Below are 72,089 nucleotides of genomic sequence, written 5' to 3' on the forward strand. Positions count from 1 at the left end.
GCTGCAGGCAGGGCATTAAGCTGCTCTTCCCATGGTGTCAAGCAGAGCCTTATTCTCCCCAGCCAGCACTGGGTCGTGTAACACTGCTAAAACAATGATGTCAGTACATTAAGTGTCTGATCCTACTTCCCCTGAGGTCCATGAAATTAATTTCAATTAACCCTGGATCGACTTAGTGCAGACGATTCCTATGTGGGAACCCTGAGAAGAGATCTGAAAATGAAAAAAAATGCTAGTTCTACAGAGATTTTTTTTCACTATAAAGTCTACAAGCAGGTTCTTCACTGAAGGCTTTTAATTTTCTGTGCAGGTGAAAAACAGCAGTATATATCTACAAACACAAATGACTTGGTAAATTAAAATATCTGCCTTATCAGGACTCTTTAATTAGCAATCTACTTGGAAAAATACAGTAAAATATTTCCAAATTGCATGAGTATCAATTTCCCAAAGCTTATTACAATATGGAAAGCACTGTCACTTCTAAACATGCCCCAAGACTCTTGGTCTCCCTTTCTCATTTCCTTCCCGAATATAGTTCTGCTTACAAGCGTATGTCAGAGATCATTAGAGTACGAAGGAAAACTAAAGATCTTCCTTAAAACTACCCTCACCATTTTTAGCACCAACTGCATTTGAATTCAGGTACTATCCTGGACAAATGTCCAACTGGCTACAAATTATTAACTGTTTTTAAATGTACAGTATGGCATTGCTATTATCTGTGTAGCTGTGGAAGTACATTGTGCTTATGATGAAAACATGCCTTGAGAACTAAGACACCCCTTATCTTGGATATGAACATGTTGCTTCTGTTGGGACAGAACATTTAAACATTAATCTTTGGGAAAATTTCTAACTATGGCACTTCATCAAGGAATGAATAAAGTGCTCACCAAGAAATTTATAAAATCTTTTGTGATCACAAGTAATGGACAGACCTGAATTCTCAGCAGAGGATGGATATGCAAGTCTTTCTTGGTCATATAAATAATTAGCTTCCCCACAGTGAAACAGTTACTGCTATGATGCAGAAGCCCTAATAAAGTTGCCTGAGAAAGAGCCTGAATAAAAAGCTGACACTACTTCATTGAAATCACTGACAGTAATTACAGTGACTTCATGAGAACCAGAGCAGGTTCTCAGTAAGAAGTAGATTTCCATTTAAAATCTATTCCCAGGGCCACAGGTAGATAAGACAAATGAACTTCATCTAACTGGTGCACTTTTGCCTTTTTGGTATTTCTTTCTAAAGAATGTTGCCAAGACCTTCACGGTAGATTCCTCCATAGAACACTGCGGCACCTTTCAGATCTAAGACTGATGTTTCCTCTGAAAACTCTCTCCTGAAATGCAAAGTTCTGTATAAGAATTCTAAGCTCTCAGCAGTGAAATTAAAAAAAAATCTGAATTTAAAACAAAACTGTCACATAATATCTTACAGCTAAATGGTCATGGAGTCCTTCTAAGACACAAACTTCACACCCAGGACAGCGTAAGCCAGTTGAACGTTCTGGCTGCACACTGCAGATGAGAAGTGGATGCCATGCTGCAGCCCAAACACATCACCACACCTGAGATGTTTTTGTGAGCATTAACCTGTAATCACCTATTATTAAGAGATTTTTTATGATACAGAGGCTCAGACAAACCAAATGTGTCCCTTAGACTGCAGTTAGGTGCCTCAATCCCTTCACTGAAGTTTAACACTTTCAACTATCACCCTTCACTGATACTTTCTTTGTCTTAGGAAAGGGGCCTAATCATTTGATATGGGGATTTTTACAGATCTCACTTTTACCTGCCTAATTCCTCACAGGCTTGTAATAGTCATCCTGACATAAGGTCATTAAAGCCATAGTTGCAAAAATATCTGGCAACATTTAAAATAAACTGCTGCATGTGAAAATCAAAAACTTACCTGAGAAATGGAAGTCCACAGATTTTTTTTTTTTAAACACCAAATAGAAAAATGTAATAAAAAAGCTTTTTTTAACTACGACATTACAGAATACTGGCATGCTGTACAAATGTAATTAACCCACTGAAACTTAAACTAGTTGTAGGTTATGTTCAAGGCACCTTTTTTATAAATAGTTTTTAATGTCCATTCTACATTCACACTAGTTTAACCATGTAAACAAGTCCAGGAAAACTCAGATTAAGGTCACTTTCAAATCTATATGCCAAATACTTCAGAAAAATATCGTATTACACAGAAAATTCAATAAAGTGAGACAGATCCATCTGCTGCCCAAACAGTTCAATAAATGCTATGGGGTAAATTATTAACCTAAAAGAAGTTTCCAAAAATTAAAGATAGGTAACATGCAATGCATTAACATTTGTGTTTATAATTTGAAAGTGTACGTAAATGCTGAAAAAATGTGATTTACTACTCCTAGTGCTATCCTATTTTTGAAGGGCCAATCTTTGAAAACAGTATTACCTGAAGTTTAAAAACATCCCCCATCTTCTTCACCCCATGTTTATTAATCTTACAATATGCTAGAATGTATTTTCTTCACAAGGAAAATGTATAAAATTATTCTTACAATATCAACACTATAAACAACTTTCTTGAGACATGTTCTGAACACAGAATTTCTGTAAAGATTTAAGTATAACAACTCTAGAATAATTATTTTCAAAAATATGTACATTCATTCCAATGCTGTAGACCCAAGAAGAAATCCAAGTAAACTCTACAGAAGTTATCCATGAGTCTTTGTCCAGTTAAGACTATGTCCAGCTTTGCCAGGCTTGCTGTATGTCAATATAATCAACAAAATTATAACGTTACTTGTTTTTGTGTAAAAAGTTCCCAAACTTTTGCATAAATCCTCTCAGCTTGTTTTCATTAGGCTGCAATGGGTGGTAAGCAGCTGAGTTGTAGCTGACCATGTGATTACTCCTGCCATAATTATTCCCTAAGGTCTTGCTTTTGATATCTGATAGATGTGAACTGCTGTTGGCTGCATTTCCTGCAGGCTGGCTGGCATTTTCCATCTTACAGAATGGCTCAAAGCGACTATAAACACGCCTTTCACTCAAACGAGATCTCAGCTCTTCCTGGTGCTTTGAGCTTGCCAGCTGTGGTGTCAATGAACTTGCTCTTTGGAGAGCAGAAACAGGAGAGCTTTCAGAAGCAGCATTTGTGGAGACCTCCTTTGCATCTTGATACTGAATCTGTTCTGTATTAAATCTTGGAGTAGATGGATCTCCTGCAGTTTCTATGAACTTACTTTCAAGGGGACACAAGAGAGGACACTTTTTATTGCTCTCATCAGATGGAGGTTTTGGAGATTTTGGTGACTTTGGAGACTTTGGAGACTTTGTTGGACTCACAGTGACATCTTCTTTACTTTTGTTCAAACTACCTTGAGAATTTGATGACGAATTTCTTTTTCTCCTTGGGGAAGAATCTGTCTTATTTTCAGAAATCTTTGGTTTTTGATTCTCATCTTCAGAAACCAATGTGTCAGAACTACTACACATTCTGTAAAAGGCAGGACCTTTGTTTTTTGACAAGTTTTCCTTCTTGTCTGGTGTGAGATTAAGAAGCGACCGCAGTTTCTGGGATCCTTTCTTCAGAAAACTTGGGGAATTCTTACTTTCTTTCTTCGATGTGCAATCCTTACTAGACTCCTCCCTGCTAGCTTCAGTGAGAGCTGCCATGGAGATTGCCCTGCTAGCAGTCGGGCTCTTTAGCTCTCCTTTCAGGTCCTTTTCCTCCTGTGGCAAGTGGTCGGTCACACTATGCAAACTTTTAGCACTCTTCAGCATATCTTCTGGAAGTTTTGGACTAACTGGCTGCTTAAGTCTATGCCTAGTCAATGTGCTGTAAACATAATTGGATGCATGTTTGTTGGTACCAGGATCCAATATGGACTTGGAATTAAACATGGGAAAACTTCTCCTTTTGAGCATATTTTCATTTTGAAGGTTCTTCAAATTTTCTGCATGTTTGTCTGTACACAGTGTTGCATACAAATACATTGATGAGTCACCAGCTGCATTTGAATTTACACTAGGTTTTGTGTCATCTGCAGTCTGAATTCTTTGGGCTTTTGGTGCATCTGATTTGAGTGGAAAGTTTATGCTAAGCTCCTCTGAAGTATTATCTGTTCCATTTTCCACACTCAGAGCATGGTTAGATGTCCCTTTAGGTGTTGCACTTCCCTCTGACCCAATTATAGTTGAATTTGAAGAACTTGCACAGCTGCTTACTTCCTGCTGTTCAGGTAAAGTTGGTTGAAACACCAGTGATGATCGCAAGCGAGAATGAGAGTACAGTGCATGAGCTTTAATATTTTCAGCTGTGTCATAGCCATCATATCTGTCACCCAAGGCTGACCCATTTGACTCTACTGGATAATCTGACTGATCGTTCAAATACGACTTTATTCGCCAGTTACGTAGGAATGATTTTGTTGTGTGCTCCAGGGTTGGCATCCTCTGCTGCAGATGGCGGATATGATTATCTGTCCCATTAAAAGACCTCCGTACAATTGAATTTCTCTCCGCAAGATTTACCTTTGGTCGTGAGAACTGATCAGCAAAACTTTGCTGGGGAATATTGTAGTTATTTGCATATCCTCCTCGTAATGATGACACAATACTAAGGCTATCAGAAGGCATTTTCCAAGTATTTGGTAGATTGTTTGGTCTGTTAATAGCTCTGTTGAGCAATAGGTAAGGTGTCCTTTCTGGCTTTTCCCCAGCATAACTATGTCTCTTCCAGTGCTCATTTTTTTCACTAGGTTGATACTGTTGGATTGGATTTTGAACATTAAAACCTGGATTAAATGGCTGCTTACTATAGGCTTGATTTCTCAAGCCATATTTATCTATTTCATTTACTGCGTATCTTCCACGAGATTTCCAAACAGGATCTATCTGGAGAACATTGTCTTGCCTACCAAACAGGTTTCTTTGGCTAGAAACTGAAGCCAAGGAAGACACTGAATGCTGGTATGTATCATTATCCCACAGCGTCTTGCGACTGTTTACCCGCACTAATTCAGGGGCAAATGAGCTAGGAACAGAAGAACGGGCATACAGTGTCCTGAACTCTTCATCAAAGGATTCAACAAGCTGTCCTGTGATAACTTGAACCATACTGAGGTTGGTTTTTTCAAATGACCACATAAAGCTGAAAGAAGAACAAATTACCATTAGATACAGTTCTTTTGAGCGGAAGTATTACGCTAGTCTTTCTTGATTAGAAAGCTTTTATGCACACATTGGGTTTGTAAAAATATCTTCTAAATAAATAAGTCTAGGGCATGATTCATGTAATTTGGACTCAGAAAGTCTAACACCAGTTAAATTCAGATGGAGATTTCCCACTGATTGCAGCTGGAGCAGGAATGAGTCTATAACTACCCTTATAATTGCCCTTATAAAAAATATTCTAAAAAAGGATTCACAAATGTAGAAAAGTAAAATACAAATACCAAATGGAAAAAAATCACTTCTACAAAGTCTATAGCAGGACTGACCTATACCCACTGTATTAACTCTTCAGTCAGAGAATGTTACTGTGTGCTTATGTTGTGAAAAAAATACATTTGAAATAACATGCAGGACTGATTCAGCAATTTTGAGTGTACTTCATTCTAAACATTTTCATAAACATGCATCTCTGAATTTGAAAAAAAGTTTACATTTTCTAATATGCACACTGCATTGGATAAGAAAATTTCTTTTTATTACAATGACAGTGTTTTGATAACGCTTCTTCTCTTTTCTGCTGTAAAAGACTGAACACATGCTCAAAGCTAAGTAGCTGCAGTTAATTTACAGCAACAAAATGAGATAAAATAAATAAACATGTACATTAAGGATGCTGCAACAAGACTATCATGGAGTGCAAAACATATAATTTTTAAATTGCAACGAGGAAAAAATTTGGGTTTTTTATCCTAAATTAATGAATTTATTTGCATTTTTTTTCCAGATGTTAGAAAATATATTAGTTTTGTTCAGAAAAATAACTTACTGATTATGGGGTTTTTTGCTGCTTTTGTATTTTTCAGGAAGTCATAGTGTACCAAGATTAAATCAAATTGTACTGCATAAGTTTTTTTCCATTAATTCTCACAATTAAGAATAACATACAATATTTGAAAAAAAACCCGTAACATTAAATTGAGTTCAGTGACAGAGTTCAGAAGTTCTTTTTCATGTTATAAATCACTAGATTCTTTTACAAAGAAGGCCTAATTTCTACAGAAATTTGTGATTCCAGCCCCTGTGGTGCAAGGTGTTCAAGCAGTGTTGTTTTTCAAACTGGAAAGAGAAAACCTATCCCACTCTCATAGACTATGACGCTGTGTGTAGATGTCAAAGCATGCAGGCTCTCCCTGCAGTCTCTTACCCTGAGTCATTTATGAACTTGTCACTTACCTCACTACTATTTATACACATCAGTCTGAATTTAGGGCTGATGGAGTCTTGGAGGAAATAAAAAGTCAGATTTTCAAAAGCTTACAGTAGTGGAAGTCTATGAAAGGCAGTGGCTGCGGATCTGGCACCCAGGCACTATGCTGGCAGAAACTAACTCACTTGGGCAAAGGAGAAAAGTGCAACATGAAAAGAAGGAAAATGTTTAATAATGTGTGAGTTAAGACAGTCTCTGCTTTAACTTAGGTTTTTTTCCAGTTCTGCAAGGCTGTTAAGTTCTTCCAGCCAGTTTTGCACACACACTGGAAATAAAAAGGAAAACAGAATACAGAAACCTAGTCAAACATAGAGAGAGACACGGGCAATTTTGAATTTGACCATCACATACTAGAGAGTCACAGAATCAGTCTCTAATGTTAGCTTCAGAAGATTATTACATGGAGGAACTATCCAAGATAGCTTATGAAATAATTTTGACACTCACTTTTCTGGAGTGAATGTTAAACAAAAATAATTCAGACAATGTGAGACAAATCAGGAATTTTTTCTTTTTAGCAACCCTCCAGCTGTAGCAAAACCTATATCCTTTATTTCTTATTCATGAAATATGAACAGAGGATCTCAGGCTTAGCAATAATATCTGTGAAAACTTGTTAAATTACAGAAAACATACTGAAATTTACCCATGTGATTCCCTAGAAGAATTTTCACAAATACAAAACCCCCAAATTTGCTATAGCAGCAGTACTGAGATGACAGGTATGCTACAGACAGTTCAGTGATTGATCTTACCTGTAAGAACCATATATGACTTTCTTACAGTCAACAAGAATAAATTTTTGTTCCATTTTTCCATGGAATTTTGCTCCTGTTTTAGAATAGTAATCTTGTCCTTTCACTGTCCGCACCCTCATATTCTGAAAAAAACAATCAAAACACTTTACTTCATCTACTATAGTCCATGTTTAACATCAAGGGGCTAAAACTCAGAGGAACAGGAGGAGAAAAGTTACATTATTGTGTATTAGTAAATTCTGCAGGGAATGAAATGCTGATCAAACTTATCGCCTAGGGACCCAAAATGGCCGGTTACTGTTTTGTCTTCAAGACTTATGAGAGTCAAGACTTATCAAGACTAGGCCACAGTAAATGAAATTCCACTTTTCCATAGCCACCACTTCAGAAAAGAGGTTCTGGCAGAAGATATCTTCAACAAGGGAAAGAGGTTTTGTACTGTAAAAAAAAAATCCTTTCCATCAGCTGATGCACATGTTTATATGATTTCCAAGTATCTCAGCTAATCATAGGGAACACTTAAAAGAGCCAGGATCACTTTTATTTTGATTGAACAAGACTGTTGTGTCTACAAATACATATACCCTACTCTGGGATGACCCACTGAATAATACCACTTGGTGACAGAATGCCTTGCAGTTTTATCACCAATAAAATTTATCTATCAGCTTTGCACCATGAGATCTATCACATTTATAAATTCAGAGACACTAACACAATATGCATAAGTAGCATGAAATCAATGCAGCAGTTAATTTTGAATTCTATTAAGCTTTATATTTTATATAAACTCAGTAAATGGCACTTGGGAAATTTTCCACAATGTATGTCAAAAATGTGGTCAGTTTTTTCCCAGACTCCTGATGAAACAGATTCAGCTAAGTCAGCATCTTGTAATTTTTCTCTCTCTCTCTACTGTCACTTAGTTTTTTACGCTCATAAATAGAAAATTTGAAAGATGTTGTTTCTACATCTTATGGACTGTACTAATGATTATGTTCAAAAAGTTCTTATGGGGATGTAGAAAAAAAGGCACATTTAACAGAAATTATTACACAAAAGGTGCTTATTTATAGAAAAACTAAAATTTATATTCAATACAAACCAACCTACAAGCATCTACCCCATGTAACCATGAGATACAATCCTTCACAAGACATAAAAGCAGCTTGGAATATAACTGTGAATGATCACAATATTTACTGTGGTTTCCAGCCTTGGAATAGTTTTTTTAGCAACCCTAAGTTTTCCAGTGGGAGTAAAACACGTAATTTAGCATTGGCAGTAAAAACCAAGAAACTACACAATTATTACATACTTTATACATATGGAAATGACGGAATGTAAGACCTGTGAAAGACAGGAATGTCATGCTTCACAGGACTGCTACAAGGGCAGGCTGCAGGTCACAACAGATGTGCTCTGTAAAGGTCAGCTACAGGTGGAAGGGCTGTTCATGAAGCAAATGGAAAAGACTGTGTACATGATAAATCCAGCAAAATCAGGAGGATTAAATAAATAGGAAAGGATGGGATGGGATGGGATGGGATGGGATGGGATGGGATGGGACGGGACGGGACGGGACGGGACGGGACGGGACGGGACGGGACGGGACAGGACAGGACAGGATAGGATAGGGTAGGGTAGGGTAGGATAGGGTAGGGTAGGGTAGGGTAAGGTAGGGTAGGGTAGGATAAGATTATTTCAGATGGAAAGGATGTACAATGATCATCTAATCAAATTACCTGACAAATTCAGGACTGACCAAAAGTTAGAGCAAATTATTAAGGGCATGGTCCAAATGCCTCTCAAGCACTGACAGGCTTGGCACATCGACCACTTCCCTAGGAAGTCTGTTCCAGTGTTAACAACTCCCTCAGTAAAGAAGTGCTTCCTGATGTCCACTCTAAACCTCCTGTGGTGGGCTGAACCATTCCCATGCACTCTGTCACTGGATACCAGGGGCAAGAGATGAGCATCTCCTTCTTCAACTCCCACCCTCAGGAAGCTGTAGACAAACTTACGAATTCAAACTTAGAAATTAATTTAAAATTCCAGGCTGTAAAGTATGACTGAGTTTGCAATACAGTGACATAAGCCTTCATTATCTCTGGGAGCACTTCTACATTTGCCTAAAACATATGAAGTCCTAGTAGTCAGAGTTTGTAGGAGTTTTAAGGATAATATCTACTACAATTCATTGAACTTAATCTTTCCAAACAGGAAATCCAAAAAATTAGGAGAAAATATCCATTACATGAAAGCACATTTCCAAATAACACATGCTTTCTAAATCAGTGTATATTTCAGTGTTGGTATCCTGAAACTTTTGTCAAATGAAAAATCAAACCACAGAAGCAAGAGTTACACTTAAAAGCTGCCAAGTTGGACAATTGGGGTTTAACTCAAGCTATCAAAGTTCTTTAAACTTCTTTCACCTTTAGGTGTGTTTTTGCTTTGCATTTTTGTCAAGCTTTGAACACAAATTCAACCCAGTTAAAATGTACAAAGACAGCATTTAAGAACTACTTTTGTTTGTGAGCTATATGTCTAGCAAATATAAAATAGGTCTGGCAAATATAAAACATAAAGTTTATCTCTTAATTAGATAAATAAAAGAAGTATTATCTAGAAGTGCTGTAAAATTTTAAAAGGCAAAAAAATTTAAAAGCAAAAGTACAGGTGGATACTTGGATCTATTTTCAGAAACAAAATAATTAATAACAACCCCATTTACATTACTGAATGCAAGGTTAACATAAATTTGCATCTCTAGCTGCTAATTAGCTTTGCCAACCTAATGCTCTGTCTTTAAGTTTTCTGTGTTCCAATTAGAAGTTTTCTTATTGATGAAAGTGAATTTTGGTTCTTTCCCAACATGATTTTGTTGAAATTTTAACAAGCCCACTGATTAAAATAATTTTTGTCACCAGGAGCTATTCAAACTTTAACTAATTATATTAAAAGCTTTTAATTGAAAGACAAACACTATGGAAATAGCAATTCCTGAAAAAGAAGAAAATACTGAAATTTACCCTTTCTAAAGATAGCTAAAATAGTAACCCCTTATTTTAATAAAATCTTGTGAATTAATAATGAAATTTGCATTTACTTTGATGACTGTTTTACCCAGTTCTATATACCCCATAATTATGTGTGTATTTCAGACTTATATTTAGTTATATTTAATCATATTTATGTCATTATAATTTGAAAAAGGTAACTTGAGAGCAGCTTATACATTTTCAAGTACCCATAACAAACAATGTTGGCCTAAAGACATGCCGGTTGAACACATTAAATCTTACTTAGATAAGGTGTGATCATTATTGGACAGAATATCATTTGGGGATCAATGCTGGAGGCACAACCAAGTCTGATGGCTTGCAAAAAAACCCCTTTGCCTTAGGTACACATAAGTTGAAATATAACTTTAAGTAGGCATATGTAAAAGAGGATTAAAATTCTTTACATCAAATTCCTGGGGGGGGGGGGGGGGGGGGGGGGGGGGGTGTGTTAAAAAAAAATGTAGTCACTGTAGTCGCCCTGTTCTCCTTTGTTTAGCTTCTCTCCATTTTTTTTTCCTCCTGTAGCTTTTTCATCCCTATTTCCTGATTCTGAACTCTTTTCCTCCCTTGGTAGGTCATCCATTACCAGACGGGAACATGACAAGTGCCAGAGACCATGCTCACCTTTCTCACATAACACTTCCTTTCCCTGCACAGTTCATCCAGCATTCTTCAACAGCTTCAAACCCTCTAATTAAGGTGCCAGGAATGCACACTTTTAATAATCACCCAAAATTCCAAATCACCCAAACCATATTTGAGGATATATAGCAACAATGCATTCCACTTGGGATTAGAAGCACTAAACATACACATGCTGAATTACAAGTCCTATCTGGTATGAAATGCTGGGCTTCACCCCCTGCCTGGTTTCATCCTCAGGCTATAGGACTCTCCTAAGAGCAGTGTGCCACTCATCACAGCATCACTGTGGGTAAAGCAATCATTCATTTATGAATGGAGAGTTTGGAAGCCAGAGGATCTTCTCTCTTGTCCAAGAGTTTATAGGACACTCAGGAACATTTAAAACATTCAGTGGCTGCAGTTTAAGGATAGCCATCAGTGCTATCCAGTTAAATGACACCCAATGATGAACAAGAAACAAGCTCTAACCTCTTTTTATGTACATTTTCTGTACATTTTCATTCCAGAGAGTGCCACATAACCATGATTTAAAATTTTGAAGTATTATTCACCACTACACATTTATTTTTCTTAGTAAAATCTCTCCAATATGATAGCTAAGTAGAGTGAGTATATTGGTCTCAAACATTTAATTTCAGCACATTTTATTTGTAGGCACTACTTTTATCAGGGTTCCATTACTTGCCTGTACTTGCTGTCAAGAATATGCACAAAGAAGAAAACGGATGTCTACCTAATGTTTAGCCTAACAGTTTTAAAGGAAAAATAGTCACATTCCTCATATTGTTCCTCATTACTAAAATTATTTATTATCCCGTGCCTCTCTTCTCTAGTGGACAAAATAGGTCATAGTATGATAGAAATAGAATACCAGATTGGAAGGGACCTCAAGGATCATCTGATTCTACTATTCTTTGCAAAAGTACAGTCTGGTCAAGATGGCCCAGTACTTGCCCACTTGAGTCTTAAAAGTGGCTGGTGTTGAGTAAGTCACCACTCACTACCCTGGGTAAATTATTTCAGTGGCTGATTGTTCTCATTGTGACACTTTCCTCTTGCAATCTCTACAGAAGTAACTTGCTCCCAAGATCCTTCGTCCTTCCCATGTGACTCCTTGTATAAAATGAGTCTCCATCTTCTTTGTAGCCTCTCTTTCCATTTTAGAACACAGTGATAACATCTCCCTTTCTCTTCTCAAAGCTGAAAAAACTCAATTATCTCTGCCTTTCCTCATATGGCAGCTTTCTTGGATCATCTTTGTGGCCCTTCTCTGGACTTTCATCATTTTTATGTAGTGGGGAGGAAAAAACTGAACACACTGCTCCAAGTGTGGCATGACAAGTGCTGAGTAGAGTGGGACAATGACTTGTTTATCTCTGGTGGTGACGCCCTTGCTGATGCAGCTCAGCATGCTGTCGCTTTCCTTGCAGGAGCAGCACACTGCAGCTCACACTGAGTTTGTTATCAGCAGAACCCCAGCTGGTTATATCCCAGACTGTGCTGCATTCCTGGATTATGCTTTCCCAGGTGCAAAACTTTATGCTCATCCTCACTGGACTTTGTAAGGGCCTTATTAGCCCACTTTTACAGCTAACCCAGGTCCTCCTGCAGGGTGCCTCTCCCTTCCAAAGTGCCCACTTATTCACTCCGTCTGGTATCACCAGAAAACTTTGTCACTTATCACAGATCACTTATGAGAATCTTAAACAGCATTGGGCCCACAATTGATCCCTGGATGACTCCACTTGTGACAGACTGTCAGTTTAAAAAGTAGCTATTGACCATATATGTGCTGTAAAAATGCCAAGTAGTTTTCAAGTTCGCTTCTACTCTGACTTCAAATATGACTCAATGACCCCTCAAGACTTGACTGGAGTCTGGTCTTTATCACAGAAGTTCGCTCACAGATACAACATCATCCTGCGAGTGGCTATTCAATAACCGAATTTACCTTAGATGTGGAAGTACTGGAAAACTTTTGATGATTTTGGTAACACTGGTGAGAAAAAACAGGCTGCAAGCAGGTCTCAAGAGCAGCTCCTACTGTGCATTTAAACATGCATATCTGGGAGTAGGCTTCACAGAAGGAAAGTAAAATCAATTAATGGTTTTATTTTCTCTTTTCCACAATTCATTAAAAGTACTGAGAGGATTATCAGATAATAAACAGGTCCTGCCAAATTGCTTTCAATATCTTCCTGTAGCAAAATGATTCACTATTAGCAGAAGAGTAAAAAAGAGGTTTCTCCAGAGCATAGAATCTTCACCATGTCTCAACTCATATCAAATAAAATACCTGGCAGTAGCAGAAAAAAAAAAGTAAAAAAATTTACATATTAGTTTCTCAAAAATCCACTGGAAAAAAAAAAGTTTGAATCTGTGGCAACTCTTAATCTTCCTATGCAAAGGAATTGCTGACCAAGAAAGTCAGACCAGTGACAAAGTTAATCAAAGAAGCTTAGGTAGAAGAAAAACAAAACAAAACAAAAAAAACAAACAAAAAAAACCCAAACCAAACCAAACCCCACATTAATTACTGAGGACAAATCTAGTACAAACAGAAAACTAATGAAACTGGAAAAGAGAAATGGGAAAGTACAAAAAAGAAATTATTTGAGCTCCACTGATGGATGTGATGTCAAGATGAATATTAAGTAAAAAAATAACCTACATGAAAAGATGCTGCAGGAAAGACTAAAAATAATCCTAGTAACCAACCCTCTGATTTCATAGTTTCCTATACGGAATTCACAAAATAATGATAGAATATATGGTCCATCCATTTTTTCAGTTATATGTTTCAATAAAGAAGGAAACGTGCCCTGAATGTCAGACTACAGATGAGAAGAACTGTTTGCACAGACATTTAATGAAGACTGATGAACAAAATCCTCTTTTTTTTCCACACAGAAGACTACTTAGTTGTAAATCTGAATTAAAAAATACAGTTTTGTTCATCACCGCATCTTGGATTTTTTTACTGCTTCAAAGGGAGAGAAAAAGAGACAGAGGTCTTGAGTCTGAAAAGCTCTGCAGAAAACTCATCATGAGTGTGTGGTCTAAGAAGCATCATCCATACTCCAACAAGACTGAACCAAATCATGCCAGACAATAACAAGACCAATGCTGCTGGTGCTACATCTTCAGGAAAAGAAACAGATCTATAAAACTCCATTCTCTTCTTGCTTTCACTGAACAGAAGTGCAAGACCAGAAGCCAAGAGCACAAGAAGTTGAAGATGTTTATCTTTTTTCTGAACCTTGAGCGATGTGAAAAAGGGAAAGGGAGAAAACAGCTTCAAAATACTGGCTGTTCTTTCATAATCACCCGCATTTCCCTCTTATCCTCTAAAAAGGCACAGGACTTAATGGAGTAGTAAACTGCTGTTCTCAGAGCAACAGTCACTGGGAGTAGCCCATGGATGAGAGGACCATAAAGTTGAACAGCTTTATTACAAGCTAGACTGGAAACTCGGCACACAACAGGATTGCTGCTTAGCTCTTTGGCACATAATTTTTATTTTCAGATAAAACTCAACATATTCTAAGTTAACCTTGCAGAGTAAAGATATATTTTACTTCTCGCAGCAAAAACCAGAAATGTATAAAACACCATGACACTGAAGAGTCTACATACAAACCTCTCCAATCTACACTAATCCATACAAAACCCACTCTAATCTATGTATATTAATTCTTTCAATCATAGTATAAATACCTAAAAGTCTATAAAACTGCCTTAAAAAGACAACCTTGAATCCAAAGAAGGTAAGCTTTTAAAACAGCTGTGGATACACACTGCATGGAATTAATTTGAAAATTAATTTGAGACATCACTTGAAAGGCACAGTCCTATATTTTTTTATTTTGGAAGGACAAAACTCATTCCATATACAGACACAGGCCATTTTTGGCAACCTCTATGGCATAATTAACCCAAGTAATCAGCAGATGGTGGTATCTAAAGTTCCAGAGTATGGAAGTATTGCCAAATACTGACTTCATGAAGGCACTCACTATCAGTGTTTAAAAACCACCACGCTTTTGGTGGTTTTTTTTCCAGAAGCTCCCACAGCTCTGTGCATTAAGACATCAGAAAGCAATCCCACACTCATAAGCAAGAAACAAGCATGGAAAGTAGAGAAGGACTACTTCTGAGGATGTAAGTCACCACTACAGAGTAAAAATGGGTATAAAGAGTTTGCTTGCAAGCATCTACCAAAATGTCCTCTTTATCCTCACAAATACGCCACATTTCTAGCCAATTCCTGGACTGGATTCTTAAAATAGGTGCTGCTTAAAGAGCTTTCATAATATTTTTGACTGGCATGAACATAGCTTAGCTTGTTACAGAAGCAAGGAGTTTCAAATGGAACTATGAGCTAAGGCAGTGCTACGACCTTTGCAAGGAGACTCTGAGAACATCCTTGGAACTACTGTTAACAGTAGAGTAAATCTAGAAGTATTTATGAAACACTTAGTTCAGTGCAGCTCATGGTTTATATATTCTAATCCCTGATAAACATTTGGGCAGTGCAGGACATCTCGTGAAAATATAAGTGCCATCTTGTTATCTCTCCTACAGGATAAAATTACATATTTAATGTGTAAAAGCAATAGGGTGAAGCACAGACATGAAAATATGGATTTTCAGGAAAACACTAATGAAATAGAATCTCAGGCCTCCTAAAGTGTTTAATGCATAACCTTAAAGAAGAAATCATAAAATTAAGTACACGACTTATTAATTTATCTAAGTTTTATGACTTTATTTGCAGGCAACTACAAGAGAAAGGAAAAAAAAGCTTAGTTTTTCAAACATGCAGTATTCCTAAATACACAATAAAATGAAAATTATTTTATAAATTATAATTAAAATTATGACATTCTATGAAATTCTCTTGTTTTGACACTTGAAAAAGATGCTTTAAAAGAATACATCTGTAGAGTAACTTCTGCTGAGACTGTACCTATTTACACCTCATTGTTAATTTGAAAAATCACTATCCAATAACCACTTTTTGCCATAATAGTCACTTTTCAGTGGACTGTGGAGGAGTAAGTAGTGAATGTTCATGCAAAGGAAGACAGGATGCCTTACCCTGAGCCTCTGAACTTGACAGCCTTGTTTCTCTGTCATCTTCAGAAAGTGACTGAAGTTCGATTCATCAAGCAGGATATAAACTGCAATCCCTCTAGCAGATGCCTCCACAATTTCTCTGAAAATATCCACATCTGTAAACATATCCATAACAATGGCAATGACCTGAATCAAACAGGAAAGACACAAATTACTGTATTGTATAAACTCATATGCAGAATTCTTCACTGAGCTAATACACTAATATTTTTTAAACACTAAAATGTTTTATTTTGTATGTTGTTCCACTTAACCTGAAGGATTTCAAGACCACTGGATCTTCTTTTTGAGAAATCAAGTGATCACCTGTGTGACATTTGTCACATGTACCAAAGTCCAGCAAAAGATTCTGTTGTGGGTTGTCCTGGTTTTGTCTGAAATCAAGCTGATTTTATTCCTGATAGATGGTACCATGCTGTGGCTGGGATTCAGTATAAAAATAATGTTAATAACAAACTGATGTGGTTGTTGATAAGTAGTGGTTACCCCAAGTGAAGGACTTGTCAGTGTTCCATGCTCTGCCAGTGAGCTTAAGTGCATAAGAAACCAAGAGGAAGCACAATTAGAACAGCTGACCCAAAGAGGACAAAGAGATATTCCATACTGCAGGATGTCATGGGCAGTGTATAAACTGAGGGGACTTGACTGGGAGGGACCAATTGCTGCTCAGGGATGGGCTGGGCATCAGTCCATGAGTAGTGAGCAACTGTATTGTGCATCACTTGTTTCCTTGAGTTTTATTCCTCTCTGTCTCCCTCTCTCACCTTTTACTTACCATTATTGTTGTAACTACCAATAGTATTATCCTTATATTATTATTATATTTTACCTTGCTTCAATTATTAAACTGTTCTTTATCTCAACACAAAAGTGTTTACTTCTTTCCAATTCTCTCCTGCATCCCACTAAGGGGGTGAATGAGCAAGTGGGTGTGTGGAACTTTGTTGCTGGCCAGGGTTAAACCATGACACAGATGTGTGTAGTGACTGGTTTTATGAGGAAGAGGAAACCCAGTAAAAGAGAAAGGGAGGGAAAAACAGCAATATGAATGCTGTGGAAAAACCTTCAAAATAAAATTGCGGTATGCATTAAAAAAAAAAAAAAAAGATAACATTTTCATACACAATCTTTCATCATTTTCTCTAAAGCTAATGGCTCAAGAGCTTACGTAGCTAATAAGCAGACACTGAAGAGCTGGAGGCACTCTTACTGGGACAAAACCTCCGCAGCTCATGAGAGCTTGGCTCAAGAAGATCAGCATGTTGAACACCAGCTATTAACACCCTTCAATCCACAGGGATAAAGTAAGTATGTCTGATTTGGAAAAGCAATGTCCCTCTACTGGTATTTTGGATATATATATAAAAATATATAGATAAAGATACAGATATAGATATGTTGTACTGTTGACATATCACTAGTAATTTGGGAAGAACTACTGTTGAAACGTGAAAGGAAATAAGAGGAAGAACCAGTGTCTGTGTAACTTCTAAAGGTAGTGTTTTTATCCACTAGAGCTTTCATGAAAAGTTCCAGTGAGATGTGTCGGGTGCAAATTCAAACCAAATAAAACCTTTCATAGATATCAGAGCAGGTTTTACCATTTTCACTAATCTTTAAACTACCCGTACATCAACTTTACAGGTGTAATTGTTAAGTTGCAAGTACTCATCTTATTCTGGAACTGAAATATTTACCTCACTCAGGTAAATGCTGTTGCACACAACCAGGTAAAAGATGTCTCCAGTCAGTTGTAAGAATTACCTTTTTTGAATCCCACCTGCTTAGAACTAAAAGTTTCATTTATGCCAAACGTATTTAAACCACTAGAAATATAAATGAGAGATGACTTACATAAAATAAAAGTAAAATAACAATGAAAACAATTAGAAAAGGTAAAAATACAACTCTTGGATAAGAGAAAAGGAACAAACTTTGCCTCTTCATTACATGTCACCTGGCAATAAACAGTCTTTACAAATCCAACAGTCAGATAGGAACGGAACAGTATCAAAGAATTCCATTCTTTCAAAAATCTTAGGTAACAAGCCAGTGCATATTTTCTTTATTGATTTTTTGAAAGTAAAACCTAAATGTGTTTTTCTTCAGTACAGAATATATTTCTTTATATTTCTGAAAACACGAATGTTTATCTTGGATCTCATCACTTTCAGACTGCACCTTCTGCTTGGTCTTGTTTCTGAGATATACAGTGTTAATTGAACGAGGCAACCCTATTTAGCAATCTGTGTTGTTTCACTTGCATCTGAGAACAAAACTGCCAAGGTAGATCAAGTATAGGAGGTAAAAAGACCAAAAAATAATCTGTTCTCAAATAGTCTGTTTCATTACCTGTGTCCCCCTTCCTCTGAACTCCCTAATATCTTCCTAGGCTTTCCTTTTCTTCAGATCTTCAAGAAATAGGTGCTCATTGCATTCTAGGTTCAATTTAAATGTAAGAGAAAAATCCTGAATAGATTCATTAGTGTATGAGTACAGGATATGAGTACATGAAATATTTAAAAAAGCAGCACACCTCTCAAAAATCATTCTAACACTTTTCTATGTCAGATACGAAAGATATTCACGTTTGCAGCATTCTGTGGTTGCAAAGGCCACTAAACTGGAAAGATGCAGAAAAAACCCCGCAAGAATGCATCACAAAAACTAAAAACCAACACTGACTAGAATGGCCATATCTATCTTTATGAAGAGGAAGGTAAAGAAATAAACACATAAGCAAGCAGGCTAGTAAGCTGATGACATAAGAAGCATGCATGTGCACTATAGTGTAGATATTTCACTTGGGAATGAGCAGGGGACCCTCTTTGTCTTAACTAGTAGAATTGTTCTTAAACCATTTAGTTTATTAAATCTGGAGTAATTCTGCAAAACATCAAGTAGTCTTGCAAGAAAATGTAGGTTTCACTTCCAGAGTTGGAATAGGGATTATATTTTGAAACCTGAAGCTTGTGCTGTCTGAAAAGTCCTTACCAGAATTTGAGTACATAGATGCAAAGCCACAGTGATGATCTGACAACCAAATGGGCATCCATTTGTGCATTTCCTACAAACCAGAGGTGACTCTTGTTGAACGTCCTCATTAGGAACACTTACTCTTAGCAACGCTAAGAGTAAATCTATTAAACACGAACATAATTAGGCTCGGCTGCTGGAGAAGACTGCCAAATTTGAACAATACATATGACACACATATGATACACAGAATATGTAAAAAGTCATTAAGAGTGATAAGGTGATTTCTGCATACTGATTTCCATAAATCAAAACAGATGTTTGACCATAAATTATAGGTTTTGATTCAGAAAGAGTGGATTCCATAAAGGTCACAGAATAGTCTGGCCTTTAAATGTATTAATTTTTTTTTTATCCTTTTAATAGGGGTCTAGGTACATTTCCCCAGTTTGCCTACTTTTGTAGCAGAAGGGATTATTTTTCAAGACAAAGCAATATGCTATTCAGGGTCCCAAGTTTTGAATAATTAAGGAGACCAAGATTAGGAAATTCATTCAGTGAGGTATACTAAAATGTGTAGCTACCTTTAATTAAAGCTGCAACAACAGCAGCAGGATTAGTTACTTGCTGCACAACTTCTGAAGAAAAGATTTCACTACTGTGATTTTACATTTGTTTTTGCAATTGAAGAGCTAATTTCCACTCTGGTACTTAAAAAAATACAGTGAATTCCAGCAAGGAAGAAAAACTGTAATAACTCAAACTGCAGAAATAGATCAGAAAATTGCCTATTCCATAACTTCTGTTTCTTTTGGGCATAAGAATACTATCCTAAGTCAAGAAAACCTCCTCAAGGCAGAAAGCTCTCCTGTCATACAGGAGACTTCCTTACAAACTTACAAACTGCCTTCCCCCCCCCCACCCCCCCCCCCAAGGATATCTGTTCTCCACAATGCAAAGATCTTTTAAAAAGGAACCACTCATGCTTTTGAAGCAAATACAAGGGCCTTCCAACCATTCCAGGAAAGCTGGATGGGTACAGCAGTTTTCTGATGAAAGCACCAGAATTCTGGGAGAACTTTCCAAACCTTGTCAAACTGATTATCATCCTGATCAAAAATGACCTTCATTTGGGAACAGCTAAGCATGTTACACTTTCAGGGAGGAAAAAATAGTTGGTAGAGCAGACACCTGCTGAGCATAGTATCACATAACACTGAAATTATGCGCAGCAAGAGGGAACTACCACCACCTGGGTAAGTATCAGATAGAAGAGCGCATTTCAATGATCAACTAAAAGTGAAGACAGTGCAGAAAACAGTTTTTTATGCTAGTTTTCCTCTCCCAAAATTAAATTTAAATAATCTTTGATTGTCACTACAAGTTTTTTATCTTATCTACCCTTTTTTTTTTTTTTTTAAAGTGATGAATGTTTTTTAAGCTTAAAATTTGGGTTAAATTACATCCTTACAGAAGAAGAAAATCTACTGAAGTCAATAAGAACAAAATTACTCTTAATAAATCTGACAGTATGCTCAACTTAACTGAAGGCAGCAGTAGAGCCATATGCTATTATTCTGCTTACTGTCTTGACACTAAGACTATGCTTTGCAACCGAAAAGCTAACAACACATTCTACTCTGGCATTAAAAAACATTTAAATACACACAGGAAAGAATAATTTTGTTGAACAGCACTTTTTAAATGCAAATATTCTAAACTATATTTTTCAGTAAGCTGATTTATTTAATTTGCACATTAGTGAGGAAAGTACCATTTTAAAGCTCAGTATCTCTAAACTATCATCACTTTAATACAGAGTTCTTTTAATTCTTTCAAAGTCCTTAAAAATCTTCAATTCCAGTAAATTACCAACTCTTTCACAAAGTACCAGTGACAAGGTTCACGAAAGACACACAGACATTTGTTTTGAAGGTTAAAACAAACTGCTATAGCTAAAATATCCTGCATATCCTTGCTGAACAGGAGATTAAGTACATAGTAACACAGCAACAGAGTGGATAATGCGACACAGTAAATGGAGGCCAATGTTCAGTTCTGTGGCAGCTGTTACGCTACAGGGTAAGTTATTGCTAGTTTGGACCCATTCACGTGTGTTGTATTTGTTTAAATGGTTCTCAGCTTCAAAAACTCACTCTATTCAGAGGCTTACCGAGAAAGAAGTTGCCAATCCCAACAGTTACGCTCATCATTAAACATCTCCTGAGCGTGTCCAGGGAAGGGCCACCAAGAGGGCACGTGCCCTTGTGCAGACTACATAAAGGAGCTGGGTTGTTCAGCCTGGGGCGAAGATGGCTTCAGGGAATCTTGCAGCAGTCCCTGGTACTTTACAGGGAAGCTCTCGAGGGACAAAGTCAGATTCTTTGCAGTGGCGGCAGGACAAAAGACAATGGTCAAACAAAAAAAAGACTGGATATAGGGACATTCCCACAAGGACACCCCCGCAGTACAGCAGGATGCACAGAGTGGTCCAGTTTCCACCCTTGGAAGTTTTCAAGACCTAGCTGGATAAAGCCCTGGGCAACCTGTTCAGATACTACCACCAGCCATGCTTTAAGCAGAATGCTGGGCAGGAGACTTCCAGCTGACCAAAGGCTGCAACCCAATGATTCAGAGATCTTCACTCCCATCACTGTCAAACTGAAAGCAAAATTTGTCATGTTTGGGAGTAATTATAAACTTTGCTGTGAGGCCTAAAGAAAACAGACTATAAAAAGAGAATGATGAGAAATAAAGGAGTTTTTCTGCTTTACTCTTCCATTTTTGGTAAGAAAAAATAAGTGGATTTTCATCTTCACTGAGTTTTAGGACATCAAAATCAACCTGAAATTCAAGCATAAATGTAACTAAAGGCCTTTACTGCTAGTGCTCAGTAAGTCTATCTTGTTCCCTTGACAGTTTCATTATCTCAGCATTACCACTTCTTTCACAAATATGAATTGTGATTCTCTAGGTTATATAGAAGTGTGTATAACTTAACAACTACTCCTTTGCTGTACACAGTAAAAATACAGGAGTCCTCTACTAAAACTGCTTCCTCACGGCAGGCTTTACTAGAGACAGCTACCAATACCAATAACCTAGTAAGGAATAATGCTGAAGACCTACCCTACACTGCGAAAGTATTGATTTCTTGTAACCTACACGCGGCTTACTTTGGGCATTATATGACAAAAATCCATATTGCTGTGTGGTGCTTTTGAATGTCACCACCCTTTCTCACCCCAAGAACAAAGAACCACGTCTCTGACAGGATTATTAATTCTATTTTCATTGACCTTTTCTCTGTTACTCTAGTCCTCTTTTTGCAGATCTCTGTTTTGGGCAGGATCTCCTCATGGCACAGGCTCAATGCTATCTGAGTCTGGCCTTTCTCAGAGAGCAGACAATTACAACAGTGCAGCAGGATACAGTGCTGTGTAACATGCTGTTAGGAACAGGAGGCAGGCAGCAAATTGACCAGTGATTTTCTGGCATCATAAGAGACAAATCTGGTGATCAATGCAGACAACCTTCTCTCTAGGAAGCTATATATGTCCCACAAATTATTGTAAATTTTTTTTTCAATTATATTATGTTGGTTTTTATGGCTGAGGGTTTTGATCCAGTTTATGTTTTCTGCAATTCGTATTAAGAGCTCCCTAATAAATCATCTGTTATCCTTACTTTCTGGCACTGTTGCTCACAGCAGAGTGCTTCTAAGACAGAGGTTCATTAATTTGGTATTAATTTCCAAAATTGAAGACAGTCCTGAAATGTTTTGCACAACACATCCTTTCATTGCAATGTGTACTCTGAAACCATTTGTGCTGGATGAATTGCTGAGGTCTCACAACACAGTAACAGATGAGAAGTTTTGCAATAAAGTGCCAAAGTGTAATATAATGAGGAGAGCCTTGTTCTGTAAATACAGCCTAATACAATAATATAAATAGTAATCAACCATTTGAGTATTACCCATTCTCCTACGATTTCTATGGCAATATAATGGAACAAATACTGAGATGATTATACCTATGCAACATTCATGAAATTAATGTCACTACTTGTTGCACAGTCACTACTTGTATTATCATCATAATTGACCCCCTGAGATCTTATTTAATATATTTAATTTGGCTCTAGAGACACAGAGCGATAGACAATAACTATGCAGTGTACTTGGAAATGTTTTTCCATTATTGCATTTTTTAAACGCAATTTAATTAACTACCAGGTGAAGTCTGGCACTTCAATATTACAGACAGCTACACCACGTCAGAATCAGCCCTCCTAACCCTCACTATCCTCTTTTCCTCCTCCTGCTCCAAAATATTTCTACCATTTATTCTGAGGATAGCAAAACACAGGTTCTAAGAACCAAGTACACCTTCTGTTCTGATCACCAAACCTCTTTTAGTCATGTCACATAGCACCCAGAACACCTAAGAATTTTAAAGGAAAAGCTAAGTTTATATGGAATAAGAATTAAATTCCAACATGTACATTACCAGTCTTCAATAACCTTAACAGCTTCTCTCTGCAACAGGACATCAGAAAAGTTCAACACCAATGAAAAATCATATCAGTAAGTTCACTGTCCAGAAAACATAAACTAAACTTTTAGCTATCTCCTGCAATACAACAAGAAAAGCAAATGCAAGCTATTAGAAAATTATGAAGGCAGATAACCACGTAAGGCAACTATACAAATACTTTTAACTGTATTTATCTGTCTAGTCCACATGGTAAAGACCTATCTGTTCTGTCCAAGAAATACACACAAAAGATGTGCAGTAGGGGAACTTTCTACCTATCAATAACAGGGGAAAGTGTTCTGATTCTGTCAGCAAAGAATAATATGATAGTAAACCCGGAACTCTGAGGAAGGATGCAATTTTACTTTGAAAAACACTGGGAAGATCCATTTTTTATAATGAACAATCTTCTTAAAACTACAGGAGAATTCTGCCTTTTGCTCAATTTGGCAACTTTCATATAGCTTAATATGTCTAGAAAAAGCAGATCTGAAGACCAGCAGTAGCTCTTCAACAGGCATAACTAAAACCAAAACAAAATTTATCTGAAATGTAAGTAAGACTATTTTCTCTAAAAAGTGAATGTATAGAAGCCTTCTGCATTACCTTTGAGAAAGCTATTGCAGGTCAAGCTAGCCACCACATACACCACCTTAAAGTGAAGCTATCTCTGTTACCTCTTGAAATTCACACAGCTGGAAATTTTATCTTGCAAAACTTATGGGCGAGAGAGCTACATTAATTCTAGAAATGTGATCTTTATCTATGGGTTTGGTAGTTGTTATTCTGGCTGAAGGATTAGTAAAATGTGAGCTGACCAAACTACAGGAGACACCACCTCACTCTAGCCAGCAGTAGAGGCAGTAATTCCTCTGAAGCTTTACTTCCACACGTGCAGAATTGAGTGTCAGCAAGTCATGGCAACGAGAAGATGGAACGGAATATTCCAGAGATTCTTCATGGGGACTTTCCAAAGAGCATTTATAAACCTAATCCTTGGAATGAAGGATCGGCAAAGAAACAGCTGCTGATCAGTTCTAGCACACCATAGACAAGAAAATATTTACCTAAATCTGCCGAAGTATGTCATGCATGATTAAAACAACAAGTGTTCACAATGCTCGGTTTTAACACTTTTCTTCCTGCTTGCAATGCTCCCATCGACAACTAAAATGCTTTTGGTATTTAGCAAGCAAGTTGTGTTCTGTCACTGAGAACAGAAGCAGGCAGAGGTCCTACCGAAAAGGACGTAAGGCAGCACAGAAAATCCTTGGCAAGATGGAGGGAACCCATTAGGGACCTTACTCTGCCCTTTCTTCTCTTGCCATTGATATTGCTGCTGTATTCCCAGTGCCATGTGGGCTGCAGCTGGTTGGGTAGCAAGATGATAATATTTGTATTAAGCTCTTCAGAATGTTCATATTCAGTTGTTATGCTGAGAAGCTGCCAAGCTTTTTCTGAGGAAAGCAAACAGAAAGGAAATGCCAGCATTTCTGACAGCGTATGACTCTGCTATACCACAATGGAAATTCATGACAAAAATGAAAGGTACTTTTCTAGCCTCTGGCATTCTCTGTGATGAATTTCAAAGACTTGCTGCTTCAGATTTTTTTATTATTATTATTTAAAAGAGTATTAACAGCTTCAATACGTGGGTTCTCATGGGTTCTCGTAATATTTAGTGAATGTTTAGGCTACTTGAATTAATATTATAATGTTATACTTTTTATTTTAAATTTGTTTATAAGTAGAAGCACTTACTTATTGATGTATGCAGCATTTAGTGACTGCACAAAAACAAATAATGCACAACAGGGTGATAAGCCTCAATTATTTTATTTAAAAGTCCCAGTAGTATGAGTTGACCACTGCAAGGTTAAAAACTCTTTCAATACATGAAATTATTATCTCACACCTGAGAATAAGGGAAAGAGGGATGCCTCAAATGCAGGGGAGATACGAGGAAAGCAAAGGGACAAAAACATTTTTTAAAATGTACTAAAATTGCCCTTTCAAATTACTCCTACTTAAAAATGCTCCTCATGACACTAGTGTCCTCTAGTAGACTAGACTGGACATTAATACTTCTAAGAGCTCTTCCTGTGATTTCTTTCAAGAAATATTATAATAATTGACTGCTTATCAAAGAGTCAAAGTAAATATATGAGATTTCAGCTAATCCAGATAAAAATTCTAGAGAATATTTTAGGGGTTTGCCACTTTTAACAGTACATTTTGGTAGGGTTTCTTATATTGGGGATGGACTGATGTTCTGAGTCAGTCTGCCTTCCCACTGATTCACTTGGTTTCCTCAAGAGTCCTGTATATGTTTTCAGCACTAAACCCCTCTTCCTGAGAGCTTATATATTGAAAAATACTAGACAATGTATAAAACCCCATAATATGAATGAACATTTACAGGCTGTGAACTTTAATCTAGAACAAAGGCATTTCTTAAAGGATAGGACTTTTTTGGAATTTGTTAATTAGTCACTTGGAAACAACGAAAGATTCTCTTCTTCAAAGGCAGATTTGCAGGAAGAAGAGATGATTCAGACAAACTTTTCCAGACCAGGAAGGACAATTTTGCTTTTAAGTTTGCTTATGTAAGAGCTGTGTACTGTTTGTCATCTTTTAGACCTTAATAGTAAACTCATTTCTGAAACTAAATGAAATGGGAAGAGCTGAACATCTAATATTTGTATTTTATAAATAAGCTACATATTTAAAATATCCCGCATGGGTTTCAAGGCTTCTGCTAGTGTGTATATATATCAGTCAAAAAAAAAAAAAAAAAACCAGAAAAATGTAACTACATAGTTCAACTGTACAATACTTCCTGAAATACCTTGCTCTTGCTTACAAGAATAAGTAGGTACAACAGGTACAACTTGCACAGAAGAGAATCCAAAAAGAAAGGCAGGTATATAACACAGGGATGGAAAAAGTGCTGACTGACTCCATAGATGCTGGAAAAGAATGGAATTAGATGAAAATAAGTGTCTCAAAAGCGGGAAACACTTATTTTTGCATTTCTATGCACATGAAAATTTTGGTGTATCCAAGTCAGCTGACAAACCTGACGTGTTTCAGGGTGGCTTATGATTTGGAAAGGTAAGACTCTGGAATGCCTACATGCAGTACATTAAGCACAGTCCACATGGATAGCCTATCAACATTTTTAGCAAGTGGAAAATTAAAAGCATACAGTCGTGGAAGACTTGTAAGCCTTGTGAGACGTACTGTTAAGACCATGAGTCTTATACCAGGGTGACCTTGCATCAAGTAAACACAAATTCATGCAAAGACTAATATTTTTTAACATGGAAGACATTGCATCCAAGAGAAAACAAATATATTTTCATAGGCAGTGCCCAATTAAAAAAAAAAAATTAAATAATCAGGTTTCAAATCAGTGAAAGGCTGCAGACCAATGAGCATGACCTGATTATATAACTGATTTAAATGACCTTAATACTGAGAAACAAGTCCTAACTACATCATTAATTGTTGAAGGTTAGTCCTCTATAGACATTCAAAACTTTCTTCCAAAAGGTAGACTGCATAAGGAACACTAGTAGATAAAGTGTTTCAGAGATAAATGCAGAATAAAAAGAGGAATAAAAATTGGGAATCCTTGCAGAAGACATTGTTGTATGTCCATAGAACCCCAACTGAGACTAGAACCCATTCTAGTTAAACACCTCCTCTAGTTCATGGCCTAGGGAAGGTAATACCAAAGTGAAGAAAGGAAGCTTCAACAGAGGCTCCTGTTAGTCTTTGGAAAGTAGTGGCCTAATTTCATCGTCTTTATGTTAAGGAGGTTAAGAAGGAACATTACAGTGTACTGCAAAAGAGTAATATTTGTTGCAGCTGCAATTAGCAGACCTGGATGGTTCACACTCAAGACAGCAAAATAATTTTTCTGTTGGTCATTTTTAATTAAACTTTTGAGTATCAGGGAAATAATGCTTATGGCCACAATTCAAAAAACAGCTTGATGACCCAAGCTGGTTGCTCAGCCTGACTTCTGAAAGGAAAACCAACAGGAGTCAATGAATGAAGAAATGAAGGCTAATCACATATTTAGGGAAGGGTAAATGGGAAAACACCTTTTCAAATATTGCTTATTTCATTCTTTTTCGAAATATAGCTTTTATATTCAGCTTTGACATGTGCTTGAGAGTCAGTAATAGATACAGGTATACACACTTAAGGACTGGTTATTGGCCAGATGTTTAAAGCAGTTGTGAGATCAAAATCAAAACATTTTGATTGCATGTATTTCTAGCACCCTGTAAGGCTCAATGATATAAAAGGTTTTCATACTGCTGTCACAAAAGAGGAAGCAAACCCATCGTAATTTACAGATTATTGTAATTAATAATCACTACTGTTTCCCCTATTTCTGTTCGCCCTTCCCTTCCTTCTGTGACTGCCTTTGCCTTACTTTGCTCTTCCCTCTCCTTCCCCCCTAGCACTTCACACCCTTAATTCTTTCCTTCTCCCTTCCTGTCCTTTCTTCCCTCTTTCATGGGAGGAACTCCAAACTCATTTAAATTCGAGACTGAAAAAAACCTGATATTGGATACTGAATGTGGGCTTAAGATGGGTTTCTATGCATTTTATACAAGCTTAAAAATACTCCTCTTTTTATTCCACATTTATGATTATACTCTTATGATATTCACAATAAAGCTTTTATTTACTGCTACAACTACTATTTGCTTCAATGCCACTAATTTCAAATTCTATAGATATACCTAAAAATGTGTAAGGAGGTCAACTCAAGCAATAACATGGTTAGAGTAAACAAGAAAAATACAGAACACAGGCTGTTTAAAATTACTGGCTACAGGTCAGTTATGGGTCAGTATAAAGGAAAGCCAGTGATCCTCTGGTATAAATAAAAGAGGATGAATAATGAAAAGTTTCTGCAGGGTTTAGCTCTGCCAGATTGTCTGTTCACCTTTAAAAATTTTCCAATTTAGCTACATGACATAGTAAAATGCATTTATAAGTAAAAAACAGCATGCCTAGACAACACCTGTAGTAACATTTATGTTGCAAAAAAAGCAACAGCAGTGGTGTCAGATGAGTATTCTGAAACACATATTACAGACATAATGTATGCCTGCAAAAGTCCACACGGCACATAGTTACATCCGAATGCCAGTAAACGACCCAAGCAGGTGATTTAAACTATTTACTTTTTTAAACACACTGCCAACTGAGCAGGAACCTTCCATGACTCTCATGAGATGCAGATTACACCACCTGTTCACAGAGCAGCCACAGCTACTTGTGCAATATATTGCTAATGACTGTGCGCTGGCAGACTGCATTTCAATTTCACCTGTTTTAAAGACAGGTTTTGAAACTAATTAATTAATTGTTGTCTGCAAATCATGTTCAGGTCCTCAGGTGAAATCCATTACCCTGGCATGCTAGATTATTTATTACAGATTAAATGAAAAAGGAAAAAAAAAAAAAAAAAAAATTGCAGACTAGTCTGAAAGCATCAGCAGAATGTCCTAAAGATAAGAAAAGATTAAACTTGTTAATAAGTAATTATATGCAGCTTTTCAGGAAGAAAACAGATTCAAATTTTTACACACAATAACATATGCAGCAAGATGTCTGAAATAGTAGGGAACCAATTATAAAAACCCTACTCAAACCTCCCATGAAGCAAACTGAACTGAAAAAGATAAGTAATGCTGCAATTCTTGTAGCCCAGTGGAGTGAATAGTGAATTGGAAGTAAACGAGGTGCTAAACAGAATTTAATTCCTGAATCAAATGCTGCATTAAAAAAATTAAACAATAAAAGAATTACAAGTAAAATTATTACTAAACAGTTAAAATTTCAGTACCAATACTATGCTTTAAAAGTCTTGCATTTATAAAAATTATTTCTATTTTTAAATCTTTTAAAAGTTTTTTAAGTGAAACCTGACAATTCCTGTTCAAGTGTGAATCCTGCACAGGTAGTGTGGTATTTGAGGGAGTAGTAAATCAAGGGATAAGAGACGGAATTCAAAGATACAAGTGAAAAAAATTTAAAGAAACATTTCTTCCTTACTCGTTTCTGCCAGGTTTTTGCTCAACTGATCTTTTGCCTCTACGTGAGCTGACTTTTGAATAACCATCTCTGTCAAGCAAGAAGCAATACAGCTGTAGAATTATCTTGGTGACACTATTATTTTGTAAATGCAGCTAGCAACAGCTTTCACTGATCTGCATACAGTTCTTCCACAAGACCACACAAGTATTAATTCATCACTTGCAATTTGATACTGCAATTATGCAAAATCAGATGAAAGATTATTTGATTCCTGTGAAAAAGTCTGATCAGGTATTTATAACACTCCATCTTTGTTATCTACTACTCTTTCCATTTAAATGTAAAGGCTTATTTTTAATGGTTACAAGTTCATTAAGTGTATTCATAATGTTTTCTTAAATCAGAGCCCTATGCCACTTCCAGGACACATCAGGGGAGGAGCAGACACACAGCCAGGATGCAAGACTTCCTTCCGCAATCCAGCCTCAGCCTCAGCCACAGCTGGGCACGATGGTCTGCTCCTCTCATTTTTCTCATTCTTACAAGGATGGGATGCATAATGAAGCACTCGTTCAAGAATCATTAAAATGAGCAATTATTGAAATAAATGAGTTATCACTGTGCAAGTAACTGAACCTTTTATACTCAACTGAGCTAGTGACCAAGTTAATGGCAAGTTAAGAGGGTTTTTTAAATGGGTAGAAGAGAAACGTCTTCCACTGTACAGCTTCATGTATGTGAGAACATTCCCCTTTCTACAAAATATTCCTCCTAATGCGCATTGCATGCTAGTTCACACACACCTAACCTCCATTGGGGTAATGATAATCAGAGATATCATCAGGAGGCCTGCTGAACATCTGCAAGAAATGCAAAACATTGCAATGTTAGGGAAAGGTGGTATCCTCCAAAACATCGCAGCATATGCCTGAATTTAAGAATGGAGGAAAAAGAAAATCAGTCTCAGGGGCACTTACTGCATGCAGCTCTTCAGTACCTTTCTTTGCAAGATTCACTGCCTATTGGTGCCAGTGAATCCCCTGCAGCCACAAAACATTCCTGCGCTGAATATCTGTGTACCTCAAGGGTATACATGCTAGGAAACATGAGGGGCAGAGAGGAAAACTCACTTCTTTTGCCATCAAAAGCAGAACCTTCTAATAATAAGGTGCGAAAGCAGAAACCCCACTGACCAAACCACCCATGGATTTACATTAAGCCATGTTCTGTTGGTAAATTGGCTCTGCTGGAAAATGTGCCAAGCATGCTAATGGCTAAATATACTAGATAACTTTAGTTGTTTGAAATAAGGATGGAGATGAGAACATGCAATATACATATGTAGAGGAGAGGTGAGCATTTTATTCCAAGAACACTTTACAAAGTGCTGCTTTTTGATGCAAAATAGTGCCTTTCAAATAAGTATTTGTTCTTACAAAGTACCTTCAGGTCTCAGGAAACATCTTCCCTTGAGTAACCTGCCCAGTCCAAGTTCATGCCAGAAAGCCTCTCCCCATAACCAGACTGCTATTCTCCCTGTGCCTTGTGCACGCATGGAATCCACATTTTCTGTAGCAGTGTGCACACATGCATGTAGAGGATTGCGCACACGCACACACACTGACTGAAAAAACCACATTTTATTATTTGCCTCTTTCTTTTAGATAAAATGTTTCAAATCAGCACTGCATTGACAAAAGAAAAAAAGAGCAATCACTTCAGACATAGTAAGAGGACAGTTTTTATCCTTTTTTCTTGCTCACGTAAAAAGGTGTACGTCTTTTCCTGCTCTTCAGAGTCTTTCCCTGTAATTCTGAATCGGCTTTCACGTGTTGGTGCAGCGTGGACTCACTCAAGATTTGAAGTACAGCTGTCAGGGAGGAATTTTTTCAGAGTCCATTATAATTTTTGGTTTACTGTGACCAGCAGTTGGTAATTAAAAGACGCTCCAGTCTCTTTTCAAACGTAGAAATGCAATATACATTACTTTCATTGACACAGGAACAATTTTTGCAATGAAACAAGAGTCAGGTATGCCAAGGTAAGACTTTCATGACACTTCTGTGGGTGACTGAGCATTTGCTGAAATGCAACCTAAGTTAGTGTCCTAGTTTGAAATACAGGTGTCTGCTAGGGAAGGCAGGAGCCTCCCTTGGAACCGAGAATGTAAACCCTCTCCCTCTGAATGATTATAATTTTGAAATTAAGGGGCTCTCAGGCAAAGGTAAGAGGGTAGGAATAATAGTTTTTTACTAGTATGTGTAACAAGGCAAACAACAATAACTATGGCATTAACAACAAAACAGAACCAGGAACCTCGTGACAGCCTTCTCGGTCGAGATGGGAAGGGACAGAGAGGCTCGATTTCCAAAGCCCTGGGGCAGTCTGACCCCGGTGCCCCCACAGGACTCTGAGGAGCACCAAGCTGGAACAGCAGAAATGGGCAGGAATCCCGGGCTGGTGGATGAGATGTACCAGAAGATCTGTGGTGGTAGCTGGAGCTGTGGGATGTCCCGGCAGGGCACGGGGTGTGGGGCTACAGCCTAGCAAAAAGATCCAGAACAGTGCTGAAGAAAGCGGCGGCCCGGCTCCAGCAGGGCAGGAAAAGACAAGCTCAGAATTCCTGGAAACACGAACAGATGGGGGTAGATCCCTAGGACTGGACTCCAGTGATGACAGTGAATTCTCCCCGCAGTAAGCAACAGCCTGACCGTGCTCCTTCCGATGCCGAGAGCGAGAGAGAGCAGCTGCCCCCAGCCCCATCCTTTACCTGCCCCCAAAAATCTCCTGGTATCTGCCCCTTCGGAGGGAAGCTCCCAGAGACAAAAGAAGCGTAGCCAGCTGCCACACTCCTCTCTCGACTTTGGCCACTCCTTCATTTTGCTTAAGTACCCATAAGCACCCAGTAGTTAGTTTCCCAGCAATTTATGGGAAAAAAATCTGTAAGGGAAAAAAACCAAAAACAACAACAACAAAACTCAAAACAAATAATAATTTTAAAAAAATAAAAAGGAAGAAATCTAACTCCCAATAGTCCAACAGTTAGACCCACTATTTCAAGTGAACAAAAATAGTTATTTTCTTGTTTCTCACTGATGCATAGAGGAGCATTGTGAGAAAAAAAAGTAACATCAGAAGATGGATAGATAATGGGGAAGCAAACAACTGTTTCATATTTGGATATTACTGAAATATTTCTACTTGAATGCTCTAAAGCAAACAAACAATCTCATAAACAAAACAAATACACAAAAAGCTGATGCCAAATATAAACTTTTTAACCATTGGAACCACCTGAAAAAGGTAGATTTCAGCATAAGCTCTTGAAATTGTATTCCCTACCTTAGCACGAGTACCCCAAACTATCTATATGTCTTCACAAATCACTCTGAGATTATATTCATATTTACAGATGAAGAGTCTGTGTTCTATAAGGAATTTGTATCTAAGTCTTCCAAGTCCTAGACCAATATATTTATTCAGATTTTTTTTATATTCAGAGAAAAAAAAAAAAAAAAAAAAAAAAAAAAAAAAAAAAAAAAAAACCTGTATTGGATTATGTAACCTAAAAATGTGTATTCTCTTTCATCTGTTGAAAGCTGTTCTTTTGGGAGATGTTTTATCCTTCTCTCACCCTTCCAGGGGGGAGGTGGCAGATGCCTTCTGATAATGGCCCAGCCATTAAAACCAGGTGGGGCACTATTTCTTATCTCTTTCACCACGCCTCCATCCTCCAGGGGGACATCTTCTGATAATGGGCCATTAGGGCCCACCAATGACATGACACATTCCATCATCCCATTGTGAGATGCTCCACACAGTGGGGGAGGAGCCAACTGCTCCTAGGTAGACAAAAACTGGGATTGAAGGACACAAGGTATCCTGTTTGTCCACTGCATTCCTGGAGGAAGACTGGACCCATCTTGTCACCACTGGACTTTCTACAGGACCATCTCTACTCCACAGAACCACTTCTGTTACTCCAGGAGAACTTATTTGGACTGCTTCCAACGTCCTGACCAACAGGGTGCCAGGTCTTATGCCTGACTGTCAGGGTTTTCCAGGATTTTTTTTGCTTCCTTGCTTGTTTTTTTGTACTAGTATGTTTGTATTTTCCTTTTTTAATATTCCTAGTAAAGAACTGTTACTCCTATTCCCATATCTTTGCCTGAAAGCCCCTAATTGCAAAATTATAATAATTTGGAGGGAAGGGGGTTTACATTCTCCATTCCAAGGGAGGCTCTAGCTTTCCTTGGCAGACAACTGTCTTTCAAAATCAAGACACATCTTTTTTTAAAGGATGTAAAAAAACCTTTAAATGAAGACAAATAGAGGGAACTGGAAAAACATGTAAATCACTCCCATTTGATCCAGTTCTAGAAGATATTAGCATAGAAATATATTCTTAATAGAGTAATGTTATTTACAACCTCACAAATCATCCCTGGAGCAACTAAAAACCCAGAAACTTACTGAAATTTGTTTCTACTACTTCTCTGTCATAAAAGACTCTGGAAGAATTACCAGAAAAATAAACATATTTTTAAATTCCTCTTAAATTAACACTTAAATGCATACAGAAAGCTTTTCCTCTCTAAAGAGCAAACCATTCCATAAATGCAGGAATAACATTTTGCATCTATTTTTATCTGGAAAACTGAACACATGCAGGGCATGTGTGTGTGTGTGATGCTGCTGTCCTGTGCAGGGACACCTCAGTCAGCCCATGGCCAATGAGCTTTGCCACTGACAAGTCTGGTCACATTAAGGTGATGCTCTGAGGAGGTGAAGGCACCCTGCTCTTCGGAGTGCCCTTGTGCACTGATCCCTGCTGGGTCAGCAGATTCTCAGAGGCCAGCAGCCAGGGATTCTGGAGAGGCTGAGCATCCCAAGGTCCCGATGAAAGCAACCCCTGCAGCTACAACTCAGCCTGAGCCTCACCTCACCCTCCAGTCCTTCATTTAGAATTCTCTGCACCTCCTGTTTTGGCTGACTGTCATGTTGAGTGATGAGATACACAAGCAGAAAGCTCAAGCAGGCTTGGTCTGGGCTTGCAACCTGGGTTTCCTCAAGCAAATTCCATCATTTAGAGAGAAGTGATTGTCCAAAAAAACCCTTTATCTCCTGGGCAGTTATGAATTAGCTACCCAGAAGTGCTGATGGTAAGACTAGCACCCAGGTGTTCTAAGGTCAGATTTTTTTCTCAGTATCAGCTCTTCGAAGATGCAACACTGGCAGGCTTGTGTTGTGCAAGGAGTCAATGTCGTTATCATTACAGTCCCTTCTGACACCAAAACCTGTGAGTTTCTCAGTTTTATCAGCCTCTGCTGATTTTGCAGTCCAGAAATGGCTACAAATATGAATAGGGAGAGGCCAAACAAGCTACATGTTTTTAAAGGCTACAAACACTGATCACAGGCTCACCTTTACCCAGCTCTTTTTCAAAACAACTTCCAGTAAAATCAATTAGAAAATCATATCTGAAAAGGAAAGCAATGACAAGACTCATGAGCACAGTACAAGCAGTGGCACATAATCAAGAAGTACAGAAGACTGCTTTATACAAAAAAATAGCATTTATTAAAATACCAGAATAACTGCTAGTCTTGGGGGGACATCATGTCTCTATGAGTGAGTTCAAAACTCCAGGCCTGCCACTGGGATTTTGAGGGGAATTAACATGGAGCATAGGAACTCTCACTAGATACAGTGCAAAGAGCCATTCACTTCAAGTTCCCAGGCACAGAGAACCCCAAAGCGTGCCTAAAAAAGCCAAGGAAGAAAAAACTAGAGATTCTGTGAAACACTGAGGAATATTTTACAACTCAAAAACAAATGAAACATTTAAATTGAGATTTTCTTGGTTTTGTGGTTTTGAACAAATTTGAGAATGGAAGGAAAGAAGAGTGTACAGTTTATAACCATTAAAATCCTTCCTGAACAACCCGCTGACCTTCAAGAGCCAACCATGACTTTGAAATTAATTAAACTATCCTACGTGAAATACCATTCTCAATTTTCATAATGCATTAATTTAGTCAGCTATGTTCATAATTACAATGAAAGATTTTAGGCATACATCATATTCACAGGTGTTCTGCATTTCAGACTGTGGCAGCTGCTGACAGCAAGCTTTTCAATGAAATTCCAGTGTGTGTGTTTATTTATATTAATATTTTGTAACTTGTTAATGCAGATTATTTAAGAATATTTAATGTCAGTTTTTACTTACTTTTTTTTTTTTTTTTTTAAACAGGTAAAATTATTACTTTTATTTAGTTTATATATTTTATAAGCATAAAATTGATCCAAAGAGGATGCTTTGCATTTTTGCCATTTCAGGTCAAAATCCAATTTAGAGCCACAGATCAGCAGCTAAAAAACAAAACCAGAATTACTTACACAACTACACTGTAATTGCTTTATTCATAGTTGTTGAAAAAGAAAAAATACATATAAGTGTATTTTTACTGTAATTTAGGACAGTCAGTGGAATTCACTAAAATTAGAAAAAAGGAATAAAATACTGGATTATTTTTAACTTTTATGTTACAATCCACTTTATATTTTCAAATTTCTCCTTACTAGTACCTTAAATTCTAGTCAAAGTGATTTCTTTCATAATCTCTAAACTGGAGTGTATTTAGCATAATTTTCAGAAACTTCTCCACTGTTAGGACAGCAATATCTCCAATCAGCATCAACAGGAAGCTTTTTTTTTTGTACCATATCAGGGATTTCCTTTCTTTGGGGAAAATTTTAGATTCTTTACACAGATTCAGCCAAGACTGATCAAAGAGACTGCCCAGATTTAGATCTACTGAGTAAGGAAAAATTATGCTTAAACCTACGTCTGTATCTTTTTGCATGCACTATTTATATTATGAATCTCCACCACACTGTATGACGACAAGCAGCTCTGACAAAGTTCCATTTTAGTTTTTAAAACTAGAAAGTCTGTGTGAATGTCAGTGTGAAAGGCAGCCAACAATAACACTGTTACTTTTTTAAAACAAGTCAGAAAGATTTCTATATTTAGAATTAAAATGCCACAGCTTTTTGTTTCTCATTCAGTATCATATTTCCACAACAGGTAATTATAACTGTGCTCCTAGAATGTTTCAACAAATGTACTTAGCTGGAAATCCCCCCAAATCTTTAAACACCTAGATTTTTGTGGTATTTTTGAACTAATTACATCCTATGGAAAAAGCCTGAATCTATCTATCTATCTATCTATCTATCTATCTATCTATCTATCTATCTATCTATCTATCTATTTATCTTATGAGGCTTTCAGAGAGAGTACTTAGTTTTGTAACTTCAGTGCTTGCATTAAAGTACTGTTAATTACATATTTCAGAAATTAGGTATTTTTTCTTTTCAAATTATCTATGTTTTTTGTTATGTGCAGTCTACTCCCTTAAAAACAGATAGCTGGGTTATGAACTAGACAGTAACACATTAAACTGAAATTTTTTTTTTCTTTTATTTTGTATCTCAAAGGGCTACTTTGTATAATTAAATTTAGCAAATAACCTGCTCAAACAGTATGAGCACAGAATTTAGCAGACTATGAAATTCTGATGCCTCAAATTTTTTAAAACACAACTAAGAAAATTCAGAATAGGTATGCCTACCTATGTACACACCATTTTGTATCAATATGTCATAACTGTCCATTTCTCGAGGTAACTGTTTTAATTTAAGAATATGGAGTATTTTTAAAAAAATAAATCCATAAAATATTTTGGACAGTTCTACCGCAATAACTAAATTCCAGATGTTTGCTTCTTACTGTTTTTTCTTTTGTTTTTCTTACTTGCATGCATGGTAAAAGTGCACGTGTGCTTTTTGCAATACATTTTGTAATAATTTTTAAAGCCTTAAGAGTACAAATTGAGAAACTTTTCCATGGAATTTTCCTTGCAGTGTACATAAGCTCAGTAAACATGTGTAATGTGACAGAATATAATAAAGCCTGTATCCCCCACATAAACTGTTAAGGTTTGCAAGCAGAGGACTTAATCATTTCGGATGAGGCTATTAATAGGAAACTACAGAATAAATTGTTCTTTGACAGACATTCTATATTGGTAAAATATATTGTTGCTCTTTATGTATCAACATGATAAATTAAGTCTCGCTCTTGTATTTCTTTTGAAGAGACCAGCCTGTCTTCTATAACATTCATATGTGCATCCATCCCACTTTTGCAGGACCTGGACCTGAATGCAGGGATCAGTAAAGGGACTGAATAGCATCTGGGGAAAGGAAAACATTCCGTTGCTTTCATGACTTTGCTTGGCTTTCAGATATTCAGTTATTCAACAGTTTTTGTTTAGAATAAAAGAATTACAGCAGTCTACTTGGACACATTTTTTTATGTGCTGACAGTGGATGCAATCACCTGAAGATGTGGCTCATTTTGGACTACAAATGTACTGCGGCATGATTTAGGAGGAAGAGATTAATTAAATGTTCAAGATCAGATCCTTAATGATATATGGCCATATCCCTAGGCATCAGTCCTGCAAACATGTGCATGTTAAGTTAATAGAACCTCTCATGTATACAAATTACAGTATTTAAATCCTCCCAGAATTACGGATCTAATTTTGCTTGAAGGAAAAAAAAAAAAAGACCAAAACAAGTGTGTTCATTGAGCAGATATTATATTTTTGTCTCTCTGCCCTTCACTAAATATTCCCCCAAAAAAATTCTTGTCAAGTTTTATTAGATGTACTGTTTGATAAAATGAGATTAAAAGCAACTGTGTATACACGTCACGGTTGTAATTAAACAGCCCACTGTAATTTCTGATGCACAATTGCTCGATCCCTAAACTTTTTAATTTTTGTTAAAATAGTCCTGTTCAGAAAATATACCTTCCCAATATTTAATGTCAGATATGCAATTTATAATAAAAATCAGAAACCTGGCAATAAAATTGATTTGACTAGCAATTCAAAAGCATTGCTGTGTTTCTAACATCTTGTTGGTGTTTTACAAGTTCTTACTAAGAGTGACAGAGGAGGGAAAAAGATACAAACACTGTACTGCAAGCACAGTCTTCAGGTCTGCTGACTGGCATCCTCCAGGGCAGCCACATTTCTTTATTGACCTAAGAGGGAGACATTATTCCAAACGTCACACCTGAAACTGCTTTCCAGAAAGATGCCAGAAGTGTCTGAGCAGGCAGCAAATGTTCACCTGTCTGCGGTGCACAGTGAAAGGAGGAAGGACAGAGGAGATAAGATAAGGCTGTTCAAAGGACAGAGCTGGGGGGGGGGAGGGGGGACAAAGAGGGAGGGAAAGGAAAGAGGAACTACGACACAAAATGCATGTATGATGGATTCCTGTAATACTCTAAGTGTGGTCACTTCAGTATGCACAACTTTTGTGCCTTACTCCCACCCCTTTGATACAGAGTCTCAGGTGATCAATGCTCACCACCACAGAGTAGAGCCCAGCTGATTCAAAGATCTCTGTATGTCTTAAGCTGTATGATGTTCTAAGACTCCAGTAACCTCAAGCTGCCAGCATTTTTACCCTGGGTGCAGGCTCCAGGGTGTTACGGTCCCTCCAAAGGGCTAAACAGTGTTTAGTTGCTGTGCTTGTTTCTCGTAAGTATCAACTAAAAGGACTGGCAGAACCCCTGTTCCTCTGACTTGCCTCTTTCCCAACACCCAAGAACAGCACATATTTTCCTTCCTTTGCCCTCCTTCCTCCAAAAAGTACCTGGAGCTCTGACTTTGAAAGACACTGGCATGTACACAGAAGAGCTTCCTGAGCTCTCAAGAACTCATTGCAAAGACTGTCTAACTCCTCCAACTTCAAGATGAAGAACAGAGCCTTTACTTGGGACAGGAATCCTGTAACGGATGATTGCAATATCCAACCATGGCACTTCAGATCTGGACTAACTTTCATCATTAAACTTATGCATAAGAAATCAAATCGTCTGACTAATGAGTTTTCTGTCACAAGTGGCTTACTGATACTCAGTAATCCCGAATTCATTAACAAAGTAGATGATGATATTACTGCAATCATTTTGTGCATCATAAAATCCATTAGAAAATATAGTGATATTACTGGTGCTCATGTTATGCTAAAACATTAAATAGGGTGATAGCAAATAAATAAACAAATAGAAGAATCAATCATAGTTCCCAGTTTAATCCCCATGTTCAGTCTCCTCATTGCAAAACTTTATGCTTTGAGCAAAGTAACATAGTTTTTGTTACATTTTAAAGCAACTTTCTATAGACTTGCTAGAGTACATACTGCTGTAAAAGTTAGACCTGTAGATAGCTGCATTTTTAGGCCCATGCTCAGCAAACAAAGGTTACTGATTCTTATCAAACACATTCAGTGCTGCCGCATAGGCCTGCCTACTATTTAAAAAAAACCAACACCCTTAAGAGTGACTTTTCAGGCCATTATTGCATGCCTGCGCTAATCCACTATTAGTCAGTGACAGGAAATTATCAGAACAGCAGACAGCTTCAGATATTTCTGTGCTCTGTCATGCTGGATGGAAACCTAGTTGCTTTGACAAGGAGCATCTCCCTGGCATTTGAAGCAAATCAGTTTTGCTGGCTTGACACTGTAACTTCTGTTTGCTGCCTCTGATGTCTCTAATCAGAAGGCACAGCACACTAGCAGGGAGCTCTGAACAGCTTAAGAAGAGCTTAGTCCCTTACAGGGTATTTCTTGAGAAAGGTCCCACTGGGAATCACAGTTTTCTTCTGTTCTGGTTATTTCATCTCATCCTCAATATTATTTCTTCCTTATCAATCAAAAGCCTAAAGAAAAACACTAACTACAATGTCTTCTGTGGGCTGATGCCACTCAGATTAACCCAAATTCAAAGGTGATGTTTTAGTGCTTTACCTAGTGCTTAAGCCATAAAAGGAATTTATTGAGCTGAAGTGCAGCCTTCTTGGCAATGAGTGCCTGCAGCTCCAGGAAACAGCATGAGAATAAGGCTGAGATGTTCTAGCTGCTGTTTGAACTGAAGGCACACCTATTTGGCTACCCGAACACACAATCCTGTGCTACTGTTCGAGCCTGATTGCCAGTGGATGATGCAGATCTCAAAGTTTTCTTTTCATCTCTAAGAGATATGGCACATAACTTCTCATATTATCCTATCACCCAGCTTTGTCTCTGATAGCAGGATCACTGGCAGAAATGGAAAGGCCTGAGGAGATCTGGTGCTGCAGTTAGCAAAAATCCCTGGATAAAAGATCCACCAAGAAGCTTTCTGAAGGCAGCTACATCCTCACACTCCTTGCTGGGGAAAGCAGGGGTAACCATGGACCCTGTTTTTGAGGAATCTCGTCTGTTCCCTCACACCGTACATCTGGGCAGTCAGCATGAGCACTCCAGACCAAGAGACAGAACTGGTTAAGATAAACTGCTCCTAGATAAGATATGAGAACACCCTGTATACGTCACACCCTCCTTATCTCAAGCTAAGAAATGCTTCATGCTTTTACAAATATATTTGAAAAGTAAGCATTATACAGCTACAGTTTGCAACTTTTATCAGGGAAGTACTGATTTTCATCAGAAATCAGTCGGCATAATTCCAAATTCACAACAGTAATTTTTATCAAAAACTAAAACCACAGAGGCAAGAAAATAAAAAATGGCCCCTACTTGCTCTGAGTACTATTTGCTAATGTATAATATTCTCACACTTTTGGTTTATAACTGTATCTTAAAAAAAAAAAAAAAGTGATTTATATTCATTTAATGCTCAATGTATCCCAGTAGTCTCATTTACAAAACTGCACACGCTTTGGTTATGTTCTTTGCTGGCTAAAGATAAAGGAGAGCATACAAATTCTGAATCCACTGTTTATACTGTAGCAGTGGTATGTCTGTACTGGCTGGTACCAATCAGGAAGACTATGACACCAGTAACGTGTATGATATACAGACATGCAATGAAACTTAATAATGTTTACTGCTTCAGAAAACAAACACCTAAGATATGGGAGAAGATGACAAACAAGGGCAAGGAAAGCAGAGATAGTTTAGTTGCTTATAATTCTGTATTTATAATGCAAAAAACAGTACTATAAATTCAGCTGGCTTACTGATCAGTGGACTGTATACTGAAAAATTATTAACTGTTGATCAAGCAAGCCATGGCCAGATCTTGCAATTATTTATTTTGAACAGCTCTATTGAGGTGAGTCATTTTATGGACATCTGCAGATCTGACAGTAAAGTAGAAAGCTCAGCACCGGTTACACCCTGTTATGGTTGTGATGGCCAATGCTTCCTGCCTTCCAAAGGTAAATTACAGTAGGGTTTTACAGAGCAAAAGCCCTCTGAAGTCTCAGGCATGCTGACAGCATTTATGAAAATGTGGACTTTAACTTCTCTTGCAATTTTATTGTATCTTTATTAGAAAATGGTTATAGCAGGCTTTATCAGCAGGCTAAAATGGAAGGCATGATTACACAGCTATCTGTAGTAAGGTCTGGACTTCTTTTAGAGAGGTAAATAATAACGTGTACTTTGACTCTTCTATCATGTGTGTTGGAATACCTGCAGTACTCCTCAAGGAAAATAATGTAGCATTAAGCAAGTAATTCTGAAATAATTACAAGCGAAGCAGACACTCAGATCTGATACATGAGGAAAGTTAATACATGTAACTCACTGGCATGCAATCCCACTCCTTCCAAACAGAAGAATGGAAAATTTTGAACTTCTTCTGTTTTGTCAGCACTTCACTTTCTATGTAGATTCTATCACACGGTGTTACACAAATATTACTTCGGTACTGCAGGTATCTACACACCAAGCTAAGCTCATTTAAAATTCTACCATAGATAATACAATATTTTACTTTTCAAATTCTGATAAATAACAAATTCAAAGTTTAAAATTACCCTAACTGTGTCCCCCTCAAAGCAACAATGGCTGTGCTGGAAAGCTAATATAAGTTCAAAAGCTACGCTAAAACTGCAAAAGATGAAAAAAGGCTTATGGATTTATGAGTGTGAAGTGATTAAGGCTATAGTTCTTCAGGCAAGATTGTTTCCTGGCTGAAAAAAAAAAAAAACCCAGGAAAATGGAGATCTCTCCAGGAGAGGAATTCAGATGAACAAAAATAGCACTTCAACACTATCAGTACTTTTTGGACTAGCAAAAAAAGGAGAGGGACAAAACCCAAATACACTAGTCTGGGCACTGAAAGAAGCATTTTGTCTGGGAAAAATTATTTTAAATCAACGGTTTTGTATTTATAGCATATTTTGATCTGTAATTGCTTCAGCATAATGTAGTACAAAGTTATTGTTGAATATGATAAAGAACACTTTAATCTACTGAATGTGCAAAAAGCATAAATGACTTCTTAATGGAGCTTTTGTTTTGACTGACATTTATGTCAATGAGAGAAAACGCTTTAATGTAAGGAATTGCTACAAAGCATATGTTTATGCTTACTTCTCATATGTATGTGAATGAGACAGACATTAATAAAGAAATACAGCCGCCTGCAATAGCTGACCTTTAATCTTCCCTACTCCATTTTTAAATTCATCACAGAGGTGTGGTATTTTGATAACACATTAGCACAGTTCTGACATAAAAATGGCAAAAATATATTATTTAATTATTATTAATTTATTATTATATATTATTTAATTACTTCTTTTTAAATGAGTATTGAAGATGTCAAAAGTCTTGCAAAGATAGAAACCTGTGAATAAAAAACTACCACAACTAATTAAAAATTACGTTCTCAAAGATTCTCACTCTCCAGGCTCTGAACTCTGCTTGCTCTTCAGTTTTGGATCCTTTCCACCTTACAGGAGCACTACCCGGAAAACACTGTGGGTTTCATGTTTAGAGCACGGAAGAACTGGATTTCACAAAAGTCTCATGCTTTCCCGATCATAAAACTGCTTGCAGATGTGTCCCATCGATGGCAGCCCTCTCTGCCTGCACTGTGAGGCACTGCTGAGACTGCTCTGGGACCACCCTTACATGGGGGGAGCAGGACAGCAGGCAGAGGGGGGGCACAGCCAAGTAAAGCAGTGTGAAGATTCCAAAGGAAAATCCAAGCAGAGAAAATGCCTGAAATAACTACTTGTGAGCAGCACTACTTTGTGATGACAAAAGTTGATACTGGGTCACACAGTAGCGGCAAGAGCAAGACAAATCATCTTCCAACATATGGCATGTACTCTGTGGGAAATGATCTCAGTTTCTGAAATAAATCTATCACAAACTAAAACCTATGTTTCACCTGCACACCATACACACGACTGTCATGCTGGTTTTCAACCATCAGGAAACCTTTTAAGAGAAGTTGAGAGGAAGTTAATGATGAACTCACCCTTCAGCAGAGCAACTGAACCAAAAGGCACCTGCTGAAATCCTTGTGGGGCAGAATATCTTGGCAGGGAAAATGCTGCCTACATGTTGTCAGCCAGAAACTGAGTGCTTCTATGTGTTACTCTCACCTTAAAAAATTACATCCACTGATTATCTAACACTTTAGAGATAATACAGAAATTATCTGAGTGGGACAACTACTGCATTTAGCTATTCCTTCTCCCTGAATTCAGCAGATTGCTCTGGTTTTTACATACAAAAAGGTGCAGCCCCTCTCTCATCTGCTTGAACTGATGCAATTAGTGAGCTAAGACAAGCACTGCCACAAGCACAACTCATTATCACTGTTCCAGTCTGTGTTCAAATTATATTTTAAATAGTTGGCAAAGAGTACTGGTGAAAGAGAAATAAAAGATTGCACAACACATCCGCATTCTACAAGTTTTTTTCTGTATAGAAACATTACTGTTCATATAAGCATATAAGAAATTGATTTTCTTTCATACTAGACTGCAGCCAGTACTAGACTATTATTATTGTATTATATGCATGACCAAATGAGATTAACAGTAAATAACAGTGAATTAATAATGAACAATAATGAATAATATTTAATAGCAAATAATAGTTAAGTGATTTTTTTTCTATGACACAAACTTTCACTCTGCCTGAAACAACACACAACAGAATTAAAAACAACAACAACAAAAAATTTCCTTTTTATATATTTGTAAAATGAGTCAAGTGTTTTTATCTGACGAGGTCCAATGTTCTAGAAAACAACGCGGTCATTACATTTTGTAGATAACTCTCTCACAAAAATTCAAAAGGGAAACCTTTTTGACTAAGTGCTTACCTACAGTGTGTCCAGGAAGCCTAATAACAGGTTACACTGATTCACAGTGTAAAACATAATTTTTTCCCAAGGGTCCAAGTTTTGCAACTTTTCTCATTAAAAACCCCAATCATGAGTATTTCAGCAAAAACAACTTCCTTTTTTTTATTTTCCTCAATTATAAAACATTAACAATTCAATTTTGTGTTTAAGCTTCTATTATATTCTAAGCAATTATAAGCAATTATATTTTAAAAGAATTCTTACAAATATCACTGACTTCATGAACTCAGGCTTACAACTGCTAGTCTATTTGAATAAAATAAAGTCAGTGAAAAGTATTGCATATTTTTTGAATAATGCGCTACCTCATACATTCCACCATAAATCCCAAAAGTATGTCAGGAAAGTCTGGAAGTGTTTTCTGGTATGTGCTACAAACCAGTAACCCTTGGGCTGTCTAAACAACATGGTTCTTTAAAAAACAGGTTTTAATTCTCTCCAGGAAGAGCAGATCCTTATGTGGATATTAGTCTGAACTGCACCTTCTCTCTAAAACTGTGTAGGAACACCTCTGTGGTCGACTGAGGAATCTTGGTACCGCAGAAGAGAAAAACACACTGCCAGAAGGCCCCTTTGGTGCTCTATCCTGTCCCTTCCCTCTTGCCTCACCCTGTCAATCACACCTGAGAAAATGGTACAAGAGGTTTCTTGCACACCAGTACCAGCCTCGTAACAGATGGTTTCGAGGCAACCCTTATGAAAAGTCACAGAGAGAGAACACTTCATTATTGAAGTCTCTGTGTTAAAGTGCACTAAAAGAAGGAAGTTTCATGTTAACCAGCGTCAACCCACTACAACCGTACACAGATGAGTAATAATCTTGATATCATTTCCCAGATGAATAATCTTCTCAGTAAAAACTGCTAAACATTATCACACAGCACAGCCATGATGAGTCAGGCTGTAGGAGCACCTCAAGCCTCAGAGAAGCCGGAAACCTGCCAATGATTAAAGGTAGAAGCCTCCAAAACGTAAGAGAAATAAGACTACCAGCTTGTTTACAAAAGTCTCCATCATTAAGGTCAGACAGACCTTGCAGTGCTTTTTCCTCACATGGTTATATCAACATGTGAGAAAGACTCGTGTCTCCCCAGCTGACACAGTCACGCCAAACAGCCTCCTTGTGTGAACACAGGTTATGTTGACAGAGGAGGGTGGATGGCAAGCTGTATCATTTACAGATGAGGTCTAGTTACACCAACTGTAAGCCCCATCTTGTTGACATCTTGGTTTGACCTAAGGCACTCTGCTAACAATCACATCTATCCCACAGAAGTGCTGTACTACATGGGTGACAATGTAATGCTATGCTGTGTTCAATACAGTTTCCCTGCTCTAACAAAACTTCAGAAATATATCACAAGCATGGATTCATCTCTTTAAAATGGCTAGCTCATTTTTCTAGGATTTAACAGTATTGATCCTTTTCTGTAAGAATTCCATTATTATATCACCTGTACTTTAGAATAAAGGTGATGTCTATAATTTTTATGCTGCTTGTGTATTCCAGAAATACGTGACAAGATTTTATTACAACACTTTTCTATAGCCACTGGTTTTAGGCTAGTGTAGTATGGCCTTACAAATGATTTTCCTCTAGTCAGGAAAAAATCAGTCAGCAAGCAAGTTGCTTAATGTTGTTTACAACATCTTCTTAAGGTCAAAATTAACATACATAATAATCATTTTAAGGAGTGACACCATGATGCATCAAGCATGAAAGAGGTCAAGAATAAGTCCACTAATAGTGTCATCTTATCCTTATATATACCCAATATTCAAAAGCATCTAGTTTTCAAGTTGCTCAGTGTCCTTCATGAATTTTTGGGATAGTTTATACATATAAATACACACCAAATGGGTTTCTTCATGGAGCGAATCAGTGCAGAAACATTCTCTGCTTTGCCCTTGCAGAAATTGGTTCCCTACTACACCGAGTTCTCAGGTAGCCCAGGGAAATCAATGCCTAAACTCAGACACTCAGGCTTGGTGCTTAGATTTAAGTGGTATGAATATGCCCACCTCCAACAGCCTGTTTATTTTCACACAAAAGTTTACTGAAATTCCCATAGATTTTGCTTAGAGCTGTGTTGGCTGAACGTGATTTGCTGATTTATTCTTTACGGGTTTCTGTTTTTCATGTGTAATATTATCCTATTGCCTTTGAATATTCTCAAGACTACACATCTCCACTACTACCTAACAAAGAACAATGTTTACTATAACTACATTTTTTAAGTGTCTTAGGAGAATTGCACTAGGCTGTTCACAAAGGGCTCACCTAGTGTAAGCCTGATTTAAATACTTTACCTTACCTAGAAATACTTCCAATTTTTCTATGCATCTGTAGACAAGAGGCTGAACAACACCGTGTCTCAGATTTAACTGCTGGTCCCTGAAGCAACCAATCTATATCACTGTAACAAAAGTGTTATGGTTATTGACATTATGGTTGTGCTGATCAACCAAACCAAATTTCAGCTGTCAGATTTGACAGTGACACACATAAAACATCCTCTTTATAAAGTGGAAGCAACACAAACACATCAAGCACATCAGGGAGCCAACATACTATGCATTCAACCTTCTTCCAAAGCAAAGCAAGAATCACACCTAATTTTTTTTCTACAGCTGCATTCAAGGAGCAACTAAGGGGGAACGGCCTAACTTCACGGCATTTCAAGACCTTGAAGGCAAACTGAACTAGTCTTCTCAACAGTGTTTTAGTGGATACATTAGTAGGTCAGGAGCTGCATCTGCAGGGTACTTCGGGCAATTCACAGTCGAGTCTCACTACATGCCAAAACAGAAAACATCAAATCTCACTCAGAAAGGAATAAAGAGGGAGGGAATTAATTAACTCTTCCTTGAGCATACAGTCATTTTAAATTATAAACTGTAGGATAAAAGGCCTAGTGATAACTCTATTATGGCAACAAATTATATGTTTTATCTAAATATAGCAAAGACATTGTAAAAAGATGCAGTCCTTGCCTGCCCTGCCCTGTTCAGTCCGTTTCCACTGCACACATTTACACGAATATTTCAGCCACTGAAGTGTTTACAGAGGTATGTGAGATAGAGCCCATTCTACCAATTTAAAGCTCATAGAGTCATGCAAAACACAATTGTATTTCACAGGGAAAATTTGAGAGTGTGACATACTTGCCAAAAATACTTCTGAAACTTGGTCATACTTTTTACGAGGTATTATTTGACCCTGTGTCAAACAGATCTGCATGCTAATACCTTTTTTGGATTCTTTTTTTTAACTGATATTGTTTTAAAAATTAAAACTTAAAAGTTTTAAACTTTTAAAACACTGACAGCAAAAGCAGTTTGTACATACAACATTCTGTCACTAAGGTGTAAGCTGGGTGTGCTGTAGGAAACTCAAGATACAAGTGCGCCTAATTGGAGACAAATACATTTGGAAAAATGTCCAAATTTTCTAGTCATTAGTCAGAAATGAAGGCAAGATACACAATTAAAATCTATTTCTTTGTTGCCTACGCCTAGTTTGTTTTTTTCATTCTGAGTCTGACTTCTGCAAGGACATGTCAAAATCATAAAACCTGACTCTCAAGGTACATAAGTAGATGAATTTCGAGGTGATGTTTTCTTATAACTGTCTGCAATGCCAAAACAACGCATGTTCCCACTGATGCAAGAGAGAAACATTAGTATAAATCCTGAAGTTATACAGAATTGTATCATTTTATGTATATTCAACTGAGGTCAAAGAAAAGGTGTGCTGATTATCTACAAATTTCTCATGCACTGGTCAGCATTACAGTAAAATGGTAATTATTCGTTATAATGGTAGGATTAATTAATCCCTCCAATTAACCCTTGATCCCTCTGAATTAAGGTTAATAACACTGGTGCATGTGACACAAAAGGACTCATCTCAGTCTGGGAAAACCTTTCCGACTGAACTGTGAGGAACCAGATAAATTTTTCCTGCCAGGACAAAAATAAAAATTAAAAAATCCCTTGTAATAAAACACCAACTAGATTATTATTATTGCCACTTTTTCCCCAATATTATTTTTCATGTTTACCTTTCTTGCATCTCGTATCATCTTCCGAACAGTTTCCTTTATGGTGTAAGGCTGTGCTCGCGGTGGATGAAAAAGCAGATCAATATTTGTGCCACCAGAAATTCCAGGCATCAGATAGGGCCAACCTAGGTCAAGATTTGGAGCTTCCACATCTGATTCAATGGGCCAGTAGGTTCCCGAAGAAGAGGTGTCATCAATGGCATGGTTAGAGGAATAAATTGTGTTTTGGGGAAGTTTGTGAACATTGTTCAAAATATAATCAATTTCTTCATCTGCTAGGAACTCTGAGCATCTCTCTTTGGAAAGAAATTCTTTGTAGGCTTCTAAACCTCCTTCTATCAGAGCATCAATAGCTATTCGGTACCATTCCTTGTAATGAGGTTCAATATAGTTGTCTGATCTGCATTCATCATGTAAGGAGGACAGCAAAGAAGAAGTTTCCATTTTCACATATATTTTGTATAAAGTCTTTTAAGCGTCCATTCATGAGCACATGAAATGTATCTGCAAAGAGGAAAGTAAGTAAGAAAACATTAAGAATATTTCTAGGTATCTATGACACACACACAGTTATTAACTAAAATACTTTTCCCGTAAAGTTGCTCTAACTTTTTCTAGCATCTTCCACAAATTTAAAAATATTTTTAAAAGGCTCAAGGACTACTATTGCCACAAATTAAATACTAAAGAGATAGATAAATGTTAAATAGATAGATATTATATTAAAGAGATAGATAAAGAGCTTTTACATAAAGTAAACTAAACATGTAATTCAGAAATTTTAGGAAGTTCTGATATTACAAGCTATGTCAGAGCTCATGGTACACCAAACATCCATACCAGTAACACCAATACAAACCAATGCATGTTCCAGTACACTATCATCGGTTGTGTTTTAAAACTCCCTTTCTGACAACTGACTGAGTACTATCCAAAGAAGTACTTCAGAAACCAATTAAATTTCCTACGTTTTGATACATTACTGTCTCTGCAATGCACCTCTTTTCTTTGCCTTCCTTGAAACCACAGTGATTCAAGTACTTCTCCTTATCTATCTGTTCTCCCATGCTGATCTAATCCATTTGTTGCTCCCAAGCAGGACCAGCCTACCTCATTTCAGTGAGTTATGAGGAACTCCAGCAAGATTTATCCTCCCACATCTGGGATCAAACTCTGAATCAGCAATTTGATGTCTAGTTTCCAACCTGCTCATTCCTTCTGCCAAAAGGAGCGGCAGCTTTAATCTTTTTTTTTTTTTCAAAATACTAATAACAAGTTGTTAACTGCTGCTGTGCTGTGCATTGGAGATTTAAGAAAGAGGGAGAACAAATACCCAATGTTTCTTCCTTTGCACTGCAACCCCCAGTAACTCACCAAAAAAAAAAAAAAGGGGGGGGGGGCGGGGGGAAGATGTTTCATGACAGCAGCATAAGCATAGCCATGTAAAATAGAAATATGGCAGCACATCTTCCAGGGGTAGGGCATGAAGCCTAAGAGAAAGACTGCAGAAGTAGGAAGAACACCCAGCAAAGGCAGAAAAGTTAGAAAAAGCTTGATAGCTTGAAAGTTAATGTTGGGTTTCTCTACAAGCCTAATCAACAGTATAGCAGTAAAATAGCAAATAGTCATATGGAGTTCTGATTTCATTTACTGGCATATAAATGTAACTTAATTCCCTCTTCCCATCAAGACCTTCCAGATATTTTTGCAAACAGTGCAATTGCTTTCCACTATCTGTTGGGAACAGTTTAAATCTTCTCAAAAGGAAATGTAAATTAGCTACATTAACCTAAAGGAATGAAAACAAAAATCTCCATAACTACTGATACTTCAAAAACCAATAAAACGTTCAATTAAACCAAGATTTATAAGGAACTTGGGAAGTCTGAGGTTAAAAAATGACCAAGAAATAAAACTCCAGATCTGAAGCTGGCATCAGCATGTCATATGGAATAATTCCATTTGAATCCTGTGTCTCAGCCAAGTAGCAGGGCAGATCTTCCCAGATAGGACTGCTTTCGAGCCTGGGGGAAAGGAGTGTTCCTGGCTGCTTCAAGAGTAGCTCTTTGTGGTGAACTGGAAAGCAGAACACGAAATGGATCTGACTGCTCTCCCCCCAACTAAGAACTACACCTATTTCTCTGACAGCTACTCAGGGCTTCATTCTACACTGCTCTCACAAGAAGAAATGAAATGTTATAGAGCAGGAGTGATCCCATTTCCCTTCTCACACATGCAGATACAGCCTGTGGCGGAAGGTGACGGAGAATTAAGCACACAGCACAGGCAAGACAGACAGATTCAAAGATTAAACTCTTAACATATTGTAAAATTAAAGCAGTCACATCAGGACTGGCCCAATCGTCCGGACAAGACTTTCAAGATATTTTAGATACAGAATGAAAAACAACCAAGAGTACAGAAGGCAGGTCCTCAGCTGAGTTGTTCTCAAGAGTCTGAACAGTAATAAAGGTGACTTAATTGAGATTCCAATACACCCCTCTTTTAGGGCCCTCCAGGACAAGTCATTCTCTAGTCACTGTAGTGACACAGTCAGTCATAAAAGTCACTCTTATTATGACACATAAGAATAAATATGATTTTACAAAGGCAAGTGAAAGATATTTCTAAAATTCTTACTACTTTGGAATGGATATACTTCTAAAAAAGAAATTTTTTCCACTGACCACATATACACAGTTGAGAAAGATATGTTTATTTCAAAAGCCTGTCTGAATTGATTTTTTTCTTCTTCTCATTCTGTCCTTTGAAAATAACTTAAATAAGACTATACTTAATATGTAACATTGTGCAATACCAAATATTGAATGTTATGAACAAATCAAAAGCAAAAGAATGATTACATGTGTGTTCTGCCTCACATGAAATTCTTTTATTTGGTTTGGTTCTTTCATTTGTTTTTCACAATAGTATAGTATATTGCTTGACTTTTCACTGAACTTAATGAATTAATTAATTGTGGCATAGGTCAAATACAGCAACTTATGCTCAGACTTATTCTGAAAGCAGGGTTTACATATAAGTAACTGTGGAAAGGGGAAACTTCTGCTACAGCATCTTCCAAACAAGAACAGTCATTTTACAGTGAATATCTTTGAAGCTGATGTTTGATTTACAAGTGCTGTTTACAAAAGAAGCTTAAAGCACTGCACATTAATTAAAGAAAGTAAATGTAAAATTTGCCAGCATGGAAATAAATCACAGAACACTTGAAACAAATGAAAAAATTTTAATCCTGGTTTTTGAAATTAAGGACATCAGCACGAGATACATTCATATGAAACAAAAGAGAACTCCCAAATTAAAACAATGGCTTCAGGTATACTCGACAAAAGCTCTAGATGTCTTGACACAGGTATTTTTCTCCTTAGAAGGTAAGAGCTACTGTGCAGAAACTGTACCTATGGAACCATATAATTCTGCATAAAGAAGCAGAGGTTTGGACAAAACTCTTAATAAACTTTTTGGTGTTTTCTTCAACACTGTATTGTGATTTCTGCATAATAAATTTGATTCTTCAAAGGTCCTCCTCAGGTCAACAATTACATTAGCAAGGTTGTGCAGAATGAGGCCCACTTCTGGTGGCTTACAGATCTTTATCACACTTTACGTACATGATCACAAATTTTACCAGCCCCAGGAAAGTTGTAGTTCATCCTATGAGAAATAACCGTGTCTGTTAATCCCAGCCCAGCATATCAGCTATCTTCTCTGCTTGAACACAGGGATCAGCCACTTAAAACTTTTTTAGTAAGTGCCATTAATGGCCTTGAATTGAATTTAAACTCCAATGGAGCTGCTAAAACTGGACCTTCTGCTGAAGAACACAAAATCCAAATCCTGCATTGATGTGATTGTATTGTCTTTCTATTAACAACATGCTCAGACCTTTCTAATGCCATTATCAGGAACCCAGCACGAAAAGACCTTTTTTCTATAAGAAGTAACTGTGCCTTTATATAGAAAGATTTGGAGAGTATCCCAGACTTCACAAACACAGCAGATGACAAATGCCCACTAAAGAAAATTATGTAACATTCTACAGGGGTTCAAGACTAGTACTAGAGACAAGGAACTTCCCTGCCACACTAATATCCACAGGATTTGAAAAATTTCCTATTCAGCAACTCTAGGGAACAGCTCTAACCTCAGGCTCATACAGCCAGTCCTTGGCAAGGGCCTGGCCATGGTGCTCTCCTCCTCAGGATTCCTTATCTCTTTTCCAATGGAAATGTGATTACTTTGACAGTTTCTGCATAAAGTTTCAACCTTGCCAGGAAATTTAAACCTCGGGAACAGCTTGTTGCAAGCTGTTTCACACTCTCAGGTATGTTTTTTGCAGCATCCACCTGAGCACCTCTGGCCCATGGCTCGGCCAAGGAGCCTCCCCACGGCTTAAGGGCCTGGCACGACCAACCTTTAACAGAACAAACAGGCGTTTTATGACACCTGCCTTCCACCAACCTTTCTATTAAAGAATTGTATCAAGAATAAATAATAATTACCTTACATTAAGCAGTGACAGGCAATTATTTAATTATTAACGAAATTACATTTTCTGTGAATACAAAGGACATCAAATCCAAGTGAAAAACAACACCGCAAGCGTTCCTGCCGCTTTCTTTCTTTTCTCTTTCTGTTTTTGTTTGCCTGCTTGTTTTGCGGCGGGTTTTGGAGGGTCTTTTTGGTTGTTTTTTCTTTGTGGGTTTTTTTTTGTTTGTTTGTTTGTTTTGTTTTGTTTTTGGCGGGGGTGTCTTTGTTTGTTCAACCAGCAAGTTAACTTTCCAGGCAAAGCAAGGGCAGCGGGCGCTTCGCTGGGTGACACCGCACGTGTGGCGCCCCCGGCCCGGCGGTCCGGGCGGGAGCCCGGCGTGCAAGCCGCGGGAGCCGCGCCCGCGGGCCGCCCACCGCGCCCGGCCCCCGCCCGCCGCCGCTGCCCGGCGCCCGCGGCCGGAGCGCCCCCGTGTCAAACGCTCCGCGGCGCCGAGCGGGATACTGGCGGGAGGGGGGACTGCCCTGCCCTGCCCCGTCCTGCCCCGTCCCGTCCCGTCCCGTCCCGGTAGAAACTGAAGGCAGAGCCACTTACTGCGCCGGTGCCCCGCGTGGGCTCTCGCCTCCGGAGCGGCGGGGCGGCTCGACCCGGCTGCTGCGAGCGCGGCGGCGGCGAGTCACGGCGGCGCAGAGCTCATCGCAGGTACTTCCCGTCGCTCTCAGGCGCGGTGGGTGTGGAAACCAGTTACAACATGTCAGGACGGTGTCGCACCAAACCCGCCGCCTTGGGAACGGGGCGAGGACTTGTCTGAACCGGGGAAGCCCGGCCCTCTCCCGCGGAGCGAAGGACAGCGCCTTCCCCGGGCCGCGCCGGGCCCCCCGCCCCGGCCCGGGCCGGCCCATCCCGCGCTGCCTGCCCTGCCCTGCCCTGCGCCCGGCAGCCGCGGGGAGCCCGCGGGGCAGGGGCGACCCGAGCCAAGGCATCGGCAGCCCCGCGGCGGGCCCGGGAGCGGAGTGTGCGTGGGAGATTAAACTCAAAGTAAACGTTGGCTTCGAGAAAAAAAAAAAAAAAAAAAAAAAAAAAAAAAAAAAAAAAAAAAAAGGCCTCGAGTCACGGTTTCCAGGTTAACTCCGGTGGAGCAAGTCGCGGCAAGGAGCGATACCCGTTTGAGACCTTCAAAGTAGGATATATGGACAAGCCCCTTTTCCATAGCTCAGTTGCTTTTAAAAGGCTTTTCCTTTGCTCTTGATGTCTCGGGTGAGAGAAACGGACCTGAAGGGAGAGCCCCCCATCCTGGCAGCAATGCACCTGGGCCTTTCTGCTTCATTCTTCTCTCCAGCAGCAGGCTGGGAACGCCGCGTGGGAATTCACGTATTGAGACCTTGGAGAGCCCTCTCTGAAAGGCTCTTTGAAAACACGATCATCTCTTCAGGATCTTGCAATCACCAACAGATCAGCACATCCCATGTGCATAACAAGCACACTGAGGGGGGGTTGTAATTTTAGACTTTTGTAGACTTTGTCCTTATCATACTCTTGTGCTTGACTGCAGGCAGTTCTTTTTTGAAGCATTTAAGACAGTGCAGTGTAACCCCGACAGTTAGGCTTTATTAGCAATAACTCATCTGGTCTGGCTTTAAGCACAAACTCATTTTCCTAAACTTTATTGCCTAGTAGTAAGTGTGGGATGTATCCTATGCTGTGACATTTTGATGGTGGTTTCTGAGAAGAAAGCAGTAAAAATATGCAATATCTGCACAGCAATATTTGTATATTATCTCTATATAAATGTACAAGTCTGGCCATCAGGGAGTGTTTTTTTTTTCCTGTGCAGTTATTTCAGGTAGTGGAATGCACAAGAGGAAATAGTTGGTGTTAATATACTTAAGGACTACCCTTTACACACAAAAAAGCATTTGGATTAAATGATTAGGCTCATCTCACACTCAAAAAAGAATTTCCCTGGTTTTTATGGGGGAAAAAAAAGGTGAAAACTACTTTTAAAACAAAATTTTAAAATGTACATAGAACTTTAGAGTTAGTACACAGCACTTTTTTTCCCATGAAAATATATAGTCAGGAGGGAGAACCTATTTCTGTGAAAACATCCATAAGGAGGTGAGGCTATCTACATTTTTAAAAGAGCAGATTTATTTTCTAAAATTATTTATGAAAGGGTAGGAAGGTAGATGAATGGTCACAAAACTTCTTTTGAACTTGACTGAATTGGTTGGACTTCCATAACACAAAATTTACAAACCTGTGTCTTCTAGAGAAGTGGTTGAGTACAGGCTAGCATAAATAAAAAGCGGTAATGAGACCAATCATAGCTTTGTAAATAAAAAAATCTTCATGAAGGAAAGTACCTAGGGGTTTTTGCCTCATTAATATCTGTACAAGAAAAGGTTTATTTCTGCTCCCTTAGAGTGCCCTTGCAGCTCCCTTACAATTTATCAGTTGAAGCCCTCCAGTAGCTATACTAGACCAGACACTTCATAAAATCTGAGTAATGCGTTTTGGAAACTGTTAGTTGTCAAAATAAAAAATGTTTTTACCTAGCAGGTAGCAAACTTCTGTGTCCTGCAGCCACAGGCTTCAGTGGAAGCAGACGGTATGAGCGAGCTTAATAAGGAGTAAGACAAATTCATTAACAATAGGTATAAAACTGTATTGTAAAAGTACGAGGCAGGAGTATGTGCTTCAGTATCCTTATTCCTGGAGTTGTGGAACTGCCATATGAGGGGAAGGGACTGCAGAAATTGGGCAGCCCTCATTCACCTACACAGCCTTTCCTTTTGCCATTGAATATGTAGCACTGAGAAGGATCAATTGAAGCATCCTATTGTTTGGAATTGTTGTAATGTAATCCAACTGATTCATAAAGCCTCAAAACTGCAGGAGTTCTTAGACAGCTCTTCCATAAACTACATGGGATAAAAGGATCAACTCATTATGTTTGATGCCACCATCTTTAGAATGATTGTCTTAAGTGACCTAGATACTCAGGTGAGATGATGGTGCTGATGGATGATCATCCCTGTTACTCCTGTCCGTTTCCAGTTCTGAGACTTATTTTTTGTATTGACAGATCATCTTCTTCTATCCAAAGTCTAGCTGAATGCAAGAAGAATATAAAAGATTGTTAGCACATATGCAATGGCACCAGTCCAAAAGTTTGTTATATGGATGATTATTAAGGATAAGTGCTCATATGAATTATATTTATATTCCTACTGCATGCTTACTAAGATTTCATTTAGATTTTCTAAAGGGAACATTGACTTGGAAGCAGTGGATGTTTATATAACTCATGATACCTATGAGTTGAGCTTTTATTAGATTTTAAACAGGTGAAGAAAGAATACAGTCTTGAAGATTCATAATATTTACAAATCGATGGCCATCTAATCTAAAGCATAAGCACAGAGATTTCACACACTGATCTTAAAATTAGAGGAAATGTGCTTTTACAGACATGAATATAAAAGGAGCTGCACTGCATTTATACAAAGCTTGATGGGTAGTGATAGAAAATCCACACCTTTCATAAAGTAGCAGAGAGAAAAATGAGACAGAAATTAATATGGAAAAGCAGGTGTCCTACTCTCAGTACATCTTTTTCTAATTAAATAATCATAACCTACTCTACTAGGTATCATATTCTTAAATCAAGAATATATTAATTTTATCCTTGTAATATTAAGAAAATACTTGGCGATGTCCAATCACTGCTTAGTCTGCCAGTTACTTTCACAGCTTCTATCAAGAAAAGGCCAGTAGTCAAAATACGAAATATTAAAGCCAAAGTCTTTTACTGAGGGGATTCTTAACCCATGCATTGGAGCCTGGGTGTATGTGCTATATACTATATGGTAGGTTTTTGTTGTAGGTTAGGTCCTGTGTGAAATTTCCTTCTGAAAAAGTCTTCTGAAATTACTTCAAGAAGTTCAATTGTGTGAAGAGAATCTGTGTGTTTCCTTTGAGAAATTTATGGTAAGAGATTAATAAAGTTATGCAAAGTAATTATTTTTGAGACACAAGTAAATAAATAGAAATACAACAGTCTTTATTTTCTGCCAACACCATAACTAGCTGAGAGAGAGGCTAAAAGAGCAGAGTGAGAAGGCTGATCGAAGGTGAGGAGTTGCCATCTGAGGAAGAGTCACACAGTCTGGGACTCCTCAGACTGGAATGGAGTTGGTGATTGAGGCTTCCCGGTGTGGTTCATTTCATGACGTGTAGCCCCGATGTAGGTAGCTCCAACAGGTCTGAATACAGAGAAGGAAACTCCTCTGGGGTCAGCTTTAATATGAAGCCAATATCTCTCTCTCAGGCAGTTCCAGGACAAAAAGTTCTGAACTGATGGAGGTTGACAAAGTATTCTCTGCTCCTATACTTTGTTCCCCTCACTTCACTGTTTGCTACTTATCTGCCTGTCGTTAAAGGGCTGATACAGGGCTACACAGACCTTTGCTCTGAATTCATACAGCTGTTCTTATATTCCTTCAGAGCATGCTAAGGCCAATCGATAAAGAAATTTGGATATGTGTAGAATATGAAAATTATATAAATGAATATGAATGTAGAATATGAAATTACGTAAATAGAAATTTAGAATATGTGTAGAAGCACATATTTCTTGCTTAGGATTAACTTCCTTCTCTATGGATCTGAGAGATAGCTCCTCTTGCTCTTCTTACAGTCTTGAGATATCAGTGCATGCCATTAAATATTATTCCACCCCTGTCTTTGGGGAAGAGGACTGCACAATGGGTAGTAGGTTTCTCTGAGATTTAATGTCTTCTGAGATGTTAAGTGTTCTTTGTTATTCAGTGTCCTGGAAATTTTTCTGCCCAGGTGCAGACATTGTTTTAGCTTTTGAGACCCATACTTCAGGATGATTCTTGTAATTATCTTTTCTTTGCTCATTTGCCCTTACTTTAACATCCACCTTTGACTTACTTTGCAAATGGTACTCATTGTACTATTACAAGTACAAGGAGGCAGTAATACAGATTTTAACAGAAAAATAAAGCAAAAAATTAAATGCATCTTATTTTTCATTTGATTGGAACACTGTCTTGTATCTTGCTCTCCACTTGCTCACTTTACCAGTGAACTTTCTGGGGTATCTTCCTTACTGAACTTAGCCTGTTCTCCTCATCAGGTCTTCCCAAGGGCTGGTGCACTGCCAGAGTTTGGAATCTTGACCATGTGTCTTGCAATCCAGATTCAGGGTTTAGGGGTTTAGAGGTTAAGGATGAATGAACTTGTTTCTCCAAGTCAGACATATTTTAGGGTAATGTGAAAATGAAAATCTTACACTAATTTAGTAAAAGGTAAACCTACAGTAATTTTTTAAGTATATACATTTAATATTATAGAAACTACTATATGCAAATTCACATTGTATATAAGAATCAAATTATTAAACACAGCCATACACCATACAGTTGGTCTGAGATTTTGAGTGCATTAAAGTCCAGTTTTCTGTTTGTCCATTAGTAAAGGAAAATATCTCTTAATTGTTTAAGCTGTTTCTTCTCATTACAGATTCTATGAATGTCCATCCCCAAATAGGAAGGGAGACTAAGCTCCTTATGGAATGGCAAGTTGTCTGCTGTTGATCTTAATGTTTTAATGATCTGCAGATCCAGATCTTCCATTAGGCCATCACCAAAACCCCAAAACAAGTACAGCGGGTCCATAGAATCATGGAATGTTAAGCTGTTGGAATGAGCCTTAAAGATCTGGTCCACAGTCCTGTGCTATGGGCAAAGACACCTCCCACTAGACCAGGTTGCTCAAAGCCTAGTCCAGCCTGGCCTTGGATAGTGCCAGGGATGAGGCATCCACAACCTCCCTGGGGAACTTGTTCCTGTGTCTTGCCAAGTACACAGTAAGAGATTTCTTCATAATACCTAACTTCGATTTCCACTCTTCCAATTTGTACCTCCTTGTTCTGTCTACAGTTCCTGGCAGAGTTTGTCTCTGGCTTCTCTTAGGCCTCTTCAGATACTGGAAGGTTGGTGTGAGGTCTCCCCGCAACCTTCTCTTCTCCAGGCCAAACAGCCCCAGCTTTCTCAGCTTGCCTTTATAGGAAGCGTGCTCCAGTTCTTATCAACTTTATGGCCTCTTCTGGACTTGCTCCCACAGTTCCATGTCCTTTTTGTGCTGGGGACACAGAACTGGATGCAGCACTTCAGGTGGGTTTCACAAGGGAGGAGTAGAGGTGTAGAATCACTTTCCTCGCCCTGCTGGCCATGCTGCTTTGAATGGAGCCCAGGGCACAGCTGGCTTTCTGGGCTGTGAGCACTCACCACCGGCCTGTGTTGAGTTTTCATCAACCATCACCCCCAAGTCCTTGTCCACAGGGCTGCTCTCAATCCCTTCTCTGCCCAGCCTCTAGCGATGCCTGGGATTGCCATGACTCAGGTATAGGACCTAGCATTTCTCTTGGTTGAACTTCATGGACTTTGCATTGGCCCATGTCTCAAGATTCTCAAGGTCTCTCTGGATGACATTCCCTCCCCTCATTTAGAATTCTGCTACACAGACATAAGGATCTTTTAGAAAAAAGGAGAATTCACGGCTCCTAGGTTCCTTCTGTCTGAGAAAAAAGGTGAGTCCTGTAAATAAATTTGTAGAAAGAGAAAAATGAGATAGGGCTAGAGGGAGGAAATCATTGCTTTATTTGCACATGGTTTATTTTCAAAGCTGTAACCACTGTGACAGTGGGTTGACACTTACAAGGATCCAGTTTTGGCCTAGTATTTACCTGTCTGCTTGGAGAGAGGTTGGCAAAAGGATGAAAGGTCTTTGTCTCCTTCCAATCCCAGAAGTGCCTGAAGCTAGTTTTCCTAGAGCTGGTTAGTTGGAGTCTTTAGTGTTACCCTAGTGTTTGCTTGGATGCTTATAGTCCTCATCCTCATGAACTCCATACACCCAAGTTCATCTTTCTTGTAAACCTTATCTTATTCTAAAAGTTGGGGATGATTAAAGGTTTCACAGTGCCTTTGGGAGTTCTCTGGCCATCAAAAGTAATACTGGCAGAAGCAGAAGAGAAAAATAAACCAGGGAATAGAGCAGCCAATATCAAATAATAAAATCACATTGACATCTCAACAACAAAGGAAGTTATGTTAATGCTCTAAAGTACCAGCATCGTAAGTCTGAATGCAGCTACTAGAAATGGCAGATTTATTCTTTCCTGGGTAGATTCCCAAACTGCTAATGAAGTTACAGCCAAGGAAGTTGTTAATAATGGCATAAGTGGTAAACAAGTGCCAGAAATATTTCATCCTCAAATACAAGGTTTTCTTAAGTGTCCATATACCTGTCCAGAAAATAAAAATGCACTCTGATTAGGGAATGTTTATTGGCGAGTGGTACACAGCAAATGCTCAAGTTCACTTAGGAGCACTATGAGCTCAGCAAATATTTCCCCATTAATTTGGTGCTTTATAGTCACTGTGAAATTGTTAATTTACATGTACAAATAATGAAAAAAATATAATTTATTCTGCATTTATCAAGATGTCCTTAGAATTAATGTAGTAGTGTAGTGGTGACCATGATAAACAAAAAATATCTGTGACTCAGATTTTTAAGACTAGGTAAAATCTTTCATCAGAGCATCTAATGCTGTTGTGGAAAGCAGACAACAATCTTATGGTCACTGACACTTCTCCAAACCTGGAATAGACACAGCAAACTTCAAATACAAGTACAGATTGTGAATAACTGCTCTGGGTTAAACTGGAGATGTTTCAACTACAGAAGAGAAGCAATACACAATTACATGAGTAGCTATACTAGTTCCATCTTTTTCAACATCATATCTTTGACAGTAATTGGTTAGAAGGAAGTATTTGGGTGAGTTTGTGCTCTCCCATCTTCCTCTCTTAGCTTTTTCAGAGGCATGTGAGAGTTGGGGATGATGGAGCCCCATCATTGTCTCCAAAGTGTGCTGAAAACCCAAACATGTCTGAATTCCCAAGCAGATAAAATACAGTCTCTTGTTTCGATATGTTTCTTGCTGTGAGGTTGTGGGAGGAAGGGGATACGTGGTAATGGCTCTTAGGCAGCGCTCTCTGTGACAATGAGACAAGAAGAAGCAAGAATCACAGGTTGCAGCAAGAGAAATTCTAATTGGGCACTGGAAAATTCTTCACTGTGGGGGTGGTTAAGCACTGGGATGTGCTTCCTGGACAGCATGTGGGATCCACCTCTGTGGAGATTTTCAAAACATGACTGAACAAGTCCTTGGGTATCCTCATTTAATTTTTCAGTTAAACTGACTTGAAGCAGGAGGTTGAACTAGATGACTTCTAGAAACCCTTTCCAGCCTAATTTTTTCTGTGATACTGTGATTCTGTCTTAATTTTCCTTCCTGCAGCAGCTGTAATTCTGACAGAGGTTATACCATCCTGGGAATGGTAAAATTCTTACCAGAGTTTTTTGAAATGTAATATTTCTTTATGTATCTCTATTGTGTCTTATAATCTGTAATCTTTAACTAAAACTACCTGATAATAATCAAAATTTTGGGTTTATAAGTTTAACAGTTTTATGTTGAGAACCCTTAAGCGCACTGCAGAAGTTACCTCTACTAAACTGAGGAGGTTTGCCAATTCATGTGAGAATCAACTGAGAAACAGTGAGAAATAACAGCTTGAGGTTAGGAGGTTATTATCTGATTGTGTCAACAGATTTTATCAGTAACAGAATGGCTAACTTCTCTGATACTTAAATTGGCTTTGGAGTTAAAACAGCAAGAGCAAGGGATACCAGTTACTCCTAACACTGGAATCTTCAGCTAGCTCTTAATGTCCTTAAGTACTGTCTTGAAATCCTGAAGTGAATGAATACATAATATTTCTGAAGACCAGTTTACATCTGGAACCATAATTGTGTCATGCTATGTGTGTTCCTTATGTGTGCAGTATACACGACTATCACTTATGAAACTTTAAGCAAAACAAATACTATCAGATTTTACCAGTAATTGGTGAACTATCTGACATCAGATAGTCAAATATTTACAAACAAGATGAAAAGTTTCTGTACTTTATAAATAACATTGGTATGGTGTCCTGGGGTGACTGTGTATCCCCCAATCGTCTGTTGGGTGCAGGGGGGAGGGCAAGCGCGGTTTGTTTTTCCCCAGGAAAACTCTGCTCATTGGAGTGACCTTAAAGCGGGGGAGTTGGAACACAGCAAGACGAAAGAAGCTCTGTTGTTTTTTCCCCGGCAGTTAGTTAGTTTAGTGCTAGCGTAGTTAGACGCTGTAGAATAGCTGAAGCTTTTTGCCTTTTTTTTCTTTTTCTTTTTTTTTTCCTTTTTTTTTCCTTCCTTTTTTCCTTTTTGCCCTTTCCTCAGAACTGTTCCAACCTCTCCAGACTAAAGACCTAGAGAAGCACCGGGGGCCTCCACAGGGGACCCAGCCCACCAAGACCAGCCCTGCACATCTCCTTTTCTCCCAATGTCAGCAGAGACGGAGCAGTAGAGCACAGTGATGACCCTCAAGAGGAGACTTTCTTTAAGTTTGTTATCCCTCCGTAAGCGCACAAAGCTCTTGTCGTCAGGTATTGTGCTGAGAGTGCTTTGCCTGTGTAATAAACAGGTTTTTTCCACTTCTCTCTAAAGAAGTCTTTTCCCAAACCAGTTGGGAGAGGGGAGGGGGGCCCCTTAGGAGGATTTCTCCCAAAATCTGCCTAAAACCACCACATATGGCTGCAAGAGATTGTGTTTCAGTGTTTAGAATAATGCTTTGAGTTGTCTATGATATGTGATGGTTAATCTGAAATAATCAGGTCCTTCAATAGTATCTTGGACAAAACAAATTCAAATGTTTGTAGATTCTTTCCATTCCCTTCAGCTGCCTGAAATGGAAAACCTGTGTGATGAAGGCCTAGAGGTAGGTTTGAGCTGTCATCATATGTTTACCAATTATGAGACGTCATGTGCTCACAATTAATTTTGATCAAACAAATACATTAACATTTAAGTGGCAGTCTTAATCTGACTTGTACTGAGTTAGTAAACGAATAAGGATAGTTCAACTAAGGGCAAAAAATATATAGACTAAGGAGTAATTGAGTAAAAAGGGCTGGGTTATGGACATTTAAATTGGCAGTTTCCCTCGTCAAGAACTGAACATTTTTTTAAATTGAGTCACTTATAGAGAAAAAAAAGAAAGTGCTTATAAGATAGAAAATACCTTAAGTTTGGTCGTGCTGAACTATAAATGTATGGCAAGCTGGAATGAGGCAGACTATCATAAAAATGTTAGCCACCATAAAAATCTTCTCCAAATGAAGTAAATACTATCCTTTCACTTTTTAATCAAAGCCTGAATGAAGTAGCCAATATGATTTCAGCTATTACAAGGGGCTTTGATGACTAACACAGGATTTCAGACTCCTGTGTTGAAAATTGCTCATCAAATAAGCTCTTCTCAACTGTTATTTAAACTTGTTCCAGAGAATCTTATTTTTTCCTTTTTAAAACTCTAGTGTGCCTGTTGCTCTGTGCTTGTGTGTATAAGGATCTTGACCCTTATGTGCACCTTCACACCTAACTCATACGCGTGATCAACTTCTTGAAGCTTTGAATTCCTTCTCTCACATCCCACATGATGATCAGATCGAAAGTTTCTCAGGTACTTAGGTTCTCTGTTGGTTCTGATCCTCTCAACTACATTTCAGACATTCCCGTTTTTATTTACTGCAATTTGCAGTAAAAACCATAGAAAATGCTCCCAATTTAACTTTCTTCAGTCAGCTGTAGTTCAGGCTCCTAACAAACAGCACAAATCTCAACAGAGAAGTGAGCAGAGCTCACCAGAGACTGGTGTACACACTGCAGTGAGTAAGGAAGGCTTCCGGTGACTTCAGAACCGTGAAGGGCTGGTGACCTTCTACAGCATGAACCAGAATGCAACATGTCCACACCCACAGGAAGAGTGACAAATGCAAGGTCATGTCCAGTTGTTATTAGGCATATCCTAGTAGTAGGAAGCAATAAAAGAACAGTGGAGCTGGAAGACAAGTAAACAACAGCACTTAGATTTTGATCAATAACCTCCAAATTGGCAGTTACATTAGGCATTTAATTGCTATATTATTCATAGTAGAAGTAGTTTTTCTGTGAACGAGGGTCGCAATGAATCATGGTCTGAGTCTGGGAAACTAGTACCCATGTCAGAAGTAACACAGAGTGAGAGACAAAAAGATTAGTGAGAAATACCAATACGAGTAATTGAGATGTGATAACAGAAGTATTCCTTAAGGGCTAGTTCATAGGCAAATAGCATCCTTTGTCTTCTCACCCCTTACTGAATGTGCACATACATACTCTTTTAATATACCTTCTCAGCAATGTAGTTTTCACTGTCAGAGTTTTGCTCTTTTCCTTTTCATCCTGCAGTTTCCCAATAAAACCTGCTATTCCTGGGAGAAAAAAAAAAAAAAAAAATCATTCTTCTCATTCTTCTTTCTTCTGTGAATTTCTTCATTACTATTGCAAAATGTTCCTCCATAGCCTGATAAAGTGCAAAAGTAGCTCTGTAGAATGTCTGTAAGTTTTGATTTGATTTTATTTCATATTGGGCATTGCAGAAAGCCAGATACAACAATGTCTAATAATCAAGAATATTTATGGTAAAAAGTGCCTGAGTGACTATGAGTTTGACTGAATTGTTCTTACTCTATTGCCAGGTAGAAAATAGGACAGGGGAGATGATCATGTTGTCAGCAGACACCCAGGAGTCACACTCTTCATAGAAGAAGCCTTGAGAGGTTTCTGAAAATGCCTGGCAGTAAGGGTGATCTTGACTTTGAGAATGGAAATATGAAGATAGGAAGAAAGGAGGTTCGTAAAACATTTAATTCTGTGTAGTGTAAAATTAAAGTTCTAGTTCAGTGTTATTATTCATAACAGCAACTGGAAACTGTTTTGATAGTGCATTCTGGACATGTATTAACCAGGATGCTGAAAAGTATGGGTTGAGTGACTGGCAACTTTGAGGAGAGCTGTCACAGTGGAACTGAGCAGATTACTCCAACGAATTTCTGGCATCACAGTAAATGGAAATACAGATGAAATTACAAATGCTCCATATGGAGCTTAAAGTATCCAGACAGCAAATGTAACACAAAAATGAGGTGTGTAGCATTTTTATTGAAAATGAAGGATTAAAAAGAAAATTAGATGGAAGTGATGATTTATTTAATAAGGAAAAGTAAGTAATTTATGCATAGAACTAAATACATTTGTCCAGAATATGCTGGTGCTCATACTTGGAATATAGCTCCTCTTCAAGTTAATATTAGTTATTAAGAGGAGAAATAAAGATGTTAATGCAGGAAAGATCGTCATATATTAAGGTCAGTATTTTTCTTTATTTGGGCATTTATTGTGTATTTACATTGGACAACTTTATATTTCAGATATTGTAATGTGATTGTGTCAGAATGTCTGATGCTAAATGCCTTTTAGTGCTGGTAAATTTCTTTAAGTTTGAATTCATATGTACTGCAGTCTGCATTTCACATTCTTAAATAAAAAGCATGTTCTAGTCAATACAGATCTAATATTTTATCCTTCATCATTTCCTCCATCACCCCACAAAGTTTTGGGTACGCCTTGCCAATGGTTCATGAAACAGCACGTACAGTTTGATCTGTTCCTTTTTCCCCAGAGGGAAAGTTGTTTGCATTTTAGACTGCTTGTTTTTGTAAGATTCTGTAGGAAGAGTTGGGGATTTAAAATACAAGCAAACAAAGCTAACAAATACCTGGTATGTCTTACCAGGAAAATTTAAGAGTGAAGAGACATGCATTGCATCTGAAATGCAAATCGCTAAACATACAATGGTTATTATTTTCTGTCAGAAATAATTTTACGCTTCCTGGAATGACCTACAAAAAATTCCTTCTCTTGGAGACTCACTTTATTTACCCTTAGGCAAAAAGTTGGACTGTTTTACACATAAATTTGTAAGAGCATTGTATAGAACAAGGAATCACATTTACAGCTTTTTGATGCCAGTTGGATCTTTTTTGAATGAAAGGTGATCTTTCAATAATGTCAGAATTCTATTTTTCCATCAATTTAATTGATTCTACCTGCTTCATGCATTACGTAATGAACTGCTAAACTTCCTGATAAGATTTCAGCAACAGCAATGTAAGTAATAAAATATGATGGTAGAAAAATGCTTATGAAGAAATCAGAAATACACATGGAAAATGAAAAAGATAATCAAAATCATTTTATTGACATTGTGTGAAAACCAGAACTTTTAATCTTTTAAACTATTTTATGCAATAAACTCTTCCTATAATTAAAATAAACTTGCCTACAGGGACAAACCACACCAAAACAGTAATTGGAAACTGAGGTGCTTTAAATGTGAGGAATGTAAAAAAAAAAAAAAGGCTTCCTGTGCAAATTTCAATCTGCCCTTTTTATGTATACACATTATCAGATAGCTTTTAATTACATGATTGTATCAGTATTGTTTCTTCACATTTGGAAATTCTGCTTTATTCAGTAAAGGGGTAGTTATTCCTTGTTTCTTCTTCCTCCAGTATTTGATATCAGATCTTACTCAACATCCAACAGGCAGATCCTTCACCAAATTCAAAATTATCTAATATCTTCATGGATGATTGTGCTGTGCTCTTGCCATGGCATGCAAGTGCTTCATAAAATTACTTAATCTATGGTTCCCTACAAAATTAAGTGCCACTATTATCCTCATTTTATAAGTGAGAAATTGAGACACGTAAAGATTAAGGTGAAGAATTGTCAAAAACATTCCCTAATTTTGGATGCTGAGCATGATATGTTTCATGCTTCATTTTCAAAGCACAAAATATTTTTATCAGGCTTTTTTTCTTCAAAGCACAGCATTAATCAACTTGAAGTTGATCAACTTTAAGAACTGTACTGTAGCTGTGTCTCTACCTGTAGAGACTGTGATTGGGTGTTTAGCAAATGGATTTATTAGCTCTGTATCTGGGAGATGGGCTACACTGAGTGTTGCAAATAGGCCTTGCCAGAAGAGGAAAATGGTGCTTTGCGTCTGTTCTCGGCTTTGGAAGGGATCGTGCTCCGATACTTTACTCTGATACACATTTGTGTGGAGTGGATTTTAGAGATACTGAGGGAGTACCACTTGAGTTGAAATGTCCACATGATACTATGCATGTTAGGAAATGAAAGCACAGTCCTGTGCTGTCAGGTAAGTGGTGTCTTTATATCAGCATGGTGACACACCTCTGCTAACAAGCCCCAGTTTTCAGAGGGATGAATTAGCTCACGCGCAGTAACTTCATGGCAATAGTTACCTTGTTTGGGAGCCAGCTCACTTGTCTCACTCTGCAAACAAGGTAGGCTGCCCACAGAAATATATGTGCCTGCTTGCACTAATCATGAATAATACCACTCTGTTTACCCCTGTTTTGTCTTGACAGAGAATTTGTATTCCTGCCTCCCAGTTTTCCATCAGTCCCAGAAATCATGCCCCTTTCTACCATTACAGGTGCTCAGAGTCCTGCTAAGGTTATCTTCTCTCAGTAGGACTCAGGTCCTTTATTTTTGGTGTTGAGAGTATCAGTAGTGAGACCAGAACCTGTGCATAGGACAGACAAAAAAAGGTCTCAGGCATTCTCCAAAGTAACTCTCTGATATTTGGAAATCCATTTATTTCTAGGAATCACAAACAAGGCCTCTTATTCCTTATGAATGACACTTGAAGAGCAATTTTCTTGGAAAAAAAGATATATTTTTTTTAAATTTATTTTTTGGTAAGTATGTGTCCCAGGTCAAGCTCCTTACATATGTCTCCATCTTATGCAATAATCTCATCTCCTTTCTTAAGGTTTGCCCAAAATCTAGAATTTGTACATAGATAGATACTTGCTGGCACATTATAAGTGCTCAGTAGTAAAGTGTAGTCACACTAAAGAATGGGGGAAAAAAGCCAAAATATATATATATATATATATATATTTTTTTTTTTTTTTAATTGAAGCAGTATATTAGAAAATTCCTGCTAAGGAAATGCACAGGTAAATGGAGAATCCTTTCTGAATTAATTAGTATGCCTATGTTTTAATGTTTTGGGATCTTTAATGGAAACATAAGTAACTGATCTGAAAGAAGATGATCTGTTGATAACTATTGTCCAACTAGTCTAAACTTGAGACAGACATCCTTAATTAAGTTAGCACATGAACAGACTCAATTATTTTCAGACGTAAACAGCTTACTGCTATAGAACATACTGATACCTTTTTGCAGGTTTTACAATTCGCCTGGAAGCAGGCTTCCCTGTGGTAGATCAGTTCACAGAAAAGACTTTATTACAAGGAAAAGTGATGGAAACATATTCTTGCAACTGAAAACACCAAGAAAAAGTTATCTCATGAATTCAGGAATTAAATGCAAGCTTAAGTTAAAGTATTTTCATTCAATTATTAGCTTCTTTTTTTCCTTTAAAGATAAGCAGTAAGAAACCCTGTATCTTCTTACTGTGGTACTTTAAAAAAATGGTTTATCACTTTCAGGTGTTACCAGTTTTACTTTTATTTCCCTTACATTTCTTTTTCTTAGAATTCTGTACTAGTATCCATACTAAATCTGTCTGTCATTCTTACATCTTGCCATTCCATATATTTATTTTACATCTTTAAAGGTCTTTTAGATGGATAAGCATGTGCTTTGTGACTTTTTTCCATATTTTTATTTCACTCACACTTTCCATTACATTTTGTAGATATGCAGCATGTCTACCAATGTCTTAAACCTTTCTTACAATATTTTTTTTTCTTTCTATCTTTGTAACATAGCATTGTGCTCCTACATAAAATAGTCCTAATTTTGTTTGTTCCTTCTCCAAATACTCCTGACTACATGGTGCTTTTGGCAGCTTACCAAGACAGGGCTATGTTGAAGCATACCACCTCAGGAAAAGCAGGTTGAAGGACTTTGGTGCCTTTCTTCAAGGAGGGTCTTTTTAACAAAAGTGAACGTCATACTACATATTAGACACATAATAACACATTTATTCCTTGTATCTTGTTGAAAATACCAGAATAATTTTGTGTGATTGCTGACCGTTTCCTGTTGAATCTTTTGCAGCCATCAGAGCTACCTTGATGCCTTGCCGTGGTCAGAAATACTAATTGTGTCTGGGTTTTGACATATAGAACATGCTAGAACTTGGAGTTCATTTCTGGGCTATTAGGCTGTTGGAACTTAACATTGACCTATTCTGAATCATTTTGCCAAAGAGAAGTAATTTGTAAACAAGATAGAACTTGGAAAAATATTTAGAGCTACTGGAACCACTGCTGTGCAGTGGATTGTCCTCTGTCCTGGAGATCTGGGTTGATTACCACAATCCAAGCCTTTTGACAGGGCTTTGGTAAAGTGATAAAGATTTAATTTTTGTGTGAATGCTTCCCTTTCTTTGTCAGCTCCTTTAAATTTCTTCATTTGTGTCTGGTTTCTGAGATATACTGTGGCACAGGCTTTTGTAGTTAAAATAAGACTGTACAGATCTATAGCTGTACAATACCATTGCATTCTTAATGTGTTGAGAGAAAGCTTAGTTCACCAACTGCCAAGCACAGGCTTGTTGAAGCATTTTGTATTGCCAGCAGGTTTGGTCATTCAGCACCAGTGTCAAGCTTTCTGCTTAGCTGCTTCTAATATCTTAATTCATTAACAATTGATGATCTCCACCAATGGGTAAACTCTGAGTCTGTATGTAAGTCAGCAGATAACCAGCTGATACTGTAATCAGCCCATTATCCATATAGCCTTTTCCTACTGTGAAATGAACGCTTTGGAAATTTAGGAGTTTTGGAAGATGGTTCAAAATCTCAGTGCACATTAAAAAGAAACTACTTTTTTATCCCACTTTAGGCAGATACTTTGATTTCCACCACTACTGGTAAAAGCTGAAATGGGGCCAAAAATAAAAGTAACTTCAAATATTACATAAATGTTTTACATTTATTAAAAGATTTGTTTGTGATGATTTTGCAGTGCTGAAGTGCTGCTATTTGTTATTTTGAAAATAAAATTAAAAAATGAGATCTTTTTTGTTTTCTCAGTTCTTACAAGGTCACGAGGATATAAAGGCATTACCTGCCTAAGCAAGGTGAACATTCCCATTAACTTCAAATTAAGTCAATGCAAATAAGGGCTGTTCTTAAGAGCAGAGATTTGTGAAACTTTGTTTTAGTTGACCATGATGACATAGAAATGAAAAGACACTAGTATTTGATAAATAGGTCCCATGATGTATGGAATTTAATTCACCCTAAGTTATCATCTGTCTCCCTGCAGCTGGCATCAAATCGGTGCTCCGTGTCTTGTGGCTGCCTGCCCATTCATCCTCTGCAGTGTGACTGTGCACCCCTGTGTGACCCAGGACGAGTCTGTCTTGCTCAGGGATGTGGTCATGCATGGCTGGTACTAGGAATGGTGAAATCAAAGCCTCACTTGTTCCCTGGCTTGCGGACTCTTGTGTAAATACTGAGTAGCCTTAAATTCCATTTTGCCCAATATTGCAAACCAAGAACCAAGCTCAATTTAAGATGGAAGAAACATCTCTAAACTGGCAGCCTGTTTAAGCTCAAGGATATTAATCAAAGCCTAAAGTATTTGAAGGATTTTTTTTTCCAAAGGCTGTTAGATGTCTTTGAGAGTTTAGAACCATTTTTATAAATGGTGATAAAAGTGATAAGAAGTGCTCTTTGCTGACACTTTGATGGGATGTGAAAAGACATTTTGGTTTAGATATATTAAATGTGTGAGATTTCATATATCTACAAAGGTAAATCGGTGTATGCTTCAATGACAGTGTCAGGCTAAAAGACTGTGTTTCAGTTTCAAATTTTCACTAATGCACTTGGCCTTCACTGCTTGTATTAGGCTGAAGTTGTGTTTGGATGTTGCTGATCCATTAAGAAATAGGTTTAATTTGCAAGTGAAATTTGTATGAAGTAAAGAACAGAGAAAGAATACTTCTGGCAGACAATGTGTCCCCACTGACCCAGTTGCTGTTTGATGGAATTATGTAAAGCTGACACAGACAAGACTTGGCATAGTTTTTCTCTGAAATCAGAAAACAACTAGCTACCATTTTCCTTGGGCTCTGAAATTACCATCCATGCTTTCTGAGTTTTGTGCTTTCAGCAGTATTCAATAAGCCAGAAGAAAAGTCTCTATTAAATATTTTTAGACAAAGAATATAATTCCCCACAAATCCATAATTTTTGATATTACAGGTTAAGGAGGAAGGTATATGCTTATCGAAGTGACAGAGATAGATGGCTGATTATAAAAAGGTCCCTATCAACTATGGTTGCAGAAGACCGAAAATGTAAACGGAATATGTTTATTTGGAATGTGTCATTTAATCCACTGACCAAACTAAAGTTGTAAATGGTTTGGAATACTAGCTGAAATCTATTGAACACTATTAATCTGAGCATCAGTGTCAGTTCAATCTCATTGCAGTTAGGTCATATAATATAGATAACTGGTTTGGTATGAATTTCAGTATGCAGGGATTTGCAATTTCAG

General features: G+C 37.8%; 1 protein-coding gene across 1 annotated transcript; it reads right to left on the bottom strand.

Moving 5' to 3' along the window:
• Positions 1–2,799: 2,799 nt before the first annotated feature.
• FAM83B (family with sequence similarity 83 member B) lies at positions 2,800–49,411 on the bottom strand. Its single transcript, XM_040059882.1, has 4 exons — positions 48,968–49,411; positions 16,017–16,181; positions 7,201–7,325; positions 2,800–5,155 (listed from the first exon to the last, which is right to left on the bottom strand). The coding sequence occupies exons 1-4, from the start codon at positions 49,409–49,411 to the stop codon at positions 2,800–2,802; spliced, it is 3,090 nt and encodes a 1,029-aa protein (XP_039915816.1).
• Between the last annotated feature and the right edge of the window lie 22,678 nt (positions 49,412–72,089).

The sequence above is a fragment of the Hirundo rustica genome, chromosome 3 (assembly GCF_015227805.2).
Source record: "Hirundo rustica isolate bHirRus1 chromosome 3, bHirRus1.pri.v3, whole genome shotgun sequence".
NCBI classification, from domain to species: Eukaryota; Metazoa; Chordata; class Aves; order Passeriformes; family Hirundinidae; genus Hirundo; species Hirundo rustica.

What these genes read in the sequence shown, in the direction of transcription:
- FAM83B (XM_040059882.1), bottom strand. Translation starts at nt 49,411, where the DNA reads ATGGAAACTTCTTCTTTGCTGTCCTCCTTACATGATGAATGCAGATCA. An exon ending in TGATACGAGATGCAAGAAAG is followed by an intron (nt 16,182 to 48,967) that starts GTAAACATGAAA and finishes TGTTTGATTCAG; the next exon opens with GTCATTGCCATTGTTATGGA. An exon ending in GTCATATATGGTTCTTACAG is followed by an intron (nt 5,156 to 7,200) that starts GTAAGATCAATC and finishes TTCTTCTTTCAG; the next exon opens with CTTTATGTGGTCATTTGAAA.